At 49.2% G+C, this 71,488-nt stretch overlaps 1 protein-coding gene across 1 annotated transcript; it reads left to right on the top strand.

Annotated features, from left to right (window-relative positions):
* Nucleotides 1-43,722: 43,722 nt before the first annotated feature.
* Nucleotides 43,723-63,632, top strand: LOC140904409 (class I histocompatibility antigen, F10 alpha chain-like). Its single transcript, XM_073326807.1, has 8 exons — nucleotides 43,723-43,729; nucleotides 44,151-44,414; nucleotides 55,242-55,517; nucleotides 57,141-57,416; nucleotides 59,210-59,311; nucleotides 59,729-59,761; nucleotides 63,057-63,098; nucleotides 63,334-63,632. The coding sequence occupies exons 1-8, from the start codon at nucleotides 43,723-43,725 to the stop codon at nucleotides 63,507-63,509; spliced, it is 1,176 nt and encodes a 391-aa protein (XP_073182908.1). The 3' UTR covers nucleotides 63,510-63,632.
* The last annotated feature ends 7,856 nt before the right edge of the window (nucleotides 63,633-71,488 follow it).

Genomic DNA, 71,488 nt, shown 5'->3' with positions numbered 1-71,488 from the left:
TCCGAGGATGGGTCCCTAGACTAGATATGTGGACAGAGTTGGCAATGGGTTTGTTGCAAGGATAGGTTCCTGGGTTAATGTTTTTGTTGTGTGGTTGCTAGTGAGTATTTGCTTCAGGTTGGGGGGCTGTCTGTAAGCGAGGACTGGCCTGTCTCCCAAGATCTGTGAGATTGAGGCATCGTCCTTCAGAATAGATTGTAGATCCTTGATGCCTAAGGAAATCCACTTGTAACCTCCCTCCAGCCTGACAGTTCACCTTTCAGCAGGACCCGCTATAATCTTCCTGTTTTTAATTCATAGATTCATAGATATTGAGGTCAGAAGGGACCATCATGATCATCTAGTCTGACCTCCTGCACAAAGCAAGCCACAGAATCTCACTCCTGTGCAAAACCTCTCACCTATGTCTGAGCCATCGAAGTCCTCAAATCAGGATTTGAAGAGCTCAAGGAGCAGAAAATCCTCCAGCCAGTGACCCGTGCCCCATGCTATAGAGGAAGGCGAAAAACGTCCAGGGCCTCTTCCAATCTGCTGCAGAAAAATTCCTTCCTGATCCCAATTATGGCACCAGCTAAACCCAAAGCATTTGGGCAAGATTCACCAGCCAGATACCCAGGAAAGAATTCTCTGTGGTAACTCAGATCCCAACCCATCTATCATCCCATCACAGCCATTGGGCCTATTAACCATGAATATTTACAGATCAATTAATTGCCAAAATCATGTTGTCCCATCATCCCATCTCCTCCATAAACTTACCAAGTTTAATCTTAAAGCCAGATAGGTCTTTTACCCCCATTGCTTCCCTTGGAAGGCTATTCCAAAACTTCACTCCTCTGATGGTTAGAAACCTTCGTCTAATTTCAACTCTAAACTTCCCAATGACCAGTTTATAGCCATTTGTTCTTGTGTCCACATTGGTACTGAGCTTAAATTTTAATTCCTCTCCCTCTCCGGTATTTATCCCTCTGATATATTTATAGAGAGCAATCCTATCTCCCCTCAACCTTCTTTTAGTTAGGCTAAACAAGCCAAGCTCCTTGAGTCTCCTTTCATAAGACAGGTTTTCCATTCCTTGGATCATCCTAGTAGCCCTTCTCTGTACCTCTTCCAGTTTGAATTCATCCTTCTTAAACATGGGAGACCAGAACTGCACACAGTATTCCAGGTGAGGTCTCACCAGTGCCTTTTAGAACAGTACTAAAACCTCCTTATCTCGACTGGAAATACCTCGCCTGATGCATCCCAAGACCGCATTATCTTTTTTCACGGCCATATCACATTGGCGGCTCATAGTCATCCTATGATCAACCAATACTCCAAGGTCCTTCTCCTCTTCCGTTACTTCTAACTGATTGTTAGGGGGCTTATTCCTTCACCCACTTACTTCCCTGGTCCTTCTCACATGAACAGAGAGCAACAATACCCGAAGTCCAAAGGTGCAAACAATTCGATGTTTATTGGGGTGAACTTCCAGCAAGCATGATTCCAGTTTCCTTCCTTAGTATCCTCCTTCCCAGCTCTGACACCACAGAGCCTTACACCTGTGTCCCTGTTCCCATTCCTGCCCTTAGCCAAACATGATTCCAACTTCCTTACTCCCATTCCCTGTTCCCATTTCCCCCTTTAGCAAAACATGATTCCAATTTTCTTACCCCCATTCCCTGTTCCCATCTCACATGCCCACCCCCACCCACACCCAGTCACTTCCTCATTGACTACAGATTATATAGTAAAACTTGAGTTCTGCTTAGCTATACCTTAACCAATCATTTTCCTGAAATTTAACTAACCAATCCTAACATATTGGAACATGATTATGTAACCAATTATATCCCACCACCTCAATTAGTTTACACCCAGCAAAATTAATTATACAGCAGAGAGAAACAATCACAGAACCAGACAGATTATACAGACAAACAACAGCAAAGTGGGAACTATAATGACAAAACAACACAGAAATGAGGATTTCACATCCCAGCTATTGATAAGTGAGTTCTTGCCAGACAGGATGCTATCAAACTAAGTTTCCTTTTACATTTTCTAGGCACTTCCCTTTCTCTGGAGGTGATAGGAATACAATCCTGTCCTGATAGTGCCTAACAGCCCAATAGCACCTGATTTCAATGTGACTAGTTTGGAATGTGAGGAGGTGACCGTTCGCTTCCCAGCTTATGGCTGCCTCTGCTGCTTAGCCAAAGGCCTGAGCCTGAGAACAGGGCCACAAACTGTCACAGTAAGAGAAGGACCTTACACCAGCAGACAGTGATTTTGATTCTTTCTTTTATACCTCTATCACGAGCCAAGTGATAAGAATACACCTAAATTCTTAGAGTACAGGCCTTTGCAGACAGGCCTGAATATCTATATCCTAACACTGATGTGTCCCCAGTTTATAACTAAAATCCTTGTTATTAATCCCTAAATGCTTGACCTTACACTTCTCATGATTCAATTTCATCGTATTACTATTACTCCAGTTTATAATGTCATCCAAATCTTCCTGTACGATATCCCGGTATCTCTCTAAATTAGCAATACCTCCCAGCTTTGGATCATCGGCAAACTTGATTAGCACACACCCACTTTTTGTGCCGAGATCAGCAATAAAAAGATGAAATAAGATTGGTCCCAAAAATTGATCCCTAAGGAACTCCACTTGATCCTGCCCTGGAGATCTTTTAGTTTGGGGCTGAAGGTGATAGCTGGTGGCGTTCTGTTCCTTTCTTTGTTGGGCCTGTCATGGAAGACACAATGAAGATGACTGGATGTGGAAGCTGCCGTATGTCCATGATCCTGAAGGGGGGACCTGGTAATAGTTTTGTCTGCATGAAATGCCATCTGCTTGAGCTGATGGAGGAGAAGATCTGAGGTTTGGAGATGCAGGTGAAAAGTCTGGTTGAGTTTAGAAAGGGGTTTGAGCAGATGATGGAGCAAAGACATGAGGTATCTGAAGGGAAAAGCTCAGACTTGCAGATGGAAGCAGGACTGGGGAATTCTGAAGGGACACTGCTGGGTGAGGAAAGTGGTCAGTGGAAGCACGTGATGAAAAGAACCAGGCAGAGGAAAAGACAGGCTAGTGAAGGAGAAATAGAGCTCAGGAATAGGTTTGAGATTTGGAAAATGAAGAAGGGGCTCAGCAGGTAGTCACTGAAGGTGGAGGGGCAAGGAAGAAGAGAAGAGCGGCTATTCCTATAGGAAAAGGGGAAAAGTCAATGGAGACTACACCAAATATGAGCCCCAGGAGGATACAGGATGGGTTGAAGAGGATTACAAGGGAGAATACGAATGGAAAGAACTTGCAGCCAGAGGGAACAGGGGATAGACTGGAGAATAGAACTGTCACCAGGGAAAGGCAGGTCTACGTGATCGGGGACTCTTTACTGAGAAGAATAGACAGGCCTGTAACCAGGCCAGGAGAAGGGCAACAAAGGCGTGACAAAATTATGAGTATCAATAGAGGGCTCAGGCAGTGGTGCTAGAAGGCGGGCTTTGGGATGTATGGCCACTGGGAGGCATTCCTGGACAGAGGACAGTTCTCTCGGGATGGACTTCATCTGAGTAGGGAAGGAAATAGACTTCTAGGATAGAGGCTGGCACAACTGAATCAGAGAGCTTTAAACTAGGAATCTGGGGGAGATGATTGGTTGGGGGATGTCCAGGTAATCTCCATGCCGGATTTTAGCCTTGAGAGGGAAGAAAAGAAAGTAAGAAAGGATACAGCCATGGGCAGGAGAATGCTATAAGGAGGAAGGGCAGTGTGGATACCAGTCTAATAGGTTCTGCTGGCTGTAGAATGACCGTGCCTCATTGGGTAAAGAACGTGAGCGAGGCCAAACAGCAAAAATGAAGATGCGAGGAGCCTAGGTAACAAAATGGAGGAACTAGAGGTACTGGTGCAGGAAGTGAAACCAGATATTCTCGGGATAACAGAAACAGGGTGGAATAGTCGTCGTGACTGGACTACGGGTATTGAAGGGTATGTGCTGTTTAGGAAAGACTGAAATAAAGGTAAAGGTGGTGGTGTAGCATTGTCTATCAATGAGGAGGTAGAATGTAAAGCAATAAGAAGCGATGGAAAGGATAAGACAAAGTCCGTCTGGGCAAAAATGACATTGGGGAAGAAAAGTACTCGAGCCTCCCCTGGGATAGTGCTTGGAGTGTGCTAGAGACCGCTGGGATCTAATGTGGATATGGATCGAGCCCTCTTTAATGTTTTTAATGAAGTAAATACGAATGGAAACTGCGTGATCATGGGAGACGTTAACCTCCCAGATCTAGACTGGAGGACGAGTGCTAGTAATAATAATCGGGCTCAGATGTTCCTAGATGCTGTTAGATGGATTCCTTCATCAAGTAGTTGCTGAACCAACAAGAGGGGGTGCCATTCTAGATTTGGTTTGGGTGAGAAGTGAGGACCTCCTAGAAGAAATGGTTGTAGGGGACAATCTTGGTTCGAGCGATCATGAGCTAATTCAGTTCAAACTGAACAGAAGGATCAACAAAAAATAAATCTGCAACTAGGGTTTTTCATTTCAAAAGGGCTGACTTTCAAAAATTAAGGAAATGAGTTAGGCAAGTGGATTGGACTGAAGAACTTTAGGGATCTAAAGGCAGAGGAGGCCTAGGATTACTTTAAATCAAAGCTGCAGAAGCTATCAGATGCCTGCATCCCAAGAAAGGGGGGGAAATTCATATGCAGGAGTTGTAGACCAAGCTGGATGAGCAACCATCTCGGAGAGGTGATTAAGAAAAAGGAGAAAGCATACAGGGAGTAGAAGATGGGAGGGATCAGCAAGGAAAGCTACCTTCTTGAGGTCAGAACATTAAGGGATAAAGTGAGAAGGACCTTGCAAAGAGAATTAAAACCAATCGTAAAAGGTTCTATAGCCATGTCAATCAGAAGAAAACCAAGAAAGAAGAAGTGGGACCGCTAAGCACTGAGGTTGGAGTGGAGGTCAAGGATAATCTAGGCATGGCCCAATATCGAAACAAATACTTTGCCTCAGTCTTTAATAAGGCTAATGAGGATCTTAGGGATAATGGTAGCATGACAAATGGGAAGGAGGAGATGGAGTTAGATATTACCATATCTGAGGTCGAAGCGAAACTCGAACAGCTTAATGGGACTAAATCGGGGGTCCCAGATAATCTTCATCCAAGAATATTAAAGGAACTGGCACATGAAATTGCAAGCCCATTAGCAAGAATTTTTAATGAATTTGTAAACTCAGGGGTTGTACCGTACGATTGGAGAATTGCTGACATAGTTGCTATTTTTAAGAAAGGGGAAAAAAACGTGATCCGGATAACTACAGGCCTGTTAGTTTGACATCTGTAGTATGCAAGGTCTCAGAAAAAAAAATGAAGGAGAAAATAGTTAAGGACATTGAGGTCAATGGTAAATGGGACAAAATACAAGATGGTTTTACAAAAGGTAGATCATGCCAAACCAACCTGATCTCCTTCTTTGAGAAAGTAACAGATTTTTTAGACAAAGGAAACACAGTGGATCTAATTGACCTAGATTTCAGGAAGGCGTTTGATACGGTGCCACATGGGGAATTATTAGTTAAACTGGCAAAGATGGGGATCAATATGAAAATTGAAAGATGGATAGGGAAATGGTTAACAGGGAGATTATAGCGGGTCCTGCTGAAAGGTGAACTGTCAGGCTGGAGGGAGGTTACCAGTGGAGTTCCTCAGGGCTCAATCTTTGGGACCAATCTTATTTCAACTTTTTATTGCTGATCTCAGCACAAAAAGTGGGAGGGTGCTAATCAAGTTTGCCGATGATCCAAAGCTGGGAGGTATTGCTAATTTAGAGAGAGACCGGGATATCGGACAGGAAGATTTGGATGACCTTGTAAACTGGAGTAATAGTAATAGGATGAAATTGAATCATGAGAAGTGTAAGATCATGCATTTAGGGCTTAATAACAAGGATTTTAGTTATAAGCTGGGGACACATCAATTAGAAGTAACGGAGGAGGAGAAGGACCTTGCAGTATTTGTTGATCATAGGATGAATATGAGCCGCCAATGTGATATGGCCGTGAAAAAAGCTAATGCGGTCTTGGGATGCATTAGGCGAGGTATTTCCAGGTATTTCCAGTCAAGATAAGGAGGTTTTAGTGCTGTTTTACAAGGCACTGGTGAGACCTCACCTGGAATACTGTGTGCAGTTCTGGTCTCCCATGTTGAATTCAAACTGGAAGAAGTACAGAGAAGGACTACTAGGATGATCCGAGGAATGGAAAACCTGTCTTATGAAAGGAGACTCAAGGAGCTTGGCTTGTTTAGCCTAACTAAAAGAAGGCTGAGGGGAGATAGGATTGCTCTCTATAAATATATCAGAGGGATAAATACCGGAGAGGGAGAGGAATTAAAATTTAAGCTCAGTACCAATGTGGACACAAGAACAAATAGATATAAACTGGTCACTGGGAACTTTAGACTTGAAATTAGACAAAGGTTTCTAACCGTCAGAGGAGTGAAGTTTTGGAATAGCCTTCCAAGGGAAGCAGTGGGGGCAAAAGACCTATCTGGCTTCAAGATTAAACTTGGTAAGTTTATGGAGGAGATGGTATGATGGGATAACATGATTTTGGCAATTAATTGATCTGTAAATATTCATGGTTAATAGGCCCAATGACCTCTGATGGGATGTTAGATGGGCTGGGATCTGAGTTACCACAGAGAATTCTTTCCTGGGTATCTGGCTGGTGAATCTTGCCCAAATGCTCAGGGTTTAGCTGTTGCCATAATTGGGGTCGGGAAGGAATTTTCCTGCAGGGCAGATTGGAAGAGGCCCTGGACATTTTTTTCCTTCCTCTGTAGCATGGGGCACGGGTCACTTGCTGGAGGATTCTCTGCTCCTTGAGGTCTTCAAACCCTGATTTGAGGACTTCAATGGCTCAGACATAGGTGAGAGGTTTTTCGCAGAAGTGAGATTCTGTGGCTTGGGTTGTGCAGGAGGTCAGACTAGATGATCTTGATGGTCCCTTCTAACCCTAATATCTATGAATCTATGAATTAAAAACCCCACAGTGTAGGTTGGGGCTTCCTGGAGCCGTGATCCCTACCTGGAGATGCTGAAATCTCTCTCTTGTCTGTCTCCTCCTGTCTCCAGCTCCGAGCCAGGCACTTGTCAGTTACGTGGTGAACTGATGATAGTGGAAGTAAAAAATCAAAACCCAAAAGTGAAGCCAAAAGTGCAAGCCGGGCAGGCAAGGCAAATCGCAAGCTGTTGCCATAGACTAGTCCTCCCCCTCCTCAAATAACCCACCCAAACCGGGACACCACAGACCCCAGGAACCGCAAACCGACCACCTGGAAGCAGAAGCAAAAGGGCAGCAAGGACACAGGCTGACAGAGAGTGGAAGGAAAATCAAAAGTGAAAGAGCCCAGTCTTTGAAAGCTTTTTAAGTTCTCTGCAAATGCTCCCAGAAGAGGATGGGGCAACCGACAGGCAATCATGCTCTGGGCAGGGGAAAAAAACGCTACTCCTGGACCAACAACAAAGCAAAAGGAGAAGGAACAGACAGTGAGTGGGACAGAGAGATTTATTCAAGTGAGCTGGTAATTCCTTAATTCCCTGGGTTACTTCCTGGCCATTTCTGTCACTTTAGTGCCATTAAGAAAAGTGTTCTCAAAATCTCTGGGTCTCCTTGCCATATGTTGTGCTTATGAAAGATCCTTCTCAGCTCCTTTTAATTTCCTGCTTTCCAGTTACTGTAAATAAACCATTTGCACAATTCTTCTTGTTTCTTCCACATTCATGTCCTAGTTCCAGTTGTTGGGGGCAGAGTCATGAGATGTGTTTGTGACACTCTACACCTTGGGGGAGCGTCTTATGCTGATAAGAAGCACATGGAATCTTTTCAGGGGAAAAGGCAATACGCCGCATTTATTGAAAATACAACTGTAAGCATACGCATTTCATCACACAGACACACACACACACATCCTGCAGATGGTTTTACAGTTACCAGTTTGCTGTAGCTCTTGTCAATCTAATATTAGATTGAACACAAGCGAGGAGCTGGGCTCCGTCCGTCGTGATCCGATGCTCCAAGGCTTTGCAGGACTGAACCCAGAGTCTTATGGCAAAACAACCCAGCTTTAGACTTGTCAATTCCCACTTTCGTCTGTGGATTTTGCAATGTCATTCTGCAATCGTTAGTCCTTAAATGGGGTTAATCTCCGTGTTTTCCACTGTTTTCATTTGGTGGTTTTGTTGGCTTCCCATCCTTAGCTCTTCTTTGTCTTGCATTCAGGGTGCCTGCCTCGCCACTGAGGTCATCAATGCTGCTAACATGTTTAGCGTCGGATACGGTGGATGTTTTCTGATTGTCTCCTGCTGTTTCCAAGTCTCTCACGTCTTCTTGACCATCTGGACATTTGTGAGGCCTTTTCACAGACATCAGAATCTGGCTGATGCACCTTTACCAATGGCACATGAGGCCGTTCCTTCCTGCTCTCAGAAAGGGTGGCTGGCAGAATATGGTCAAATCCTATCCTACATCAATCCATTTAATACATGATTATCCCTTCTCTTTCATTATGCAAAATGAAAACATAAAATCCTACTCCTCTCAGTGCCCTGTAACCCCTATATTCCTCATCTTGTATTGAATTGTGATGTTGCCTTGCACGGCATGGTTTATATGTATCAGGGGAAAGATTAGGAGATACCAGCAAGGAAGGTCAGCAACCCCCGGGTGGGTTGTGATACAACCCATCAAGAGCCATTGCCCAGCAAGGAAGCTCCCATTCAATGATTCCCCTGCCTGAGGCCACAGCAAGGGAATTGCTCCACCTTGCTGGGAGATTGAGCAATGCCCCCGTTCCCACCCCAGACATGCCTGGACTGGGGCTTCCCAAGCACATGGGCTGAGGGTGCAAAAACCAAACCCAAACCTGGGGCCCATGCTTGGCCTTTCTCCTTTCCCCACCGACACTGCAAGCAAGAAGCACACTGAAGACTTGAGACTGAAACTGGGGGGACTGGCCCAGATTTCAAGGGAGAAATCTGGGTGCTCTGGACTGCAAAATCCAGGAGGGGGAGAAAAACGGCTTCATCTTGTTGTTGCCCAGTCTAGGAGGGTTGGGAGTTCACACTGTGCGCTTAGGTGTTTATTTCCTTTGGTAACTAACTCGGATTTTTTGCCTTTCACTTAATACCACTGAAAATCTCTATTTTGTTGCCAGTAAACTTGTTGACCTGTTTAACTTGACCAGTGAGTTTCCCTGAAGTGGATGGTAAATTCCTCAGTCATCAAAGGCTGGCGTAGAGCCACTTTCCACTGCTGAAGTGGGGAAGCAATTCGTACGATAGAGAGCCTACTCCTGAGATACAGGGCTGGGAGCTGAGGGGATCCGGCTGGTGCCTCCCTGTGTGACTCAGGAGTGGCTCGGGGAGCATTCATGCAATCAAGCTGGGTGATAACAGCACCTGGCCGGGGTGCTGCTGGTCACTAGCAGGGCATTGGGAGAGACAGCCCAGGCTGGAGAGGGTTCAGGGGGCACAGTGGTCCCTTGGTCCCAGGCTGCACCTCAGGGGGATCCCATCACATTGTCCCCCTCCAGCACCCACAGGGAATAGCGAGCCTCTAGGAGCAGCGTTTGGGCTTTGCTGAGAGGTGTCCCTTTCCAGTCTGTGCTCTGTCTCTTGTCCTGGACACACCCCTGTCAATCAAGAATTGCTCAGCTGTGCTCTGCAGAGAGCTGACTGGTGACACAGGGCGCAGCCCAGGACGGGACGGAGGTGTGGCAATGCTGAGCGTCACAGGCCATGGGTTTAGACAGCTAGAAAATCACAGGAACAACACGGATCCACCAAGCGGAGTTAGGTGCCGAAACTCCCCGTACGGCGCATGGGCCACACAGGGACCTTACAATACAACTCCCGAAAGCCAGCTCACAGGGCAGGGAGCCAGCCAAGCCCTTGAATGGGAGAGACTGAGGAGGGGGAGGTGTCCTAGCCCGACCCTTCTCTCACAGCACTCACCTGGGCTGTGTCCAGCTGCCTCGCGTAGCTCGGGGCGTGAGTACCAACCTCAGGGCAGAGTGTTACACACCAGGGCACACACCCCATGGGGATTGGGAGCTCGATAGTTTGATTTCACCCACCAAGAGCTAACTCCCCAGGCACGGCAACAGCCTGAAGAGGGAGTCCCAGACACTCCCCTTGGGCCCTCTGCTCTGTCCTGCCACCGAGGCAAGCCTGCCTTTGGGCTCGATCTGTGGCTCAGGGAGGCCTGAGCAGGACCTGGTGCTGCCAGCATCACCCCCCACTGTCTGCAAGGGAGGAAGGATTGAACCATATAAGTATAAGTAGGGGCATAGCGAGCAGATCGAGGGACGTGATCGTTCCCCTCTATTCGACATTGGTGAGGCCTCATCTGGAGTACTGTGTCCAGTTTTGGGCCCCACACTTCAAGAAGGATGTGGATAAATTGGAGAGAGTCCAGCGAAGGGCAACAAAAATGATTAGGGGACTGGAACACATGAGTTATGAGGAGAGGCTGAGGGAGCTGGGATTGTTTAGCCTGCAGAAGAGAAGAATGAGGGGGGATTTGATAGCTGCTTTCAACTACCTGAAAGGGGGTTCCAAAGAGGATGGCTCTAGACTGTTCTCAATGGTAGCAGATGACAGAACGAGGAGTAATGGTCTCAAGTTGCAGTGGGGGAGGTTGAGATTGGATATTAGGAAAAACTTTTTCACTAAGAGGGTGGTGAAACACTGGAATGCGTTACCTAGGGAGGTGGTAGAATCTCCTTCCTTAGAGGTTTTTAAGGTCAGGCTTGACAAAGCCCTGGCTGGGATGATTTAACTGGGAATTGGTCCTGCTTTGAGCAGGGGGTTGGACTAGATGACCTTCTGGGGTCCCTTCCAACCCTGATATTCTATGATTCTATGAACCAGGGTCCCCATGTTTCAGGTCAGTGTGTGAAGCACGGTGCTGTGGTGGGGCTCTCTCCCGCGCTCCTGTGGAAGTTGGTTCCCTGAGGCTAAATAAGGAAAGAGCTCGGGCCAGGGGGATTGGATCACCGGGGTTTCCTAATTCCGACCTCTCCGGTGGGTTCCTGCTCCACTGGACAGTGTCATCCAAATAACATTGTTAGAAATCAATCATGAAAAGATGCGGAACGACAGAAATCCAGGGGGTTTCAGGACAGGGAGCCCAATTCAGGCAATCAGAACAGCAGATAGGACACATTTTGAGCTCCTATGAGGTTCCAATCAGACATGTTATAGAGACGGAAACTGGCCAGGAATTCTTGGAAACTGGGTAAACACTTATAAAAGTATTCATTTACGTTATGATGAGGGGGTTTGCGGGGAGGGTGTAAACTATTTCCCCGAATCAAGTTTCCACTGGCAGCTCAAGCAGAGGCCAGACCAACCGGCTTGTTCCAATAAGAACAATTACTTAGATGCACCATTTCTTATTGGAACCCTCAGTGAAGTCCTGCCTGAAATATTCCTTGATGTAAAGCCACCCCCCTTGTTGATTTTAATTCCCTGTAAGCCAACCCTGTAAGCCATGTCGTCAGTCGCCCCTCCCTCCGTCAGAGCAACGGCAGACAATCGTTCCGCGCCTTTTTTCTGTGCGGACGCCATACCAAGGCAAGCCTGGAGGCCACTCAGCTCACTTTGGCAATCAAGAGCACATTAAACACCACACGCGTTACCCAGCAGTATATGCAGCACCAGAACCTGGCAAAGCGATACCGGGCGAGGAGGCGACGTCAGCGCGGTCACGTGAGTGATCAGGACATGGACACAGATTTCTCTCAAAGCAGGGGCCCTGGCAATGTGGGCATCATGGTGCTAATGGGGCAGGTTCGTTCGGTGCAACGCCGATTCTGGGCCTGGGAAACAAGCACAGACTGGTGGGACCACATAGTGTTGCAGGTCTGGGACGATTCCCAGTGGCTGCGAAACTTTCGCATGCGTAAGGGCACTTTCATGGAACTTTGTGACTTGCTTTCCCCTGCCCTGAAGCTCATGAATACCAAGATGAGAGCAGCCCTCACAGTTGAGAAGCAAGTGATGATAGCCCTGTGGAAGCTTGCAACGCCAGACAGCTACCGGTCAGTTGGGAATCAATTTGGAGTGGGCAAATCTACTGTGGGGGCTGCTGTGATGCAAGTAGCCCACGCAATCAAAGACCTGCTGATATCAAGGGTAGTGACCCTGGGAAATGTGCAGGTCATAGTGGATGGCTTTGCTGCAATGGGATTCCCTAACTGTGGTGGGGCCGTAGACGGAACCCATATCCCTATCTTGGCACCGGAGCACCAAGCCGGCGAGTACATAAACCACAAGGGGTACTTTTCAATAGTGCTGCAAGCACTGGTGGATCACAACGGACGTTTCACCAACATCAACGTGGGATGGCCGGGAAAGGTACACGACGCTCGCGTCTTCAGGAACTCTGGTCTGTTTCAAAAGCTGCAGGAAAGGACTTTTATTCCCAGACCAGAAAATAACTGTTGGGGATGACTACCAAGGTAGCCGAGGAGGGGTGGTGGAGGAGGGAAGGAAAATGCCACACAGCACTTTAAAAGTTTACAACTTTAAATTTATTGAATGCCAGCCTTCTGTTTTTGGGCAATCCTCTGCGGTGGAGTGGCTGGTTGGCTGGAAGCCCCCCCACCGCGTTCTTGGGCGTCTGGGTGTGGAGGCTATGGAACTTGGGGAGGAGGGCGGTTGGTTACACAGGGGCTGTAGCGGCAGTCTGTGCTTCAGCTGCCTTTGCTGCAGTTCAACCATACACTGGAACATACTGGTTTGATCCTCCAGCAGCCTCAGCATTGAATCCTGCCTCCTCTCATCACGCTGCCGCCACATTTGAGCTTCAGCCCTGTCTTCAGCCTGCCACTTACTCTCTTCAGCCCGCCACTTACTCTCTTCAGCCCGCCACCTCTCCTCCCAGTCATTTTGTGCTTTCCTGCACTCTGACATTATTTGCCTCCACGCATTCGTCTGTGCTCTGTCAGTGTGGGAGGACAGCATGAGCTCAGAGAACATTTCATCACGAGTGCATTTTTTTTTCTTTCTAATCTTCACTCGCCTCAGGAAGGAGAAGATCCTGTGATCATTGAAACACATGCAGCTGGTGGAGAAAAAAAAAGGGACAGTGGTATTTAAAAAGACACATTTTCTAGAACAATGGCTACACGCTTTCAGGGTAAACCTTGCTGTTAACATTTCATACATAGCACATGTGCTTTCGTTACAAGGTCGCATTTTGCCTCCCCCCACCGCGTGGCTACCCCCTCAACCCTCCCCCCTCCCCGTGGCTAACAGCGGGGAACATTTCTGTTCAGCCACAGGCAAACAGCCCAGTAGGAACGGGCACCTCTGAGTGTCCCTGAAGAAAAGCACCCTATTTCAACCAGGTGACCATGAATGATATCTCACTCTCCTGAGGATAACACAGAGAGATAAAGAACGGATGTTGTTTGAACACCAGCAAACATACACTGCGATGCTTTGTTGTACAATAAGAAAAGGAGGACGTGTGGCACCTTAGAGACTAACCAATTTATTTGAGCATGAGCTTTGGTGAGCTACAGCTCTCTTCATCGGATGCACACAAATAAATTGGTGAGTCTCTAAGGTGCCACAAGTCCTCCTTTTCTTTTTGCGAATACCGACTAACACGGCTGTTACTCTGAAACTTGTTGTAGAATGATTCCCGAGTACGTGCTGCTGGCCTGGAGTGGTAAAGTGTCCTACCATGGAGGACGCAATAAGGCTGCCCTCCCCAGAAACCTTTTGCAGAGACTTTGGGAGTACATCCAGGAGAGCTGCGAATGCCAGGGCAAATTAATCCTTTCACATGCTTGCTTTTAAACCATGTATAGTATTTTAAAAGGTACACTCACCGGAGGTCCCTTCTCCGCCTGCTGGGTCCAGGAGGCAGCCTTGGGTGGGTTCGGGGGGTACTGGCTCCAGGTCCAGGGTGAGAAACAGTTCCTGGCTGTCGGGAAAACCAGTTTTTCCACTTGCTCGCTGTGAGCTATCTACAACCTCATCATTATCATCATCTTCTTCGTCCCCAAAACCTGCTTCCGTGTTGCCTCCATCTCCATTGAAGGAGTCAAACAACATGGCTGGGGTAGTGGTGGCTGAACCCCCTAAAATGGCATGCAGCTCATCATAGAAGCAGCATGTTTGGGGCTCTGATGCGGAGCGGCCGTTCACCTCTCTGGTTTTCTGGTAGGCTTGCCTCAGCTCCTTAAGTTTCACGCGGCACTGCTTCGGGTCCCTGTTATGGCCTCTGTCCTTCATGCCCTGGGAGATTTTGACAAAGGTTTTGGCATTTCGAAAACTGGAACGGAGTTCTGATAGCACGGATTCCTCTCCCCATACAGCGATCAGATCCCGTACCTCCCGTTCGGTCCATGCTGGAGCTCTTTTGCGATTCTGGGACTCCATCATGGTCACCTCTGCTGATGAGCTCTGCATGGTCACCTGCAGCTTGCCACGCTGGCCAAACAGGAAATGAGATTCAAAGGTTCACAGTTCTTTTCCTAGAGTTGAGAGTGCTGTCCAGAGCGGTCACAATGGAGCACTCTGGGATAGCTCCCGGAGCCCAATACCGCCGAATTGTGTCCACAGTACCCCAAATTCGACCTGGCAAGGCTGATTTAAGCGCTGATTTAAGGAAATCGATTTTAAGAGCCCTTTAAGTCGAAAAAAAGGGCTTCATCGTGTGGACGGGTGCAGGTTTACATCAATTTAACGCTGCTAAATTCGACCTAAATTCCTAGTGTAGACCAGGGCTAATTCTAATTCGGAAGAACAAACAGGGGGAAAGGGGCAGAGATACAGAGTCAGGGAGTGAAATGGAGAAAATACAGGAAGAATTTCGAGCAAGGGCCAAGTATCATTGTTAGTGGTCAAATGAACCACATTCAAATGACTACAGATTATGAACCATTTGTTGTTGTGGCCTTGGAAAATCCCCCCAGACTTTTCCCCTGAGTCAGGAATGATGATTTCTTGGTTCACTCTCATTTGTTTCAGTTTGATGTTCGCATCTATTGCAACTAATTGGTCAGAACCTGTCACTTCCAAAAGTCCCAGATGCGTATCTCAGTTTCCCCACCTAACTCCCTTCTCGGTACCTTTGATTTTCCTCAGCGTCTCCTTTAGAGCACTGGTTTGTTGGCACCAAGAACCAAGTCTGATTTCCAGGTCAGCAGACGTGTCCTCCAGTTGCTAGAACTTCTCTTCTTCACATCTAGAAAGAAACCATTTTTTTCCCCATTCATCATTATTTCTTTGATTGCCGTATTTTACTCTGAATTTCTTCCCAGTGAGAAACACTGAATTGAGGGGCTGGGAGAAGGAATTTCTGTGCATCCAGCCACAGAATAGCTCCAGATCCAGCAATGGCTGGGCAAGCTTCCCCAAGGTGTCCCGTCAATGTGCTTCAGCCCCGATTGACTGAGACCAGCTCTGGGGACCAGATGGGAGTTCAGTCCCTGTGGGCAATTCACTCCTCAGCCTCCATGCTTTGACCACTAGATTCCAAGGTTCCTGCTGGTCTTTGTTCTGTGGACATCTGCCCACTTGCAACTGGACTGAGATCAACTTCCCTGAAACCAGCTCTTTCCTTCCCAGTCTCTGAATGGCCATCGCGTCATACAGACTTCTCTTCACTCCTGCCTTGGGCAGAAGAGAACCCCAGTGCCCTGGAGGTGACAGGCCCGGACTGTATCCCCAGAGTCCCGCGGGGGGCATCGTCCCTGCCCTAAGGATGTGGCTGCACTGGGGAGCTTACAGTGGCCTCGCAGCACCCATGCAGCTGCCCCGCTGGAAGCTCTCTAGGGTAGCCGCTGGAAGCCTACGGGAGGGAGCTCTTCACCCCCAGCCAGCAGCCGTAGCCATGTTGGCAGGAGAAACTCTCCCAGCGACATAGCACTGTCCACACCAGCACTTAGGTCGGTGTAACTTGTCTCACTTCGGGGGTGGCTTCTTCACACCCCTGAGCGACATACGTTCTACCGACACAAGGGGGAGTGTAGACGCAGCCTTAGCAGAGAAGTGATTTAGAAAACAGGTTTTCACTTTGCACTTGGCCCTGGGATAGTTGTTTTCTCTAAGCCTGTGCCCACTATCATGCCGTGTGAAGGGGAAGGAGCCATGCACCTGTCTAGGGTGCTTCTGACATCCGAGAGGGGAGAAAGGAAAAAAGAGGCTCACTCCCACATGCTACTCACACAGGGGGTGGGAACTTCTGTGGTCATTTCAATAGACTCAAGGGGCTCCAAAAGAGTCAAAGGTGCTCACGTGACCCTGTCCCTGTCCAACATTAACCAGGTGAAACAAGGCTGGCAGTTTGGGCTGCTGGACAGAACAAGCCTTCAGGCCGAAAAGCCAACAACCTTTCTCTCCATTTCAGCAAAAAACAACATTCAACAAACTCCCACAAAAACAGGCACCTGAAAAGTCCTGCCCCCGACTTCACCTTTCCAAGGTCTTCTCCGCACTCTCTCCCGCCCCGAGTGAGAATCCGACCCCTTGACCAACACACCACAGTGAGACCCGAATGCAGCTCTCCCTCTGCAGGCAGGATGGTGGAGAAAAACACAGGTGAAAAAACCCTCCCGGCTCAGCTGCGCAGGGAGCCTTGGCAAGGACGTGGTGGAAAGGTGATGCCGGGATCTCTCGCACGGGAAAGGAGACTCGTGCCCGAGTCCAACCAACCCTTTGGGAACTCGAAGGAAGCCGCATCCCACAGGCGTTTCCACAGACCAGCCACCAGCCACACACCCAGGCCGGAGGGGCCGGGACACGGGAAGGGGCAGCAGCCAACGCCCCCGGAGGGAGGGCTGGGGCGGGAGCTGCTGACAGGCCCCTGGACCCGCAGGGAGATGCAGACCCTGAGAGCAACCAGCCACGTTTGCCCACGTGTGTGTGTGAGACACGTTTGTGTGTGTGTGATGTTCTCTCCACAGGTATCGTTGCGGAGAGTGGACCAGATGATATGTCTGGGGCGAGAAAGCAGAAGGAGACTCCGCTGGTTGGAAGGCATGAGATGCGCTGTCCTCAGGTTGGGAGTTCCACAACCACCACTCCCAAGAGGAGAAGGCGGGTGGTGGTGGTCAGGGACTCTCTCCTCCGGGGGACTGAGTCATCTATCTGCCGCCCTGACCGGGAAAACCGAGAAGTCTGCTGCTTGCCAGGGGCTAAGATTCGCGATGTGACGGAGAGACTGCCGAGACTCATCAAGCCCTCGGATCGCTACCCCTTCCTGCTTCTCCACGTGGGCACCAATGATACTGCCAAGAATGACCTTGAGCGGATCACTGCGGACTATGTGGCTCTAGGAAGAAGGATAAAGGAGTTGGAGGCGCAAGTGGTGTTCTCGTCCATCCGCCCCGTGGAAGGAAAAGGCCTAAGTAGGGACCGTCGAATCGTGGAAGTCAACGAATGGCTACGCAGGTGGTGTCGGAGAGAAGGCTTTGGTTTCTTTGACCATGGGATGGTGTTCCATGAAGGAGGAGTGCTGGGCAGAGACGGGCTCCATCTTACGAAGAGAGGGAAGAGCATCTTTGCCAGCAGGCTGGCTAACCTAGTGAGGAGGGCTTTAAACTAGGTTCACCGGGGGAAGGAGACCAAAGCCCTGAGGTAAGTGGGAAAGCGGGATACCGGGAGGAAGCACAGGCAGGAATGTCTGTGAGGGGAGGGCTCCTGCCTCATATTGGGAATGAGGAGCAATCAACAGGTTATCTCAAGTGCTTATATACAAATGCACAAAGCCTTGGAAACAAGCAGGGAGAACTGGAGGTCCTGGTTGTTGCCGGCACCCAGTGCCGAGAGGCTGAACAACAGCTTGAGTTGGTTCGTTACCCGGTGTGCTACACCCAATAATCACAACGGGGTGGAGAAGCAGAAAAGTTTATTTGCAGCTGCAAAAAGGTACAGGGAGAATAAAATCTCAAATCCTGCACACCAGAGCAGGAAGTTACACAGGCTTTTATGCATCCTTTTTCCCAGCATACTTATCCAATAGCAAGCTGCTCCAAGTATCCATATAGCCAGCCAATCCAGTTCCCAGCTAGTTCCCTGATTCTCTGTATCATTTGTTAAACTATACATAAAGCTGCTTTATTCAGCATTGTTCTTCCATATCTCCCCTGTTTGGCCTTGCTTAGTTTCAGGCAGTCTGACTCTGCAACATACTGTTGCAGATTCTCAGCATAACTGCTGTGTGTGCCTCCAGGCGGGGGGGCCAAGGACACTTGGGCCTAGCACGCAGAGCTGCTGCGAGTGCCTCCAGGCAGGCGGGGGGGGGGGGGGCAAGGACACCGGGGCCTAGTGCGAGGGGGCTTCATCGACACTCGTGGTCTTCCATCCCCTCGAGTTACCTAGTGGCCATGCCCCAGTGTTCCCAACATGGTGATGTCAAGGAACTATGACGTGATCGGAATAACAGAGACTTGGTGGGATAACTCACATGACTGGAGTACTGTCATGGATGGTTATAAACTGTTCAGGAAGGACAGGCAGGGCAGAAAAGGTGGGGGAGTAGCCCTGTATGTAAGGGAGCAGTATGACTGCTCAGAGCTCCGGTACGAAACTGCAGAAAAACCTGAGTGTCTCTGGATTAAGTTTAGAAGTGTGAGCAACAAGGGTGATGTAGTGGTGGGAGTCTGCTATAGACCACCGGACCAGGGGGATGAGGTGGATGAGGCTTTCTTCCGGCAGCTCACGGAAGCTACTAGATCGCATGCCCTGATTCTCATGGGTGACTTTAATTTTCCTGATATCTGCTGGGAGAGCAATACAGCGGTGCATATACAATCCAGGAAGTTTTTGGAAAGCGTAGGGGACAATTTCCTGGCGCAAGTGCTAGAGGAGCCAACTAGGGGGGGCGCTTTTCTTGACCTGCTGCTCACAAACCGGGTAGAATTAGTGGGGGAAGCAAAAGTGGATGGGAATCTGGGAGGCAGTGACCATGAGTTGGTTGAGTTCAGGATCCTGACGCAGGGAAGAAAGGTAAGCAGCAGGATACGGACCCTGGACTTCAGGAAAGCAGACTTCGACTCCCTCAGGGAACGGATGGCCAGGATCCCCTGGGGGACTAACTTGAAGGGGAAAGGAGTCCAGGAGAGCTGGCTGTATTTCAAGGAATCCTTGTTGAGGTTACAGGGACAAACCATCCCAATGAGTCGAAAGAATAGTAAATATGGCAGGCGACCAGCTTGGCTTAATGGTGAAATCCTAGCCGATCTTAAACATAAAAAAGAAGCTTACAAGAAGTGGAAGGTTGGACTTATGACCAGGGAAGAGTATAAAAATATTGCTCGGGCATGTAGGAATGATATCAGGAGGGCCAAATCGCACCTGAAGCTGCAGCTAGCCAGAGATGTCAAGAGTAACAAGAAGGGTTTCTTCAGGTATGTTGGCAACAAGAAGAAAGCCAAGGAATGTGTGGGCCCCTTACTGAATGAGGGAGGCAACCTAGTGACAGAAGATGTGGAAAAAGTTAATGTACTCAATGCTTTTTTTGCCTCTGTTTTCACTAATAAGGTCAGCTCCCAGACTGCTGCGCTGGGCATCACAAAATGGGGAAGAGATGGCCAGCCCCCTGTGGAGATAGAGGCGGTTAGGGACTATTTAGAAAAGCTGGACGTGCACAAGTCCATGGGGCCGGACGAGTTGCATCCGAGAGTGCTGAAGGAATTGGCGGCTGTGATTGCAGAGCCATTGGCCATTATCTTTGAAAACTCGTGGCGAACCGGGGAAGTCCCGGATGACTGGAAAAAGGCTAATGTAGTGCCAATCTTTAAAAAAGGGAAGAAGGAGGATCCTGGGAACTACAGGCCAGTCAGCCTCACCTCAGTCCCTGGAAAAATCATGGAGCAGGTCCTCAAGGAATCAATCCTGAAGCACTTGCATGAGAGGCAAGTGATCAGTAACAGCCAGCATGGATTCACCAAGGGAAGGTCATGCCTGACTAATCTAATCGCCTTTTATGATGAGATTACTAGTTCTGTGGATGAAGGGAAAGCAGTGGATGTATTGTTTCTTGACTTTAGCAAAGCGTTTGACACGGTCTCCCACAGTATTCTTGTCAGCAAGTTAAGGAAGTGTGGGCTGGATGAATGCACTATAAGGTGGGTAGAAAGCTGGCTAGATTGTCGGGCTCAACGGGTAGTGATCAATGGCTCCATGTCTAGTTGGCAGCCGGTATCAAGTGGAGTGCCCCAAGGGTCGGTCCTGGGGCCGGTTTTGTTCAATATCTTCATAAATGATCTGGAGGATGGTGTGGATAGCGCTCTCAGCAAATTTGCGGATGATACTAAACTGGGAGGAGTGGTAGATACGCTGGAGGGGAGGGATAGGATACAGAAGGACCTAGACAAATTGGAGGATTGGGCCAAAAGAAATCTGATGAGGTTCAATAAGGATAAGTGCAGGGTCCTGCACTTAGGATGGAAGAACCCAATGCACAGCTACAGACTAGGGACCGAATGGCTAGGCAGCAGTTCTGCGGAAAAGGACCTAGGGGTGACAGTGGACGAGAAGCTGGATATGAGTCAGCAGTGTGCCCTTGTTGCCAAGAAGGCCAATGGCATTTTGGGATGTATAAGTAGGGGCATAGCGAGCAGATCGAGGGACGTGATCGTTCCCCTCTATTCGACATTGGTGAGGCCTCATCTGGAGTACTGTGTCCAGTTTTGGGCCCCACACTTCAAGAAGGATGTGGATAAATTGGAGAGAGTCCAGCGAAGGGCAACAAAAATTATTAGGGTTCTGGAACACATGAGTTATGAGGAGAGGCTGAGGGAGCTGGGATTGTTTAGCCTGCAGAAGAGAAGAATGAGGGGGGATTTGATAGCTGCTTTCAACTACCTGAAAGGGGGTTCCAAAGAGGATGGCTCTAGACTGTTCTCAATGGTAGCAGATGACAGAACGAGGAGTAATGGTCTCAAGTTGCAATGGGGGATGATTAGGTTGGATATTAGGAAAAACTTTTTCACTAGGAGGGTGGTGAAACACTGGAATGCGTTACCTAGGGAGGTGGTAGAATCTCCTTCCTTAGAGGTTTTTAAGGTCAGGCTTGACAAAGCCCTGGCTGGGATGATTTAACAGGGAATTGGTCCTGCTTCGAGCAGGGGGTTGGACTAGATGACCTCCTGAGGTCCCTTCCAACCCTGATATTCTATGATTCTATGATTCTTGTGTGTGTGCTGTGTGTCGTCCAGAGTCTTGTGTTCAGTGTGTCTGTGTGCTGAGTTTTGTGCCGTTTTGTGTGTCATGTTGAGTGGTTGTGGTGTCATGAGATGTGTTGTGTGTGATGCTGTGTGTGTCGCACACACAGACACAACACATCGCACATCACATGCACAACACGTCGTGTGTAGCACGTTGCACACATGTCGCACGCACACACACAGCACGTTGCACATCACACGCACAACATGTCGCATGTAGCACACACACATACAAAACATTGCACGTCGCATTAACACACACAACACGTCGCCTGTCGCACGATGCACATCGCACCTAGCGTGGCCACATACAACACATCAAACATCGCACTCACAGCACGTAGCATGTCGAGCGTCATACATACAGCACGTCGCACTTTACACACACAAAACGTTGCGTGTCGCACGCACAGCACGTCGCACGTCACACTCACAAACATGTCTCACACACACAAACATGACACAAACCATGTCACACAGACAGAAAACACTACACATGTCACACATACACAAACACACACAACACGACACACAACATGTCACATACACAGCACAGCACACAAACGTGACACATAACACATCACAGACACCCACACAGACACACACACACACACATACAACACGTCACATACACTCAACACAACACTCTTGATGACACACAACACACACAGAATGCGACACACAACACGTGACACACACAACACATCACACAAAACGTCACACAAACACACACAAGACAACACACAACATGACACACACACACTACATCACACAAAAATATTTTCACACTTTTCAATCTGCCCCAATTTCATCAGGCCCTGGTAGTTCCTACGAGAAATGTGAAGGATGAGATATTGTAACTCTTCCCTCTTCGTGGGAGCAACAGCTGGCTGGGGTTTTGGCTGCTCAGGCTTTTGTTCCCTGGTTTTACCCACTGTGGTTTCTTTTACATGTTTTCTTTCATAACGTATTTGATGTACCTGTGTGTAAGTTTTTGCCCTAAGGCACACAGCTGTACAGGTTTTATCTACAATCTCTACAAGTTGAAGTTGCAGATGGAGGGGGCTCCCAGCAATGGCAGCCTTAAGGGGGTGGGCAGCTAGAAGCTGGGGGACTGGATCAGGACCCCCCAACACTGACTGGTCTCTCTGCCCTGCAGTTTTAGTCCCCCAAATTAGTCTGATTATCACAACAAAAGTTTTGTTTCTCCTGCTGCTAACAGCCCACCTTCATCGATTGGTCTCGTTAAGAGTTGCTATGGCAACCCCCATTTTCTCTTCTCTGTATCGATATATCTATATCTTCCTGCTGTATTTCCCCTGCATGCATCTGATGAAGTGGGCTTTAGCCCATGAAAGCTTATGCTCAGATAAATTGGTTCATCTCTAAGGTGCCACAAGTCCTCCTCATTCGCTTTTCCTGACTGATTATGCTGGGGGCTCTGCCTGGCTCCAGCGCTCCGGTCCCTCAGCGACCAAGGCCACCTGGGAACCCTGATCGATTCCAGCTTCGAGAAGTGCTGAGATCCATCTGTCTCTTTCTGTGCCTCTGTCTCTCTCTAGGAATAGCCTCCTGACCCTGCCTCCTGTGATCAGTTATAGTTCGCGAGCCCCCCACCCCACCTCCATGGGTGGTTTTGGCTTCTCCATTCACTCTGCAGCAACGCTCCTTGTACCCAAGCTAAAGATCCCTGCAGCCCCAAAAATCCTCGGGGGTTTGCTCAGCAAGTGGGTTACAAGCAGAACGGTTGTGGGATGAAGCTGGGGGTAGGGAGGTGCTGAACCTGGGGGCAGAGGAGGGTGGCAGATTAAGGTGTTGCTCAGCCCAGCCCGCTGAGTCCAAGGACATAAGAGGGGACCAGCTTTAAATTGCTGTTCGATCCAGCCCACTGAGTCCCGGGACACATCAGGGGTCAGCTTGCGAGTGCTGATGACCCAGTCCTCTCTGACATGCTATGTTCATGTGTGTGTGCCTGTGTGTCTGTTCATGTTCATCACATGTGGGGGCTGGAAGGCGTTCTTTTTGGGGAGTGTCACCCCCGCACACACCCCCACACACTCAGTGGTGGTACAAGGGTTCAAGCAGACGTTCTTTTTGGGGAGACTAACCCCCACTGCGCTGACCAGGAGAAGGGGGAAGTGGGAGCCTGCAGCGCCATCTAGCGGCCAAAGGAGAAATCGCCGGCTTCTGGACCTGTGTGCGCCCTGGGTTCGGTTCACATGCAAAGCTGTGTCACGCCAGGTTGGGAAAACGGGGTTCTGCTGCACGACATAGAATCACAGAATATCAGGGTTGGAAGGGACCCCTGAAGGTCATGTAGTCCAATCCCCTGCTCGAAGCAGGACCAATTCCCAGTTAAATCATCCCAGCCAGGGCTTTGTCAAGCCTGACCTTAAACACCTCTAAGGAAGGAGATTCTACCACCTCCCTAGGTAACGCATTCCAGTGTTTCACCACCCTCTTAGTGAAAAAGTTTTTCCTAATATCCAACCTAAACCTCCCCCACTGCAACTTGAGACCATTACTCCTCGTTCTGTCATCTGCTACCATTGAGAACAGTCTGGAGCCATCCTCTTTGGAACCCCCTTTCAGGTAATTGAAAGCAGCTATCAAATCCCCCCTCATTCTTCTCTTCTGCAGGCTAAACAATCCCAGGTCCCTCAGCCTCTCCTCATAAGTCATGTGTTCCAGACCCCTAATCATTTTTGTTGCCCTTCGCTGGACTCTCTCCAATTTATCCACATTCTTCTTGTAGTGTAGGGCCCAAAACTGGACACAGTACTCCAGATGAGGCCTCACCAATGTCGAATAGAGGGGAACGATCAAGTCCCTCGATCTGCTCGCTATGCCCCTACTTACACATCCCAAAATGCCATTGGCCTTCTTGGCAACAAGGGCACACTGCTGACTCATATCCAGCTTCTCGTCCACTGTCACCCCTAGGTCCTTTTCCGCAGAACTGCTGCCTAGCCATTCGGTCCCTAGTCTGTAGTGGTGCATTGGATTCTTCCATCCTAAGTGCAGGACCCTGCACTTATCCTTATTGAACCTCATCAGATTTCTTTTGGCCCAGTCCTCCAATTTGTATAGGTCCTTCTGTATCCTATCCCTCCCCTCCAGCGTATCTACCACTCCTCCCAGTTTAGTATCATCCGCAAATTTGCTGAGAGTGCAATCCACACCATCCTCCAGACCATTTATGAAGATATTGAACAAAACCGGCCCCAGGACCGACCCTTGGGGCACTCCACTTGATACCGGCTGCCAACTAGACATGGAGCCATTGATCACAACCCGTTGAGCCCAACAATCTAGCCAGCTTTCTACCCACCTTATAGTGCAGACATCATCCTCTGGAATGACTCAACCCGATAGGACACCTCCTACGATACACTGCTCCGAGTGACGCTCTCAAACAGGTCCCTGCAGCTCCCCAGCCTCCCCCCACCGGGAGGCAGGTGTGAGAGGATTGTTCCCCCCAGCTGACAGAGGGAGAAATGAAGGCTGAGAAAGGCGAAGGGCCTTGTCTTCCATCCCACAACCTGTCGGGATAGAGTTGGGAACAGGACCCGGGTGTCCTGGCTTTCAAACGAACCATCAGTCTGGAGTTTCACACACTGAATGATCAGAATAAACGGACCTGGAATGAGCTACAGACCAACAACCATTCACACTGATTCTTCAGCAAGTCTTTTAGAAGCACAAGAACACCAGCGAGAACCAGGAATGGCTCAGAGACAATCAGCAGCGAGAAGGAGAACAATTCACCAAGCAGATGATTGGTTCTGGCTTATTTGCTGGGCCTTAAAGGAGAACAACAAAGTCCTGAGTCTCCTCCCTGCCACGAGACCCCCTGCTCAGCCAATCAGCGTGGAGACTCTGGCGGTGGGCTGAGGGTTCCCCAGATGGCCCATTGATGGCTCAGGTCACCGGTGAGGATCACTCTCAGAGCACGCTTCCTGTCCCATCTCTTTGGGAGGCCTCCCACCATGAGGGCGACAGAGCAGCCCCCTCCTCGCCAGTGGAGGGAGGGCAGCAGGAAAAGGGAAACCAAAAAAGTCAAGCCCCAAGGACTCGAAGGGACAAAGGCCTAGCTGGGAGAAAATTGTCCCACCTTAACCTCCTGTTTTCCGTGTCGAGAATTTGGCCAGCACCGGGCGGATCAGGCTGCCTCGGTACCAAACCTCTCTGGGGCTCTTCCCTTCTCCACAGGGACGTCTGTCTTCTCGCTCAATGAGCAATGGGAAAGGAGAAAACTCCAGAGAGGCTCTACCTCGCGCTCACATAGAATCATAGAATATCAGGGTTGGAAGGGACCTCTGGATGCCATCTAGTCCAACAGAGCAGGACCAATCCCAACTAAATCATCCCAGCCAGGGCTTTGTCAAGCCTGACCTTAAAAACTTCCAAGGAAGGGGATTGCACCACCTCCCTAGGGAACGCATTCCAGTGTTTCACAACCCTCCCAGTGAAAAATTTTTTCCTAAATCTCCCCCACTGCAACTTGAGACCATTATTCCTCGTTCTGTCATCTGCTCTCACTGAGAATAGTCTAGATCCATCCTCTTTGGATCCACCTTTCAGGGAGTTAAAAGCAACTATCAAATCCTCCCTCATTCTTCTCTTCCGTAGACTAAACAATCCCAGTTCCCTCAGCCTCTCCTCATAAGTCATGTGTTCCAGACCCCTAATCAGTTTTGTTGCCCTCCACTGGACGTTTTCCAATTTCTCCACATCCTTCTTGTAGTGTAGGGCCCAAAACTGGACACAGTACTCCAGATGAGGCCTCACCAATGTCGAATAGAGGGGAAAGATCATGTCCCTCGATCTGCTGGCAATGCCCCTAATTATACACCCCAAAATGCCATTGGCCTTCTTGGCAACAAGGGCACACTGTTGACTCGTATCCAGCTTCTCGTCCACTGTCACCCTGAGGTCCTTCTGTGCAGAACTGCTGCATAGCCATTCGGCCCCTAGTCTGTAGCGGTGCATTGGATTCTTCTGTCCTAAGTGCAGGACTCTGCACTTGTCCTTGTTGAACCTCATCAGATTTCTTTTGGCCAAATCCTCCAATTTGTCTAGGTCCCTCTGTATCCTATCCCTACCCTCCAGCATATCTACCTCTCCTCCCAGTTTAGTGTCATCCACAAACTTGCTGAGAGCGCTATCCACACCATCCTCCAGATCATTTATGAAGATATTGAACAAAACCGGCCCCAGGACCGACCCTTGGGGTGCTCCACTAGATACCAGCTGCCAACTAGACATGGAGCCATTGATCAGTACCCGTTGAGCCCGACAATCTAGCCAACTTTCTACCCACCTTGTAGTGCATCTATCCAGCCCATACTTCTTTAACTTGCTGACAAGAATACTATGGGAGACCGTGTCAAAAGCTTTGCTAAAGTCAAGGAACAACACGTCCACTGCTTTCCCTTCATCCACAGAACCAGTTATCTCATCATAGAAGGCAATTAGATAAGTCAGGCATGATTTGCCCTTTGTGAATCCATGCTGACTGTTCCTGATCATTTTCCTCTCCCCTAAGTGCTTCAGAATTGATTCCTTGAGGACCTGCTCCATGATTTTTCCAGGGACTGAGGTGAGGCTGCCTGGCCTGTAGTTCCCAGGATCCTCCTTCTTCCCTTTTTAAAAGATTGGCACTATATTAGCCTTTTTCCAGTCTTCTGGGACTTCCCCCGATCGCCATGAGTTTTCAAAGGTAATGGCCAATGGCTCTGCAATCACATCCGCCAATTCCTTTAGCAATCTCGGATGCAACGCATCCGGCCCCATGGACTTGTGCACGTCCAGTTTTTCTAAATAGTCCCGAACCACTTCTTCCTTCACAGAGGGCTGGCTACCTCCTCCCGACGCTGTGCTGCCCAGTGCAGTAGTCTGGGAGCTGACCTTGTTCGTGAAGACAGAGGCAAAAAAATCATTTAGTACATTAGCTTTTTCCACATCCTCTGTCACTAGATTGCCTCCCTCATTCAGTAAGGGGCCCACAATTTCCTTGGCTTTCTTCTTATTGCCAACATACGTGAAGAAACCCTTCTTGGTACTCTTAACATCCCTCGCTAGCTGCAACTCCAGGTGTGATTTAGCCTTCCTGATTTCATTCCTACATGCCCGAGCAATATTTATATACTCATCCCTGGTCATTTGTCCAATCTTCCACTTCCTGTACGCCTCTTTTTTGTGTTTAAGATCAGCAAGGATTTCACTGTTAAGCCAAGCTGGTCGCCTGCCATATTTACTATTCTTTCTACACATCGGGATGGTTTGTCCCTGTAACCTCAGTAAGGATTCTTTAAAATACAGCTCTCATGGACTCCTTTCCCCGTCATGTTATTCTCCCAGGGGATCCTGCCCATCAGTTCCCAGAGGGAGTCAAAGTCTGCTTTTCTGAAGTCAAGGGTCCGTATTCTGCTGCTTACCTTTCTTCCTTCTGTCAGGACCCTGAACTTGACCATCTCATGGTCACTGCCTCCCAGGTTCCCATCCAATTTTGCTTCCCCTACTAATTCTTCCCGGTTTGTGAGCAGCAGGTCAAGAAGAGCTCAGCCCTTAGTTGGTTCCTCCAGCACTTGCACCAGGAAATTGTCCCCTACACTTTCCAAAAACTTCCTGGATTGTCTGTGCACCGCTGTATTGCTCGCCCAGCAGATATCAGACATATATGACCCTGAATTCTCTCTCAGTCCTCAAGGAGACACCTCAAGAAGGAGACTCCCTGCAGCAAAGCCCCCGGGGTCTCTGAGATCCCCCTGCCCTGCAGCCTGTCCTCCCTGGCCGTTGTCGTGGACTCTCTGTGAGGTCACCGCCTCCCAACCTCCTTTCACCAATCAGCTGAGTGCTGCAAAAGGCCCTTGTGATGTCACTGCCACCCCCACCCCTGCCCTGCAGGGCTCATGTCCTGCCCCGAGCCGGCTGTTAGCCGACGGCCAAGGATGTTTGGTGAGGTGCCAGCTATGCCCGTTTATACCATCCGTGACTTTAACCGCTAGGTTTCAGAGTAACAGCCGTGTTAGTCTGTATTCGCAAAAAGAAAAGGAGTACTTGTGGCACCTTAGAGACTAACCAATTTATTAGAGCATAAGCTTTCGTGAGCTACAGCTCACTTCATCAGATGCATATCGTGAAAACTGCAGCAGACTTTATATATACACAGAGAATATGAACCAATACCTCCTCCCACCCCACTGTCCTGCTGGTAATAGCTTATCTAAAGTGATCATCAGGTGGGCCATTTCCAGCACAAATCCAGGTTTTCTCACCCTCCACCCCCCCACACAAATTCACTCTCCTGCTGGTGATAGCCCATCCAAAGTGACAACTCTTTACACAATGTGCATGACAATCAAGTTGGGCTATTTCCTGCACAAATCCAGGTTTTCTCACATCCCCCCCACCCCCATACACACACAAACTCACTCTCCTGCTGGTAATAGCTCATCCAAACTGACCACTCTTCAAGTTTAAATCCAAGTTCAACCAGAACATCTGGGGGGGGTAGGAAAAAACAAGAGGAAACAGGCTACCTTGCATAATGACTTAGCCACTCCCAGTCTCTATTTACGCCTAAATTAATAGTATCCAATTTGCAAATGAATTCCAATTCAGCAGTTTCTCGCTGGAGTCTGGATTTGAAGTTTTTTTGTTTTAAGATAGCGACCTTCATGTCTGTGATTGCGTGACCAGAGAGATTGAAGTGTTCTCCGACTGGTTTATGAATGTTATAATTCTTGACATCTGATTTGTGTCCATTTATTCTTTTACGTAGAGACTGTCCAGTTTGACCAATGTACATGGCAGAGGGGCATTGCTGGCACATGATGGCATATATCACATTGGCGGATGTGCAGGTATACGAGCCTCTGATAGTGTGGCTGATGTTATTAGGCCCTGTGATGGTGTCCCCTGAATAGATATGTGGGCACAATTGGCAACGGGCTTTGTTGCAAGGATAAGTTCCTGGGTTAGTGGTTCTGTAGTGTGGTATGTGGTTGTTGGTGAGTATTTGCTTCAGGTTGCGGGGCTGTCTGTAGGCAAGGACTGGCCTGTCTCCCAAGATTTGTGAGAGTGTTGGGTCATCCTTTAGGATAGGTTGTAGATCCTTAATAATGCGTTGGAGGGGTTTTAGTTGGGGGCTGAAGGTGACGGCTAGTGGCGTTCTGTTATTTTCTTTGTTAGGCCTGTCCTGTAGTAGGTAACTTCTGGGAACTCTTCTGGCTCTATCAATCTGTTTCTTTACTTCAGCAGGTGGGTATTGTAGTTGTAAGAAAGCTTGACAGAGATCTTGTAGGTGTTTGTCTCTGTCTGAGGGGTTGGAGCAAACCTGGTCTATCCCCGAGAAAGACCAGCATATAGACAGACACACAGACCCTTTGTTTCTCTCCCTCCTCCCAGCTTTTGAAAGTATCTTGTCTCCTCATTGGTCATTTTGGTCAGGTGCCAGCGAGGTTACCTTTAGCTTCTTAACCCTTTACAGGTGAGAGGAGCTTTCCCCTGGCCAGGAAGGATTTCAAAGGGGTTTACCCTTCCCTTTATATTTATGACACACCAGTTGCGGGGAGGGATAGCTCAGTGGTTTGAGCATTGGCCTGCTAAACCCAGGGTTGTGAATTCAATCCTTGAGGGGGCCATTTAGGGATCTGGGGCAAAAATTGGGGATTGGTCCCCCTTTGAGTAGGGGGTTGGACTAGATGACCTCCTGAGGTCCCTTCCAACCCTGATATTCTATGATTCTAAGAAGCTAGGATAACCTTGCTGGCACATGACCAATGAGGAGACAAGATACTTTCAAAAGCGGGAGGGAGGGAGGGAGAAACAAAGCCTCTCTGTCTGTGTGATGCTTTTGCCCGGGCCAGAACAGGAATGGAGTCTTAGAACTTAGTTAGTAATCTAGCTAGAGATGCGTTAGATTCTGATTCCTTTAAATGGCTGAGAAAATAAGCTGTGCTGAATGGAATGGATATTCCTGTTTTTGTGTCTTTTTGTAACTTAAGGTTTTGCCTAGAGGGATTCTCTATGTTTTGAATCTGATTACCCTGTAAGGTATTTACCATCCTGATTTTACAGAGGTGATTCTTTTTTTCTTCTATTAAAGTTTTTCTTTTAAGAGTCTGAATGCTTTTTCATTGTTCTTAAGATCCAAGGGTTTGGGTCTGTGTTCACCTATGCAAATTGGTGAGGATTTTTATTAAACCTTCCCCAGGAAAGGGGGTGCAGGGTTTGGGGAGGATTTTGGCGGGAAAGACGTTTCCAAACGGACTCTTTCCCAGTAATATAGTGGTTAGACGTTTGGTGGTGGCAGCCATAAAGTCCAAGGGCAAAAGGTAAAATAGTTTGTACCTTGGGGAAGTTTTAACCTAAGCTGGCAAAAGTAAGCTTAGGAGGTTTTCATGCAGGTCCCCATATCTGTACCCAAGAGTTCAGAGTGGGGAAGGAACCTTGACATGATCCCAGTAGGGTGGGGTGAGGAGAGGGGAAGGCACATCCTGCTTTCCCTAGCGTGGACTTGAATCTTCTTTGTTCTCCAGGAGGCAGCAGCTCAGATCCTGGGGAACTCATCAGCCCGTACTGAGCTGGGTGAGGCTGCAGGTTGCGTCTGGGGTTTGTTTGAAGTGGTTTAACGCTTATTGGTGCTCTTGTGTCACCTCAAAAACAGGCTTGGTTTGACCTAAACAGGGTTAGGCCCCGGTGCAGCCTGGCCCTACGGGGTCATCAAATCATAGAAGATTAGGGTTGCAAGAGACCTCAGGAGGTCATCTAGTCCAACCCCCTGCTCAAAGCAGGACCAATCCCCAACTAAATCATCCCAGCCAGGGCTTTGTCAAGGTGGGCCTTAAAAATCTCTAAGGAAGGACATTCCACCACCTCCCTAGGTAACCCATTCCAGTGCTTCACCACCCTCCTAGTAAAATAGTGTTTCCTAATATCCAACCTAGACCTCCCCCACTGCAACTTGGGACCATTGTTCCTTGTTTTGTCATCTGCCACCACTGAGAACAGCTGAGCTCCATCCTCTTTGGAACCCCCCTTCTGGTAGTTGAAGGCCACTATCAAATTCCCCCCTCACTCTTCTGCAGACTAAATAAGCCCATTTCCCTCAGCCTCTTCTCATAAGTCATGTGCCCTAGCCCCCTAGTCATTTTTGTTGCCCTCCACCGGACTCTTTCCAATTTGTCCACATCCTTTCTGTAGTGCGGGGGGGGTGGGGGGGGACACCAAAACTGGCCGCAATACTGCAGATGGGGCCTCACCAGTACCGAACAGAGGGGAATAATCTCTTCCCTCGATCTGCTGGCAATGCTTCTACTAATACAGCCCAATATACCGTTAGCCTTCTTGGCAACAAGGGCACACGGCTGACTTATCTCCAGCTTCTCATGCACTGTAATTCCCAGGTCCTTTTCTGCAGAACTGCTGCTTAGCTAGTCAGTCCCCAGCCTGTAGCGGTGCATGGGATTCTTCCGTCCTAAGTGCAGGACTCAGCACATGTCCTTCTTACACCTCATCAGATTTCTTTTGGCCCAATCCTCCAATTTGTTTAGGTCACTCTGGACCCTATCCCTATCATCCAGCATATCTACCTCTCTCCCTAGTTTAGTGTCATCCACAAACTTTCTGAGGGTGCAATCCATCCCACCCTCCAGATCATTAATGAAGATGTTGAATAAAACCAGCTCCAGGACCGACTCCTGGGGCACTCTGCTTGATACCGGCTGCCAGCTAGACATCGAGCCATTGATCACTGCCCATTGAGCCTGACAATCTAGCCAGTTCCTATCCACCTTATAGTCCATTCATCCAATCCATAATTTTTTAACTTGCTGGCAAGAATACAGTGGGAGACCGTATCAAAAGGTTTGCAAAAGTCAAGGTATATCACGTTCACTGCTTTCCCCATATCCACAGGCCCAGTTATCTCATCCTAGAAAGCAATCAGGTTGGTCAGGCATGATTTGCTCTTGGTGAATCCATGTTGACTCTTCCTGATCAGCTTCCTCTCGTCCAAGTGCTTCAAAATGGAGTCCTTGAGGACCTGCTCCATGATTTTTCCAGGGACTGAGGTGAGGCTGACCAGTCTGTAGTTCCCCGTATTCTCCTTCTTCCCTTTAAAAAGATGGGTACGATATTTGCCTTTTTCCAGTCATCCGGGACTTCCCCCGATCGCCAGGAGTTTTCAAAGATAATGGCCAATGGCTCTGCAATCACATCCGCCAATTCCTTTAGCACTCTCGGATGCATTGCATCTGGCCCCATGGACTTGTGCATGTCCAGCTTTTCTAAATAGTCCTTAACCTGTTCTTTCACCGCTGTGGGCTGCTCACCTCCTCCCCAAGGGAGCTGACCTTGTCTGTGAAGACCGAGGCAAAAAAAGTATTGAGTACTTCAGCTTTTTCCACATCATTTCTCACTAGGTTGCCTCCCCATTTAGTAAGGGTCCCACACTTTCCCTGACCTTCTTCTGCTTGCTAACATACCTGTAGAAGCCTGTTACCCTTCCTGTTACCCTTCACATCCCTCGCTAGTTGCAACTCCAATTGTGCTTTGGCCTTCCTGTTCAGTCAGTCTGGTCGCCTGACATATTTGCTATTCTTTCTGCACACAGGCAAGAAATCCTAAAAGTCAAGATAGATCAAGTGCACCACTTTCCCCATATCCAGAGAGCCAGTTCTCTCATCATATAAGGCAATCAGGTTGGTCAGGCACGACTTGCCCTTGGTGAATCCATGTTGACTGTTCCTGATCACCTTCCTCTCCTCCAAGTGCTTCAAAATGGATTCCTTGAGGATCTGCTCCATGATTTTTCCAAGGACTGAGGTGAGGCTGACCAGTCTGTAGTTCCCTGTATTCTCCTCCTTCCCTTTCTTAAAGATGGGCACTATATTTACCTTTTTCCAATCATCTGGCACCTCCCCCGATGACCACAAGTTTTCAAAGATAATGGTCAATGGCTCTGCAATCACATCAGCCAACTTCCTCAGCATTAGATCCGGCTCCGTGGACTTTTGCATGTCCAGCTTTTTAAAATAGTCCTTAACCTGTTCTTTTCACCACTGAGGGCTGCTTACCTCCTCCCCACACTGTGCTGCCCAGTGCAGCAGTCTGGGGGCTGACCTTGTCTGTGAAGACCGAGGCAAAAAAAGCATTGAGTACTTCAGCTTTTTCCTCATCGTCTGTCACTAGGTTGCCTCCCCCATTCAGTAAAGGTCCCTGACCAGCTTCTTGTTGCTAACATACCTGTAGAAGCCCTTCTTGTTCCCTTCACATCCCTTGCTAGCTGTAACTCCAGTTGTGCTTTGGCCTTCCTGATTACACCCCTGCATGCTTGAGAAGTATTGTTATACTCCTCCCTAATCATCTGTCCACGTTTCCACTTCTTGTAAGCTTCCTTTTTGTATTTAAGCTCACCAAAGATTTTCACTGTTAAGCCAAGCTGGTCACCTGCCATATTTGCCATTCTTTCTGCACATCGGGATGGTTTGTTCCTCTGCCCTCAATAAGTCTTCTTCAGAATACAGCCTGTTCTCCTGGACTCCTTTCCCCCTCGTATTAGCATCCCAGGGGATCCTGCCCATCAGTTCCCTGAGGGAGTCAAAGTCTGCTTTTCTCAAGTCCAGGGTCCGTATTCTGCTGCTCTCTTTTCTTCCTTTTGTCAGGATCCTGAACTCAACCATCTCATGGTCACTGCTGCTCAGGTTGCCATCCACTTCTACTTCCCCTACCAATTCTTCCTTGTTGGTGAGCAGGGCCCCTAGTTGATTCCTCCAGCACTTGTACCAGGAAGTTGTCCTCAACACTCTCCAAAAACTTCCTGGATTGTCTGTGCATTACTGTATTGCTCTCCCAGCAGAAGTCAGGGTAATTGAAGTCCCCCATTAGAAACGGGGCCTGTGATCTGGAAACTTGTTAGTTGTCTGAAGAAAGCCTCGTCTACCTCATCCTCCTGGTCTGGTGGTCTATAGCACACGCCCACCACGACATCACCCTTGTTGCTCTGTCCTCTAAACTTAACCTCTAAAGACTCTCAACAGGCTTTCCGTTAGAGAATGGAAAGTTACAGCCAAGTCCATCTGGGTCTGTCCAGAACCCAGAACTTTCTCTTTTGTCCCAGTCCAGAAGCTTCTCCTCCCTCCAGCAGCCCATACTTAGCCTGAAGGGGCCCCTCCTTAGACTTTTGTTCTTGTTCCTGCCAAACATTGTCACCTGGCCTTGTCCTCAGCTCTTTGTTTTCCAGCTGGTCACAGCTGGCTGGCTTCCTGCAGAGGATGGGTCCTCCGTGGTCATTAGTTGCTAGGTGCCTAATGTCCGGGCAGTTGTCTTCTGGGACCCCCCATCAGCTTGGGGCCCAGACCCCAGACAGTGAGGCATCAGTCACACCTGGATTTCTGCGGAGCAATTAATCTTTTACCCCACCTTGTTAACCATGCAGCTCATAGGGGAAACTGAGGCACACACACTATTCATTATAAAACATGGGGAGATGTGGCTGATGGGTGATGCTGAGAGAGACCTGGTGATAGCTGGAGAAGGGGAATCCGCACCGGAGAGCTCAGAGAGCAGGGCCTGGTGAAACCATGTCCTGTGCATGGCCCTTTTGGAGAGTGGGATAGCTGACCCAGGGCTGCTGGGTGAACACTGAGGGGAGGGTGAGGAGAAGGTCTTATGGGCCATCACCTTGGAAGCTGAATTTACTGAAGATGAGTGTGGGAGGCTGGAAGGGAGAGCCAGTTGTGGGGATCAGAGAGGCAGTGTATAATTCCCCTGAGCAGTGTCTGACGTCAGTGGGACTCTCACCGGAGTGAAGGGATCAGGAGTTCAGTGTCTGCAGCACCAGGCCCTTTGTCTGGGAGCTGTTGCCCTTCCCGACCCCCTACTTTGGCCCTGATCCTGCCTGTGGATCTGTGGGGTGAACACGACTGTAGGGATGGGTGATCAGCCTGTGAGCGCCATGGGGCAGGGCCCGTGCAGTGACTGGCAGGGGACCTAGGTGCAGCCACAGCGTGAATAAGTTAAGTCTGAAGCAGACTGCGAAGAGTTATAAAGAGATCTCACGAAACTCGAAATATGACGAGAAAACTGGCTTATGATGAGATAACTGGCTCTGTGGATGAGGGGAAAGCCATGGACGTGTTATTCCTTGACTTCAGCAAAGCTTTTGACACGGTCTCCCACAGTATTCTTGCCAGCAAGTTAAAGAATTATGGGCTAGATGAATGGACAATAAGGTGGATAGAAAGCTGGCTAGATCGTCAGGCTGAACGGGTAGCGATCAATGGCTCCATGTGTAGTTGGCAGCCGGTATCAAGCAGAGTGCCCCAAGGGTCAGTCCTGGGGCCGGTTTTGTTCAATATCTTCATAAATGATCTGGAGGATGGTGTGGATTGCACCCTCAGCAAGTTTGCAGATGACACTAAACTGGGAGGAGTGGTAGATACCCTGGAGGGTAGGGATAGGATATAGAGGGACCTAGACAACTTAGAGGATTGGGCCAAAAGAGATCTGATGAGGTTCAACAAGGACAAGTGCAGAGTCCTGCACTTAGGACGGAAGAATCCCATGCACCGCTACAGACTAGGGACCGAGTGGCTAGGCAGCAGTTCTGCAGAAAAGGATATAAGGGTTACAGTGGACGAGAAGCTGGAGATGAGTCAACAGTGTGCCCTTGTTGCCAAGAAGGCCAATGGCATTTTGGGCTGTATAAGTAGGGGCATTTCCAGCAGATTGAGGGACGTTAATGTTCCCCTCTATTCGACATTGGTGAGTCCTCATCTGGAGTACTGTGTCCATTTTTGGGTGCCACACCATAAGAAGGATGTGGAAAAATTGGAAAGCATCCGGTGGAGGGCAACAAAAATGATTAGGGGACTGGAACACATGACTTATGAGGAGAGGCTGAAGGAACTGGGATTGTTTAGTTTGCAGAAAAGAAGAGTGAGGGGGGATTTGATAGCTGCTTTCAACTACCTGAAGGGGGGGTTCCAAAGAGGATGGATCTAGACTGTCCTCAGTGGTAACAGATGACAGAACGAGGAGTAATGGTCTCAAGTTGCACTGGGGAAGGTTTAGGTTGGATATTAGGGAAAACTTTTTCACTAGGAGGGTGGTGAAACACTGGAATGGGTTACCTAGGGAGGTGGTGGAATCTCCTTCTATAGAGGTTTTCAAGGTCAGAAATCACATTGGGAAAGAAAGCTCCTAGAGCCTCCCCTGGGATAGGTTTCAGAGTAGCAGCTGTGTTAGTCTGTATCCATAAAAAGAAAAGGAGTACTTAAATTTGTTAGTCTCTAAGGTGCCACAAGTGTTCCTTTTCTTTTTCCCCTGGGATAGTGCTTGGAGTGTGCTATAGACCACTGCGATCTGATTTGGATATGGATAGAGCCCTCTTTAACGTTTTTAATGAAGTAAATATTGATGGGAACTGTGTGATCATCGGAGACTTTAACTTCCCAGATACAGACTGGAGGACCAGTGCTAGTAATAATAATTATTATTGTTGGGCTCAGATGTTCCTCGACGCGATAGCCGATCAATTCCTCCATCAAGTAGTTGCTGAGCCAACAAGAGGGGATGCCATTCTAGATTTGGGTTTGGTGAGTAGTGAGGACCTCATAGAAGAAATGGTTGAAGGGGACAAGCTTGATTTGAGCGATCATGAGCTAATTCAGTTCAAACTGAATGGAAGGATAAACAAAAATAAATCTGCGACTAGGGTTTTTGATTTCAAAAGGGCTGACTTTCAAAAATTAAAGAAATTAGTTAGGGAAGTGGATTGGACTGAACTACGTATGGATCTAAAGGCAGAGGAGGCCTGGGATTACTTCAAGTGAAAGTTGCAGAAGTTATCAGAAGTCTGCATCCCAAGAAAGGGGGAAAAATTCATAGGCAGGAGTTGTGGACGAAGCTGGATGAGCAAGCATCTCAGAGAGGTGATTAAGAAAAAGGAGAAAGCATACAGAGAGTGGAAGATCGGAGGGATCAGCAAGGAAAGCTACCTTATTGAGGTCAGAACATGTAGAGATAAAGTGAGACAGGCTAAAAGTCAAGTAGATTTGGACCTTGCAAAGCGAATTAAAACCAATCGTAAAAGGTTCTATAGCCATGTCAATAAGAAGAAAACCAAGAAAGAAGAAGTGGGACCGCTAAGCACTGAGGATGGAGTGGAGGTCAAGGTTAATCTAGGCATGGCCCAATATCTAAACAAATACTTTGCCTCAGTCTTTAATAAGGCTAATGAGGATCTTAGGGAATGAGGATATGGAGGTAGATATTTCCTTATCTGAGGTAGAAGCGAAAATCAAACAGCTTAATGGGACTAAATCGGGGGGCCCAGATAATCTTCATCCAAGAATATTAAAGGAACTGGCTCATGAAATTGCAAGCCCATTAGCAAGAATTTTTAATGAATCTGTAAACTCAGGGGTTGTAGCGTATGATTGGAGAATTGCTAACATAGTTGCTATTTTTAAGGAAGGAAAAATAAGTGATCCGGGTAACTACAGGCCTGTTAGTTTGACTTCTGTAGGATGCAAGGTCTTGGAAAATATTTTGAAGGAGAAAATAGTTAAGGACATTGAGGTCAGTGGTAATTGGGACAAAATGCAACATGGTTTTACAAAAGGTAGATCGTGCCAAAACAACCTGATCTCCTTCTTTGAGAAAGTAAGAGTTTTTTTAGACAAAGGAAACGCCGTGGATCTAATTGACCTAGATTTCAGTAAGGCGTTTGATACGGTTCCACATGGGGAATTATTAGTTAAATTGGAAAAGATGGGGATCAATATGAAAATTGAAAGGTGGATAAGGAATTGGTTAAAGGGAAGATTACAGTGGGTCATACTGAAAGGTGAGCTGTCAGGCTGGAGGGAGGTTACCAGTGGAGTTCCTCAGGGATCGGTTTTGGGACCAATCTTATTTAATCTTTTTATTACTAACCTCGGCACAAAAAGTGGGAGTGTGCTAATAAAGTTTGCGGATGACACAAAGCTGGGAGGTATTGCCAATTCAGAGAAGGACTGGGTTGTCATACAGGAAGATCTGGATGATCCTGTAAACTAGAGTGATAATAATAGGATGAAATGTAATAGTGAGAAGTGTAAGGTTATGCATTTGGGGATCAATAACAAAAATTTTAGTTATAAGCTGGGGACACATCAATTAGAAGTAACGGAGGAGGAGAAGGACCTTGGAGTATTGGTTGACCACAGGATGACTATGAGCCGCCAATGTGATATGGCCGTGAAAAAAGCTAATGCGGTCTTTGGGATGCATCAGGCGAGGTATTTCCAGTAGAGATAAGGAGGTTTTAGTACCGTTCTACAAGGCACTGGTGAGACCTCATCTAGAATAGTATGTGCAGTTCTGGTCTCTCATGTTTAAGAAGGATGAATTCAGACTGGAAGAGGTTCAGAGAAGGGCTACTAGGATGATCCAAGGAATGGAAAACCTGTCTTATGAAAGGAGACTCAGGGAGCTTGGCTTGTTTAGCTTAACCAAAAGAAGGCTGAGGGGAGATATGATTGCTCTCTCTAAATATATCAGAGGGATAAATACCAGGGATGGAGAAGAATTATTTAAGATCAGTACCAATGTGGACACAAGAACAAATGGATATAAACTGGCCATCGGGAAGTTTAGACTTGAAATTAGACGAAGGTTTCTAACCATCAGAGGAGTGAAGTTCTGGAATAGCCTTCCAAGGGAAACAGTGGGGGCAAAAGACCTATCTGGTTTCAAGATTAAGCTCGATAAGTTTATGGAGGAGATGATATGATGGGATAACATGATTTTGGCTATTAATTGATCTTTGACTACTAGTGGTAAATAGGCCTAATGGCCTGTGATGGGATGTTAGATGGGGTGGGACCTGAGTTACTACAGAGAATTCTTTCCTGGGTATCTGGCTGGTGAGTCTTGCCCACATGCTCAGGGTTCGGCTGATCGCCATATTTGGGGTCGAGAAAGAATTTTCCTCCAGGGCAGATTGGCAGAGGCCCTGGGGCTTTTTCACTTTCCTCTGTAGCATGGGGCACGGGTCACTTGCTGGAGGATTTTCTGCACCTTGAAGTCTTTAAACCATGATCTGAGGACTTCAATAGCTCAGACATAGGTGAGAGGTTTATTGCAGGAGTGGGTGGACCCCCATTCCCTGTTCTCATTCACGCCCCCACTCACTTCCTGATTGACTGCAGACTATATAGTAAAACTAGAGTTGCTTAGCTATACCTTAACCAATCATTTTCCTGAAATTTAACTAACCAATCCTAACGTATTGGAACCTGATTATGTAACCAATTATATCCCACCACCTTAATTAGTTTACATCCAGCAAAATTAATTATACAGCAGACAGGAACAATCACAGAACCAGACAGAGATTATACAGACAAACAATGGGGAAATGAGGACTACAATGATAGAACAACACAGAAATGAGGATTTCAAATCCCAGCTATTGAGAAGTGAGTTCTTGCCAGACAGGATGCTCTCAAACTAAGTTTCCTTTTACATGATCTTCTGGGCACTTCCCTTTCTCTGGAGGCGATAGGCATTATCAGGACAGGATTGTATCCTAACAGCCCAAAAGCACCTTATTTCAATGAGACTAGGTTGGAATGTGAGGAGGTGACCGGTCGCTTCCCAGCTTATGGCTGCCTCTGCTTCTTAGCCAAAGGCCTTAGCCTAAGCACAGGGCCTCAGACTGTCCCAGTAAGAGAAGGGCCTTTCGCTGGCAGACAGTGATTTTGATTCTTTCTTTTATACCTCTAGAACTAGCCAAGTGATAAGAATACACCTAAATTCTTAGAGTCTAGGCCTTTACAGACAGGCCTGAATATCTATATCCTAACATTCCTCCCCTTTTTTTTTTTCCTTTTTCTTTTGGGATCCTCCTGCCCAGGTATCCCTGGAAAAGCATAGGACATATGGCAACACATTTCCTGATAGGGCCTGCATCAAGGTGGAAGGTGTCGATATTCCATCTGTCCCACTGCCCCTTGTGTAGTACCATGCCCTGCATCTTCTCTCGTACGGGCATACCACACCTATTCCAATTAGTGTTCCAGACTTCCCATTAAAGCAGGCTTGAGAAGGTTGAGTCCCGGTTGTCTAGTACACTGTAGGGTTTGGAGGGCTTATTACATTACTTATAGGTTATCTCCATATGCAACGTAACACAAGTACAGTTAACAATTCAAAATCCACAGCAACACCGAGTCCTGACCACTGCTCTATGGTCCAACATCCGAGCCACCACCAAAACACTGCCTCTCCTCCTTCGACAGGGTCACAATCGTATGTGTCCAGTTGCTGGCAGTTGCAACAAGCTGCTCCTGCAAGTTTTGCATGCTTTTGTCCATATCATAAGTCCATTGAATGTTCACAGAGAGATGGGATATTGTCCAAACCAGCTTGACCACTTGGGATGGAATCAGGCAGTATGCCCTGGTTTGATTAATCACAGCAATAAGATTCATAGATCCATTTGTGCACCAAAGTCCATATAGCAGCATGTAGATGTGTGTAGTTTGGTTATGGGCTGGTGTAATTGTGCCCCCAGTAATATGTACATTCCCAGCAAAACACCTTATACACAGTACACCCAATTGTCCATCCCTTGCATAGGCCATTGATCCTGCTGCTCCATAGTCATAGGAGAGGGGCACATCCAAACATCTTCTGTTGATTTACACTATTTTACACACCCCTCCATTGATTCCCAGTGAGCTCCTCCCCTTCTCATTATTTCCATAGGGCTTGTGGGGACCACCTTAGTTGCCATTCCATTTCCAGGTACCACGGTAGCTATTACACAGGTGCTGGCCTTCTAGTTGAGCATTTTGCATTCCCATACACATCTCTCCCCCCCCCCGCCCAAGGTTAGCGTTTTGAAGCCATCCCCCACCCACATCATGAGATTTTCTGTTCATTAAAACACAACAATGCTAGCGACAAGACAAACACAAAACACAGATCCATGGTATTCTGGGTTATTCTTCCTGCTGGTGCCAGCTTGCCTGTAGAGTGTCTGAAAAACAAAAGAAACAATTTCCACCCCCTGGTGGGGACAGATTATTGCTTAATAATAATAATACCACTTTCTTTTACAAATGTCCTTGCTAATTGCAGGAAAAACAGAATAATTACCTCCAGGCTGTCCTTATTTTGTTCTATAGTCAGGCTAGTGAATTACCCCACTCACTGGTCATTTATGAAATTCATGAGGTAGTGTACCTCAGTTTCCCCTCTTGTACAACAGACCATGTTTGCAGTAGTTTATTTTAATGAAGTACCATGTTTTATTAGCATTTCTTTTATCCTTTCTCCAATATACACTGCACACGTCCTGGGAAAATGCACATTCCTTCCGTATAGTTTAACCTCCATAACATTATATTAGCCATATTAATTTTACACAAGGTGTAACTGCCTCCCCCGCACCCACAGAGTTTTCATGCACACCCACCAAAGTAACAATCTGATCCCCCAGAGACACCCCAAGGCTCAGTGTTCCCATCATTCTTCCCCTTTTCCTTTTCTTTTTCCTATGCGCACACACAAAATTCTCTTTTGCCTAACATCCCTTTCACTGTGATTACTCTTTTTTACACAACTGTATCCTGATTACACTTCCATCTTGTACAACTAGACACAACCAGGGGCAGCCAAGTTAAGTTCCAATAGAAACCCCTTACATCCTTTAGTGATTTTGATTACATTACCCAATAGTCAAATAATTTTGATCAGATTCTCTCTCTGCCTGCTGCAGTCCCTTATAGACCATTTCTGTGGGAAAAGGGCCCATTTTCCCTCAGAATAGCTGTAAAGGCTTCTGGGGACAGAAGCATAGTGGTGGTAGTAGCCACTCTACCTGACCCCCTTGGATAATTTAATTACCAAGCTTCCATCCAATGTGACTGCACAGAGTTGCACATACAGTTACATTTATATAACTGGGTTTTATCATTAAACAAAAACTTCCTTCTTGTAACACCACAGCTGTCACTCTTTTAACGTCTTCACAACAGTTACCTTTTACCATTTCCACAACTCCCAAATGTTTACTTTCCTGCAAACCCTGTATTATCAATTTTTGCAAAAACTATTTGTAACTTTTCACTCACTTCTTTAAATCACTTACTCTTACATTTAGTTCTTTAAGGAAGAGCAATTTGTCTGTAACAACTTAGTCACCAAGTACAATTATTGCCACACAGCTGCCTTAACCTGTGCTGTCTTTACCTTGAGACTGTTCAAAGAGGCCATAAAACATTTGTCTCCATGGATGCTCATGGATCTTTTACTCCAAAAATTCTGGTGGAATACGGCAGACCTCCCTCATACTTTGTCCAAAATAACCAAAAACATCTCACATAAGTATCCAAAGTACCCTCCATTAAAACTTCAGAAAAACAAAAGTGTGAAAAGGCAGGGGGAGAGGTGGAAAGAAACCAATTAAGCCTGTCAGGTCAGTTTAAAGTATAGGCTACAAGCAGCAAATTAAGTAAACCGAGAAAAAGAAGAAGGAAAAGAAGAAAAGGACATTGTTAGCTCTGAGCCAAGAGTAGGCTCCCTGGGTTGAAACAGTTGGGAACCCTTATCCCCAGGTTCTCATTCTGAGACAGGCCTGAATGTCTATATCCTAACAGGCATAAGCTTTCGTGAGCTGGAACCCACTTCGTCAGATGCATACACGAAAGCTTATGCTCAAATAAATGCGTTAGTCTTTAAGGTGCCACAGGACTCCTTGTTTTTTTCAAAGTGCAGTGGCAATCAAACAAGCTATCAGAATGTTGGGAATCATAAGGAAAGGGATTGAGAATAAGACAGAAAATGTCATATTGCCTCTCTATAAATCCATGGGACGCCCACATCTTGAATACTGCGTGCAGATGTAGTCATCTCCTCTGAAAAAAGATATATTGGAATTGTACTGAAAAGGGCAACAAACATGATCAGGGTATGGAATGGCTGCTACATGAGGAGAGATTAATAAGACTGGAACTTTTCAGGGTGGAAAAGAGATGACTAAGGGGGATATGATGAAAGTCTACGAAATCAAGACTAAGGCTATGTTTTTTTCACAGAGGTCGCGGAAGTCACGGAATCTGTGACTTCCAGCAAACTCCACGACTTCAGCCCGTGGCGGCCGGAAGCTGTGGGGTCCCCCTGCCACCTGCAGCAGCCGGGAGCGGCGGGGGGGCCTCCATGGGCTGTGGGGGGACCAACCGCTCCCAGTTGCCGTAGGCAGCAGAGGGACCCTGCAGTTCTGAGTGGCCCTCAGTTGCCTAGCCCCTGCAGGTGGTGTGTGGGTCATGCAGCTGAGCTCCCCGTTTTGCCATGGATACTTTTAGTAAAAGTCATGGACAGGTCACGGGCTTCCGTGAGCTTTTCTTTGTTGCCCGTGACCTGTCCAGGACTTTCACTAAAAATATCCATGACCAAATCATAGTCTTCATCATGGCGGGTATGGGGAAAGTGAATATTTACCTCTTCACGTAACACAAGGACTAAGGCTCACCCAAGGATATTAATAGGCAGCAGGTCTAAAACAAACAAAAGGAGGTATTTCTGCACACAATACACAGTCAACCAGTGGAACTCCTTTCCAGAGGATGTTGTGAAGCATCTCCTATCCCCCAGTCCTTCTGCCCCACCCTCTCCCATAACATCCCTTCCTTTTCCCCACACCACACTCCGGCCCTGCTCTCTTTCTTCTTCTACCCCACCCTCTCTTGCTCCCCGGTCAGGCCGTTCTGTGAGCCCCGTCCCAGGTCTCCCTCCCACAGGAGCGCTCCTGAGGGCTGGCGGCGCCTCTTGTGTATTGCCAGGGGCTCCCTGGCAGGGTCTGGTTGGGTCTGACTCTCCCCTCCCCCATTCCCCCCCAGGCCAGCACTCCTTGCGCGTATTGGACACGGTGGTGTCGGAGCCCGGCCCGGGGCTGCCCTGGTACAGCCGTGTTGTGTACGTGGACGATCAGGTCACCTACGTCTACACCAGCGGGACGCAGAGGGCGGAGCCTCGCCCAGCGTGGATGGCGGAGAACGAGGGTCCGGAGTTCTGGGACAAGAGGACCTGGTGCGCACAGCGCTACCAGAAATGGTACAACGCAAGTCTGAACACCCTGGGTCAGCTCTACAACCAGAACGAGGGTGAGTGCGGGACACGACCTGACCTAGGGACGCAGGGACATGGGGTGGGGGGTGCGGTGGATGTAAACAGGCTGAAGGGACACGGGGATGCGTGTTGGGGATGGGGGGAAGGGACAGCCCACAGGGGCATTTTCTTGCTGGAGTCCGTGTGAATGTGGGGGACAAAGGGACATGGGGCAGGGGGAGGGGCTGCAGGGTGGAGGGTTCATGCAAAAGACCTTTTTTTTGACCCTCCCCAAACACCCCAGATTTCTGCTACCAGTCCCACTTACAGCTGTCTCTGCTGCCCTTCGGGGGATCCCCCCCCCGCCCCTCGTGTCTGGTTATTTCACAGGCAGAGCGGCAGAGGTGCGAATGCCAGAAGTTCCCAGCAGACCCGGCTAGACTGACCTCCTGGTCACCCAGGCCAGAGAATGGCACCCAGCGATTCCTGCACGGAGGGGTTTGTTGCTTCCAGCTATGACAGTGACTCTGTCAGACCCTAGAGCTAGAACAGGGCTCTGAGACGTTTTGTCTCATTTCCCAGACACCAAGTGATGGGGAATCCCAATAGGGACAGCCCCAAGTGTTCAGACATTACAAGTCTGGCCTTGAAAATTCTGATTTTGGCTTAAATGTCATGAGTATTTTGGGAGCTTATTGGGAGTAATATTGGAGCTTATTTTTATTTGCCCTCTGGTTTGAGCCTTTAGGGGACACATTTCCGGGTTTTTCCCTGCTCCTAGAAGGACTAGAAGTTACTACTGTAAGAAAAGAGAGCTGAGACTCTCCTCTAATCCCATGAGTCCAGGAACTGGGGATTTAATAAAACCACCCAACATCATGAGACGCACGGTAAAGTCACAAAAGCGGGCAGTGCTGCATTCACCCCAGCCATGGGGAGAAGCTGTTCACCGGTGAGCCTCCTTCATTGTCCGTTTTGTCTTATTTCCAGAGTGAGTTTATCAAAGGTCAGATTCCTCTTCACTCCGCAGAGTGAGGGTCTGACATCGACTGGGGCTGGAGAGTTAGTGAGAGAATCAGCCCCTGCAGCGTGCAGAGACTCCCGGGTCCTTACCCCGGCAGCAGAAACCCCAGCCCGTGTCCCCCGGTTGGAGCCCCCAGGGTCAGGCAGGTTCCCCTGCACACTATCGATACATGTATAAAGAGCCATTCTTCCTGCTCGGTCCCTGATGTGTGGGGCTGTAGCCACCTGGCCAGGCCCCCGGATTGTGCTGTCTCACTCAGCACGGGGATGATCCATCCATAAGTGTTCAATGCCTGGCGCTGCTGAACTGTTCCTGGCAGGTGAGGGTCTCTCTGATGTAATTGCTCTGCCCTTCCTGACAGGGATTTTCACTCCCCAGTCCCCTGATTCCCCCGTGTCAGTGGTACTGGCCTGTCACATTGGTGCTCACCCAGGAGAGTCCCCAACTCTCCTGGTACCCTCCCGCCTCCAGCACTGAGACAGCAGCAATGAGAACTAATTCCCATCCTATCCTGGACACCTGGGTTCCTGGTGCCCCTGCCCCGGGACTAAGCTACAGGGCGGAGGGTTGCCTAGTGTCTGCCCCCCTAGCCTGCCCCCTCTGTAGCTAGTTTAACCCTCTCCTGACTAGTCTCGCCCCTTGGTCCCCTGCTGCTCAGCCCGTCCAGCCTGACCTGCTCACACGGACACTGGCCTCCCCAGTGCTGAGAGAGGGGCTCCATTCACCTGCCCCTAACCCTGCGCTGGGGAGCTGCTGTTCTGTCCCCACCGCCCCCTCCCCCACCACTGTCCTGACTGCCCCCTCCTGCCCCACTCCCGCCATTTACCCCTTCCTCGCAGTCCTGGGTCTGCCAGCTCTCCGGACACTGTCCTGAGTCCTGCATCTTGGCCACCAACAATGTTTCCCTCTCTAGGGACCATTCCCTGCCCTCAACACACACACGCGGGAATTCGGGTTCTGGTCCCTGTGAGTCCCCCTCAGTGCTCCCACCCTGCTCATCATCACCATGCTCAGGTTTATATATAGAAACCTTCATTCTAGGCTTTAAAAAGCTGTTTCTCAAACCCCAAGTGTATCTGCTTTTTTAAATTATAAACTCATCTGTGTGGAATGCAACACGGAGAAGAGGGGTGGGTGGGGAGGCTTAACGCACCCCACTCCTCTCGGGCCCCTGGCTTGGGATCCCTGCGTGTTCTGTGAGCAGCCGCCCTGCATCTCTCAAGATTCTCAGTGGTTCTCTTGTTGTTACTCCATCCCTTTTCCCCTCAGTTATTTTCTCATTTTTGACTTTACTTGATTGGTGTAAATAGTTTGCTACGAGAGTCCAACTGAGTTTCTTCTGCCCCTGGAACTGGGCAAGCCTTAGTCTCCAGGCTTCATACCCGGGGTCTCCTGTGGCGAGCCCATGCCTTTGAGCGACCTGCACTCTAGCTGTCTAAAGTGCTTGGGTGAGACTCCTCTTGCGGATCGCAGTCAGCTCTGCCACTGGTTCAGTCCACCTATGAAACAGGACAGGGAGGCCAGGCTGAAGTCCCTCCTGATGGAAGCCGCACTCAGACCTTCTTCAGAGCCGAGTCAGCCAAACTTGGCAGCGTGTACCTCAGTGTTGGTATGAAGAGCTGCTGCAGAGAGAGTCCATATGGGACTCTCAGCACCATTCCTCATGCCCAGGGCCAAGAAAGAAACATAAGCAGCAGTTGTCTGAGAGGTTCCCCATCTCTAAGAATGGACAAGCATGGGGAGTGCAGGGGAGTGCAACCTGTGTCTGGTCACTCCTCTGATCCTGCTCCTCAGGTGAAACCAACTCCGCCCTGTCCACAGGCTCTGTGGAGTCCAGTGCCCAACCAGCCGCCGGCACCAGAGGGACAGTGAAGCACCAGCAGGGTTGCGGTACCATCCATCCCAGAGCCGCCTGTGGTGGCCAGGGACTTTCTGGCATGTTCATTACCACTGTTGCCGGCGGTATAACACTTGGTGCCAGCAGTGGGGGAAGCAGAAGGGAGCATGTTGCCTCAAGCTCCTATTTGGTACCAGGCCCCTTGCTCTCTGCTTATGTTGAAGCAGGCTTCCCCATCTCGGCCCCGATCCCTGGATCCTCAGCACCGTCCCTTGGAGCTGACGGGTATCACACACCGCTCATCCCCACAAGATGACTCATCATCCAAGTTGGAGTTTGAATCTTTCACCTAGTTGAGGGACTGGTACCAGAACCTCACCAATCAGCCCTATGCAATGGTGGATCCCGGGGTGGGGGTTCCTCTGATCGCCTGCCCAGTGGCCAATGGCCAATGCAGATACAATGGCCTTTTTGGAACCCCTGGGGTTTTCCTCTGCTGCCTGGCCCCCCATCTAGGTGGTCCTACTCAGTGGCGTCTGAGAGAAGGATTCCTCTGTCACACAGAACAGCAGCTGATCCCGACTACGATATTGAGCCAGGTACCGACTCTCAGAACCTGGAGCTACGGGATTTGGTTGGTGCAGAAAGAGAGGAGGAAGGTCCCATGATGATGGAGGCTGCCTCCTCCCCTCAACCCCCCAGAAGAGGCAGGGATGGGTGTTTTGCCGCCCCAGGACACTTCAAGGCTCACCAGGAGTTATGGAAGAAGGTGGTCTCAAGCTTAGGGCTGGAAGTGGAGGTAGTTAAAAAAATCCTCCCACAGCCTGGTCAACATCTGGGCAGCAGTGGCCGCGTTGAAGGTAGCTCTGCCTTTCGATGAGGCCATCATGGGTCCAGTTAAAACTCTGTGGCGGACCCCTTCCTCACTGCCCCCACGTCAAGGAAGGCAGATAGGAAGTACTATGTCTCCACCAAAGGGTAGGAGTGCGTATGTTTCCATCCCCCTCCCGGATCCTTGGTGGCCTCGGCAGCCAGTGAGAGGGAAAGGCCAGGGTTGTAAGGAGCAATGCCGAAGTCAAAAGACTCAAAAAAGCAAGACCATTTTTGTAGGAAAATGTATTCTACCAATGGACTACAGCTCCAGCCAACATTCCCTGCTGGGCAGATATGACTTTCACTCCATGTTGTAATGTAAAGACTCGCTTCCCCAAGAGTCCAGGCAGGAGATTGTTGCTCTGGTGAAAGGGAAGGTGATGGCCAGGGATTCCCCACAAGCCACCCTTAACACAGCGGATGCGGCAGCCGGGGCTATGGCATCAGCAGTGCCCATGAAAAGGGGCTCCTGGCTTCACTCCTCTGGCCTACAGATCTTTCGTTTGGAAGGACTTCGCTCTTCTCAGAGCAGATGGACGGCAAACTTCACAGCCTGAAGGCCTCCAGAGCCAGCCTCAAGTCCTTGAATCTCCCTGCCCTGGTGCCTTCGAGGAAACATTTTAAGCCCCAATAGCCTGCCCGCTTCCCAGGCCCACCGCCTTGTCAGGATTTGTTCAAAAAGCAGAACAGCGATTGTAGGTGCAGACAGCTGCCCCTCTCTGCCTCAGCCTCGCTGCCTGGCTCTCACAGATACTCAGAGGGCGCCAAGCAGAACTTTTGACAGGGCGCCCGAGGGCATTACACTAGTCCCCATACTGGATCCTGCTCCCCCGTTGTTTATGGACCATGTTTCCTGTTTCAGCTCGGCATGGTCCCTTATCAGCACAGACTGAGTACGGTGGAGGAGGGTTATACACTTCAGTTCATTTCCATGCCTCCCTCCTACCCCCCAACCCCAACCCTCTTCAGGAACCCTTCTCATGAGCAACTTTTAGCCCAGGATGTGCAAGGTCTTCTCCAGGTAGGAGCCGTGGAGAGCTGCCTTGGAACTTAAGAGGGAAAGGGTTTCACTCTCGTTATTCCTGTGACAGGTTTGGTCACAGAGATCCCCTTGGGACTGTCACTGATGTGCTGAAATCATCTCTGAGCCAGTTTTTCCTACCAGCTTGGGAATTCCAGGACCCTGTCTTGTTCAGCCAGACATGCTAGCCTGTTTACACAGACCCAGGGTCTGGGCCACGCTCCCAAAGCTGCAGACTTTAGCTGAAAACTGCTCAGCAGGTTACCGGTCTCCAGTGCCCAGACACCCAGTTCCCAATGGTATCCAAACCCCAGATAAATCTGTTTTACTCTGTATAATGCTTATACAGCGTAAATTTATAAATTGTCTGCCCTCGATAACACTGATAGAGAGAGATGCACAGCTGTTTGCTCCCCCAGGTATTAATCACTTACTCTAGGTTTCTTTGCAAAAAGAAAAGGAGTACTTGTGGCACCTTAGAGGCTAAGCAATTTATTTGAGTATAAGCTTTCTTGAGCTACAGCTCACTTTATCGGATGCTTATGCTCAAATAAATTGGTCAGTCTCTAAGGTGCCAAAAGTACTCCTTTTCTTTTTGCGAATACAGACGAACATGGCTGCTACTCTGAAATCTAGGTTTATTAATAAACAAAAGTGATTTTATTAAGTATAAAAAGTAGGATTTAAGTGATTTCAAGTAATAACAGACAGAACGAAGTAAGTCACAGAGCAAAATGAAACAAAACACGCAATTTTAAGCCGAATACATTAAGAAACTGATTACAGGAAATATTTCACCCTCAAAAATGTTCCAATAAGTTTACTTCACAGGCTGGACTCTTTCCTAGTCTGAGACCAATCCTTTCCCCAGTACAGTCGTTGTTAGATCCAGCAGACATCTCAGGTGATAAGCAGGGGTTTTCTCATGACTGGCAGCCCCCTTTGTCCTGCTCCACCCCCTTTTATAACTTTGGCACAGGGCGGGAATCTTTTGTCTCTCCGGGTCCCCGCCCCTCCTGCTAAATGGAAAAGTACCAGATTTAAGATGGATTTCACTACCAGGTGACATGGTCACCTGTCTCTGAGACCTCAAGTCCCCATTCCTCCTGGGTTGGCCCCCACTACACAGGAAGGCTTTCAGGTAAATCATTTACCATCAATTGTCCTAATCAATGGGAGCCATCAAGTTCCTAATGCCCCATTGATGGCCCTCACCTGGAGTGACTACAACAGTGATACAAGTTTATATCTTATTTCCCCAACTCCAGGCATAGAAATAATACATGCAAACAAATAGGATGAACATATGCAGTAGATTACAAGCTTTCTAATGACATCAATCAAGAGACCTTTTGCATAAAGCATATTCCAGGTACATCATATTCACATTCATAAGCATATTTCCATAAAGCATATGGAGTACAACATCACAATTCATTAATCCTGAGTGTCAAAGGGGGTCTCTGACCCATTCTAGCCCTGCAACACCTCAAAGGCTGAAGTTGCGCATGGTCTCCCTCGCCTCCATCATTCCTTCCCTGGATGCAGGGGACGGGTACGCTGCCGTCTATTTGAAAGATGCCTATTCCACATCTCTATTTTCCGAGGCCACAGAAGGTTTCTCGGGATTGCTGTGAACCAGACTCACTCCCAGTTCACCATCCTCCTGTTCGGCCTGTCAGCAGCCAAATGGGTCTTTATGAAATGCATAGTAGTGGCAGCCTTCCTGAGAAGGCGAGGGGTATAGGTGTATCCGTACCTCAATGACTGGCTGGTCAATGGCCAGTCCAAGTCCCAGGTGAAAGCCAGCATTCACCTTGTTCAAACAACCTTTCGAGCACTGGGCCTGCTGATAAACGAGCAGAAGTCAACGCTCTTCCTGGCTCAGAGGATAGAGTTTAGAATAATAGAATCATAGAATATCAGGGTTGGAAGGGACCTCAGGAGGTCATCTAGCCCAACCCCCTGCTCAAAAGCAGGACCCATACCCAATTAAATCATCCCAGCCAGGGCTTTATCAAGCCTGACCTTAAAAACTTCTAAGGAAGGAGATTCCACCACCTCCCTAGGCAATGCATTCCAGTGTTTCACCACCATCCTAGTGAAAAAGTTTTTCCTAATATCCAACCTAAACCTCCCCCACTGCAACTTGAGACCATTACTCCTTGTCCTGTCCTCTTCCACCACTGAGAATAGTCTAGAACCATCCTCTCTGGAACTACCCCTCAGGTAGTTGAAAGCAGCTATCAAATCCCCCCTCATTCTTCTCTTCTGTAGACTAAACAATCCCAGTTCCCTCAGCCTTTCCTCATAACTCATGTGTTCCAGACCCCTAATCATTTTTGTTCCCCTTCGCTGGACTCTCTCCAATTTATCCACATCCTTCTTGTAGTGTGGGGCCCAAAACTGGACACAGTACTCCAGATGAGGCCTCACCAATGTCGAATAGAGGGGGACGATCACGTCCCTCGATCTGCTCGCTATGCCCCTACTTATACATCCCAAAATGCCATTGGCCTTCTTGGCAACAAGGGCACACTGCTGGCTCATATCCAGCTTCTCGTCCACTGTCACCCCTAGGTCCTTTTCCGCAGAACTGCTGCCTAGCCATTCGATCCCTACTCTGTAGCTGTGCATTGGATTCTTCCGTCCTAAGTGCAGGACCTTGCACTTATCCTTATTGAACCTCATCAGATTTCTTTTGGCCCAATCCTCCAATTTGTCTAGGTCCCTCTGTATCCTATCCCTGCCCTCCAGCGTATCTACCACTCCTCCCAGTTTAGTATCATCCGCAAATTTGCTGAGAGTGCAATCCACACCGTCCTCCAGATCATTTATGAAGATATTGAACAAAAGCGGCCCCAGGACCGACCCCTGGGGCACTCCACTTGACACCGGCTGCCAACTAGACATGGAGCCATTGATCACCACCCATTGAGCCCGACAATCTAGCCAACTTTCTACCCACCTTATGGTGCATTCATCCAGCCCATACTTCCTTAACTTGCTGACAAGAATACTGTGGGAGACCGTGTCAAAAGCTTTGCTAAAGTCAAGATACAATACATCCACTGCTTTCCCTTCATCCACAGAACCAGTAATCTCATCATAGAAGGCGATTAGATTAGTCAGGCATGACCTTCCCTTGGTGAATCCATGCTGACTGTTCCTGATCACTTTCCTCTCATGTAAGTGCTTCAGGATTGATTCTTTGAGGACCTGCTCCATGATTTTTCCAGGGACTGAAGTGAGGCTTACTAGCCTGTAGTTCCCAGGATCCTCCTTCTTCCCTTTTTTAAAGAGTTTATCAGAGTGGTGCTCGATTCTACCCACGCCAGGGCCTTCCTCCCAGAAGCCCACTTCTAGTCAATGTCATCATGGGTCAAGGCCCACTTAGGGTGTTGGGTCACATGGCCGCGTGCATATATGTGGTGTGGTATGCGAGGTTGCACCTCAGAACCCTTCAGGCTTGGCTGGCCTCAGTGTACTGGACTCGGTGCTCACAGTGCCTGTCCCAGTCCTCGTCCCCCTCGACTAGTGGACAGATCCCTGGTTGGTAGCCTTGGGCGTTCCCTTCGTCAGGCCCCAACCCTCAGTATCTAATCTTGGATGCATCCATGCTCGGTTGGGGGCCCATCTCAGGCACCTCAGGACACAAGGTCAGTGGTCCCAGCAGGAACTCTTGCTAGGGATGAACATCAGAGAGCTCAGGGCGGTCCGCCTAGCACGTCAGGTGTTCTTATCCCCCATCGCAAGCAAGGTGGTGCGAGTTCTTACAGAGAATATGGCAGCCATGTTTTACATCAACAGGCAGAGACGGCCCACTCTTCTCCCCCCTGTGTCAGGAGGCCATTTGCCTGTGGGAGTTCTGCATAAAGCGCTCAATCCAGCTTGAAGCTTCTCACCTTTTGGGAGCCCAGAACGAGCTGGCAGATCAGCTCTTCTCACTGCGAATGGTCCCTATGCCCCGACATAGCACGGGCCAGTTTCCAGTGGTGGGGTACTCCACTTGTAGAACTGTTCACAACCAGACAGAACAGGAAATGTCAGCAGTTCTGCTGTCTGCATGGCTGCAACCCATGTCTTCTAATCAAGAAGCTGCTAGAATCAATTAAGGCAGGCTAATCAGGGCACCTGGGTTTCAAAAGGAGCTCACTTCAGTTGTGGTGTGCATGTGAGGAGCTGGGAGCAAGAGGCACGAGGAGCTGAGAGTGAGACCGTGGACTGTTGGAGGACTGAGGAGTACAAGCATTACCAGACACCAGGAGGAAGGTCCTGCGGTGAGGATAAAGAAGGTGTTGGGAGGAGGCCATGGGGAAGTAGCCCAGGGAGTTGTCGCTGTCACACAGCTGTTCCAGGAGGCACTCTAGATAGCTGCATTCCACAGGGCCCTGGGCTGGAACCCGGAGTAGAGGGCGGGCCCGGGTTCCCCCCAAATCCTCCCAACTCCTGGTCAGACACAGGAGGAGTCAACCTGAACTGTGGGTTCATGAAAACGGCCAAACTGCGGGCTGCTGTGAAGCTCCAAGGTGAGCAAATCCACCAATAAGTGCAAGACCCACCAAGGGAGAGGAGGAATTTTGTCACACTGGCAAGAAGGAACTGAGAAGGTGCAGAGTAAACGGGTCCCTTCACACTGTGATATGAGCACATGGTACTAGAGTGTGCGAGAGCCGGCCTGAGGGGTATCACTGAGGGAAAAATTTCCAGCGACTGTGTGCGGGGCACGCACACCTAGCGTGGAATGGACGTGTGCAACACATCTCTGAGAACAACCGTTACAGGAAGGTTAGTAATTGGTTTTTATCCAAACCTGGGGCATAGTTCAGGGACACAGCTTAGTGGGCTTGGCTCTCACCTGTGGCTGTGACCCCAAATTGTATTTTAATCCCTTGGCCGACGTTTTTCCAAAAGCGATTAGTGATGTTTTGGGTGTCTGATATTCAGCGGCCAGGTGCTCCCACTTTCTGATCAGGCCCCTTTAAAAGGTCTCAGCTGGGCACCCAAAATCACTAATGATTGTTGAAAATCTAGGCGTTTACCTCAATGTATCTAATGCAGGGTGAGGGAGGAGTGAAAATATTTGGGACCCTGTGTGGGGTATTTTTGTGCCCCCACATTCTGCCCTGTTTGCCAAGCGAGGGGTCTGATCCATTCCCCACGCGTTTCAGTCTTCCTTGTGATCCCCACAGTGTTCTCTGTTCCCCACAGCCTCCCTCCCTCTCCCCTAGACTCTCCTTCCTGTCCACATCTCCCTCCCTGCCTCCTATCAGCCCAGGGGTGGCTGTATTAACTGAGTCTGCTCTTGGTTGTGTGCGAGATGGTGGCTGCTCTTGTGAAGATTAGCCTGGCTGTGGGAAAATGGTGGCCAGCTGAACTAAGGGCCGCAATGGGAATCACCTGGAGACAGTGGCCATGTGAAAAAGAGGCCAAGCATCCGAAGTTGGTGCTTTGCCATTCCTAGATTGAGTTGGGGGCATGGGGAAGATGGGGCAGGGAAACAGAGGGACCCTGGGGATTCTGTGAGGTCATTAAACCAGAGCAGAGCTTAGTGTGGGGGACAGACCTCCTGTACCCCCTCCCCACAGGGACATGGGGTTACTGTGAATGGAGGAGGTGGGGGACCAAGTGACCCTGAGGATCCTGCAAAATTAATACAACCAGAGCAGGAGAGCGGGGGTACAGACACCCTGCACACTCTCTCTTCTCCAGAATGATCCTCACTACCAGAACTGAGGGAATCCTCAGAGAGCAGAAGAGAGCTGCAGGGGGATAGACCCCTGCAATATCTGGAGTACTCCCTTTGGGGTCATGCCACCCTGCACCCCCTGCAGGGAGTGTACAAGAACAAGCAGCAATGAGGTACTCCTTAAAAGTTGTGAACTCTCTGTAGTGGATGGTCTTTAGTGTACAAAGACCCAACAGATGGAGCGTGGGCCCCCCTGAGGTTTTGGGTTCCCTCCTGAAAGGAGCTGAGAGGGTTTACGACCCAGCAGCATAAGTGGGAACCCCATTTCTCAGGGGACGGAGGGCCCAGTAGCAAGGGGAGGACCCACTGGGCTACCTGCAGTGGGGTCCTGGTAAGATTTTCAGAGAGAGGCTGCTGCTGACCCTGGGCTGTGTTTCAGGGTTTCACATTATCCAGACGATATACGGCTGTGATCTCCGGGAAGACAACACCACTTGGGGGTTTTACCAGGATTCATATGACGGACGCGACTTTCTTACCTTCGATAAGGAGACCGTGACTTGGGTAGCAGCAGATATTGGGGCTCAGATCACCAAAAGGAGATGGGATGTTGAAGTATTTGACAACCAGCGGTGGAAACACTACCTGGAGGAGGAATGTATTCCCTGGCTAAGGAATTCTCTAGAGTACGGGAAGGAGACTCTACAGAGGAAAGGTAAGATGGGGGACAAGCTCCACACAGGAGGTCACTACAAGTTACATCTCCATTCCCCATCCCCAGCTCCAAAATGGAGCAGGGGGGTAGGGGGCAGTTCAGCGAACCTTGCACCAGGGATGGGTGGGAAAACAACCCCTTCTCCCTGAGCTCTGCTGGAAAAGAAGAGAAGAAATTAAAAATGTTAAAAGCAGCTCACTGTAGAGAAGCTGTATCTCCAGAGTCACTTGACCAAATGAGCCCAAATTTACAGCACAAATTCTAGCTCTTCCCCTGGTGTGACACAGTAGTTATCAAGGCAATATACCTGTGTGTGTGCATGTTAGAGCACTTTGATTAATTATGGAAGTGCCACCACTTCTGTGGACACCAAGCTTCATTCACCATGTAATTCTTCCTCGTTCGCTCTCTGCACCATCATATTTGTTGTGTGACCCCCCCAGCCCGTGTTCCACCAATGATAGGCGTTTTGTCCTTGTTGCCTCTTTGTCCAAACTTTTCCCACAGACATCTATGTGCTTCCTTCTATGCCATCCCCTCCATGTGGAATTGCCCTCCCCATACTAATCTGGAAGAAGGCTCCCCTTGTCCTTAAAGCTTTCCCTCTCCAGACCTACCTTTGCTGCAACACTTTCATACTTACTTACTTGATTCTTTTATCAATAAGACATCAGATAATCACAATCAGTCACATTTATTACCAAAGCTTTTTAGTTAAAGATTAATCAGCACAAACATAGAAGGGAAGAGGATAAATGCTTTACCACTCTGACTCAGGAGGACAGTTGCAGCGTAGTCTGCTTCAAAATGTTAACTCCCTATTACCCATGTACGTACCTTGTCTGTTATTGTGGACACACATTTCCCAAATTAGTTAGCATCATTACACACCCTTTCCGTTCCCGAACAGTTTGCACTTGCTGTTCAAGGTTACTTGAAATTTGTACCCAGTTTTTTGCAACAATTATACTAGTTGCTTATTTCTCTCACAACCCTCAGCAGAACATTGTCTTGTCCTTTTTGACATCTTTACAAATGCCAAGAAGAAAAAGCCACACACAGCAGTGTAATGTGTATTTCAGTGCCAAGGGAACATAAGGGTAAATCCTTTTGAAATCCATAATATTGGGGTAAATAGATTTGGTAACAACCTATAAGAAATTAGCCAATTAATATTAGCTAGTTTGAGGGGCAATTTAGCACTGTGTGTCACTTTCCATCTTTAATTGGTCAGTTTATCCAGTCCATTTTTTGCTCCCTGGCCAGGGCAAGATTTTTGTCTCTTTCAAATCCAGGGATGGAAAGGAGATGGGTACAAACCTGGCACATGATTCACATCCGTATCTGGAGTTTAGTGAAGCCTTTCAAGGTACTTGTGTCACTGTAGTTGGGAGCGGAAGCCAGTTCAGGGACCTGGACTCAGGATTCACCGTTGCTGATGCTGGGAATTCAGCACAGGAATTCTCTAACATGGTGATTCTCTCTCACCAGAGGGATTCCGTCTCATGGACTCTCATCCTCTCCCCCTGCTGGGGTCTCAGAATTTCATGCTGCAAAGCTCCAGCAAAGGCTGCCTGGATTAGAGCTTGAAAACAACTAACATCAGTTTCTTCTTTTTCCCAGTGCGCCCAACAGCTAGAGTGAGTGACAGGTCATCTCATGACGGCCTCACCACCCTCTCCTGTAAGGTCAGTGGGTTCTACCCCCGGGACATCACCGTGACCTGGCTGAGAAATGGGGAGAGCAGACAGCAGGAGACCTACTCTGAAGGCATCCTACCCAGTGGGGACGGGACCTACCAGACCTGGGTGAGAATGGAGATTGATCCCAAGATCAAAGCCCATTATTCATGTCACGTGGAGCATGAAAGCCTGTTAGAGCCACTCTCCGTCTCCTGGGGTGAGGAGTTTGTGTGTTTGTCTGTTTTTCCTAGTGGGAGAGGGGGAATCCATTAAACTCAACCGCTGAAAAATTCTCATTCAAATTTCTAGGCTGAAGCTGGAATTTCCTCAGGGTCCTTTTGGCCCTGTCCCTCTGCAGTTAAGTTCTTGTGCTAGAGTTGGGACCCACAGTGCCTGGGACTCATGTCTTGCTCTCCGATTTACTGCCTTTGGGACTGTTGGATATATCTCAGGAATACAGTGTCTCTGAAGGGAGAAGATTAGTAATCGGACATTAAGGCCTGAAGGGACCATTCTAATCATCTGATCTGAGCTCCTGCACAACCCAGGGCAGGGGGGATTCACACCAGGGACCCTGGCATCCAGTCTGGTCATCTGTGAGCAAACTAGACCTGATCCTTCAGAAAGAGATGCCCATTCCAGATGTAAAGTCTCCAGGGGATGGAGAATTTACCACATCCCAGGGGAAGATCAAATCTGCCCCTTATTTCCAGTCAGAATTGGTCTTGCTTCAGCTTGCAGCCCGCTCAACTTCATGCACTCATGGTCCTGCAATGAGTGCAGGGGTCGGGACTAGACGACCTCTCGAGGTCCCTTCCAGTCCTATGGTTCAGCAGGTTCTCAGAAACATGGCTCTACGGGCCCTTCATTCTTGCCCATGTGGCCAGAGAGAGAGGTTTAATGTTGGGAGCAGCTTGTTTCTGTGCGCAGTGATGCTGGAAGGGAAGTATGGCCTTGGAATGGAGCGAGGAGGCAGATTAGAGCCCTGCATCACGGGGGAGAGTCTCCTATGCCCCTAGCACAAGAAAGTCTAGGAATAATTTATTACAGATGGAGCTGCCTTCCAGCCATCTTTTTTCTTGGTTAAATGGGATGTGGAAAAATGCAGCATTTGGAAGTGCAAACAATTTCTGAGAGGGCAGCCTGCACCGGGACTCTCGTCAGCAGATGGTTTCACATCAAAATCCTGCTACTACGCCCCCTGCCAATTTTTGTGTCATAACCCACATTTCCTTATTCTCTTCGAAATATTTTTCTTTTTGCTGTATTATCATGTGGCTCTTTCAGACAACAGGAGAAGCTGATTAGTGAAACTGAAAGTGTATACAGAACTCGGGGTTTAACAGGTTTATATAAACCAAAAACAGTATTAATATTTCTATCCTCCCCTCTTCACTTCCTGCCCCCTCAAAAAACACGCATTGTGTCTGTAACTCCATTCATGGCAGAGAAATCCAGAGCTTTGAAGTCAGTTTCCAGTTTGGCACCAGATTCCCACAGTGGGACTGTGTTCCATTAGTCATGAAAGTCAGCCTGGTCAAGGAGGGTTAGGGGCTGGGAGCCAGGACTCCTGGGTTCTGTCTCTGGAAGGGGAGTTGGGGTTAGTGGGTTAGAGCAGGAGGGGCTGGAAGTCAGGATTCCTGGGGTCTATTCCTGGCCTTGCATTGCCTCACTGTGTGATCTTCAGCAAGTCTCCCCCCTTTCCCGTGCAGGGATGAAACTGACATCCATGCTCTCCCACAGTTCTGAGGATTGGTTAATGTTATAAAAGTCTTCGAGTTTAAGTGCTAAATATTTATTATGACTGGAAGTGGTAGAGACTGTGTCCAGGACTTCCTATGGTGGGGTGCAATGCCTGGTGGTTGCACTGGAAGGGGTGGAGGGTTGCAGGACTCAGCCCTAACTTGGGGAACTGACTGACGGATCCCTGCAGTGGGATGAAAGGGGGATTTTAGTGGTGGGGGGGAAGGGGATTTTTTCCCATTGATCATTCTTTCCATTCCATTTCAGAACCAAATAACAATCTGATTCCCACTGTGGCTGGAGTTATCACTGCAGTTGTCCTGATTGGTGTTATAATCGGAGTAGTCGTCTGGAAAAAGAAACGCCCAGGTAAAGAGCCTGGGATGGGGGGAGTCTCTGGACTTGCCGGGCCCTGCACACCCGCCTAAGGGCAACAGCAGTTCAGGAGCCTGTGTCAGTCTGGTGTAACTGCCCCATTGCGGGACTGAGCTAATGACCCCCAATGGGAGCTGCTGGAAGGCCAGACCCAGAAACTGGGTGCGGGTTACAGTTTATATGGTGTTAGGTTTTCCAAAGAGCTCAGCACCCAGTGCGCCGAGGTCTGTGGAAACTGTCTCATTGTGTCTTTCTCTCCTGCCAATTGTGAGCGCCTGGGACCTTGAGTCCATTACTGAGCGCCAGGGGGCTGTGCTGGGCCAGGGGCCCGGTTTCTGAGCTGTGGACACAGTTCAGAGTCGGTTCCTGCCTTGGGAGCTGCGTTCACTGAAATTTGCCTTCTCTCTGCAGGGAAGAAGGGAGATGGCTATGCTGTAGCTCAGGGTAAGTGACAAGAGACCCATCGCCTCTTTTCAAGTGGCCATCTCTGAACGGCCATCAGTATTTGCTTGTGGATTTTAGCCTGGAGCCACTGACAGGAGATCCTCACTCCCACTCATAGGCCTTGTCTACACTGAGGATTTTAGGGAAATGTCCAACTATTGCTCTAGTACCATAGAATCGTAGGACCTGTAGGGACCTTGAGAGGACACCTCATCCTGTTCCCTGTACTCATGGCAGGACTAGGTATTATCTAGACCATCCCTGAGTAACCTGCTCTTAAAATCCTCCAATGAGGGAGATTCCACAACCTCTCTAGGCAATTTATTCCAGTGCTTAACCACCTCTTCCAGTCCTCTCTCCCATCTTCCATGACTTTTCTGAGGTATTGACTCAGATATCTCCTCTGTCAGTTCCTTGACTATTCTAGGATGCTTTTCATCAGGCCTTGGTGACTTGAAGACCTCTAACTTGTCTAAATAATTTTTAACTTGTTCTTTCCCTATTTTAGCCTCAGATTCTACCTCAATTTCACTGGTGTTCACTATGTCAGACATCCAATCACTATGAAACGTTTGGGTGAAAACTGAAACAAAAAAGTCATTTAGCCCTTTTCCCATTTTCACCTATTCTGTTATTATCTTTCCTTCCTCATTGACTAATGGGCCTACCTTGTCCTTGGTCTTCCTCTTGCTTCTAGTGTATTTGTAGAATGTTTTCTTGTTACCCTTTATGTCTCTAGCTAGTTTGATCTCGTTTTGCACCTTGGCCTTTCCAATTTTCCCCCTACATACTTGTGTTATTTGTTTACAGTTTTCCTTTGTAATTTGATCTAGTTTCCACTTTGTGTAGGACTCTCTTCTGATTTTTAGATCATTGAAGATCTCCTGGTTAAGCCAGCGTGGTCTCTTGCCATCCTTCATTTCTTTCCTGTGCAGTGGGATAATTTGCACTTGTGCTCTTGATAATGTCTCCTTGAGAACTTTCCAACTCTCCTGAACTGTTTTTCCCCTTAGACTTGCTTCCCATGGGATCTTACCTTAGCAAACTCAGGGAGTTGCTAAAGTCTGCCCTCTTGAAATCCATTATTTTATTGTGTTGTTTTCCCTCCTACCATTCTTTAGAATCATGAATTCTGTCATTTCATGATCACATTCACCCAAGCTTCCTTCCACTTTCAAATTCTCAACCAGTTCCTCCCTATTTGTCAAACCAAATCTAGAACAGCCTCTCCCCTAATAGCTTTCTCCACATTCTGAAAGAAAAATTGTCTCCAACACATTCCAAGAACTTGTTGGATAATCTGTGCCCTGCTGTGTTGTTTTCCCAGCAGAGGTCTTCTTCAGTAGTGTAGAGTGGCTGTAGACACGTGTTCTCTAACCTTGCTCCGAGGAAGTCCTAGATGATACAAGGGTTAAAAACACCTGAACCCCATCTCCTCAATTGCTCCACCCCTGCTCTCTCTGGTGGAACTGCATGGCTTGCGGGCATGGGTCCCAATTTTAGTAGTGTAGACAAGGCGATAGTCAGGAATGTATACAGTGGTTTTGGGCTGAATTATTATCCCCCTAGAGCTGTGCTGTGTGTGGCTGAGTGTGACCCTGAAGGTGTCTGACCTGCTTTTAATGTTACACTTCTTTTAACTTACCTGAAAGTTGTTTTGGTGCTTGTGAAATCTGGGCCTGATCCAAAGCCTTTGAAGCCAATGGGAGTCTTTCCACTGACTTCAGATCAGCACCACTCTGTCACCTCGATGATAACAAGTTCAAATCCCCTCCTCAATTGTCTCCTGTAATTAGCTTTACCAACAGGATCAAGACTAAAACTATGGGAAATATTTACATCAATTATCGACTGCATCTGAGGCCCTCTAATGTCTGGTATGAAGAGCCAGTATAAAGTGCACAGATCTGCCGGGCCCTGCTAGGGGGTAGTCATCCAGCTCTCTCTCTATGCTCTCAGGGGTCCCCCAGCAGGTAACGGAGGTGGTTTGAGAAGTGCCAACAAAACCTCCGCAGAGCACCACCCTACCTCCTACAGCTGGCCCTCAGTCTTGCCTCCCTCCCTCCTTCTCGTTACTCCAGAACCATGGAAATTCACATGCAAGAGCTTTGTTAATGGGGAGTTAAGGTGGCAGGTGCTCAGCCATGCCCTGGGCTCCCTGTGTCCTTTCAGAATGGGAGTGTTTAATTCCCAGAAGTCAAAGGTTGGCAAACCAGGATATGCAGAGATATTATGGCCCAATTCACAGCCATAAAAAACGCATCACGGACCATGAAATCTATACAGATTTCACAGGGGAGACCTGCATTTCTCTAACAGGGGGTCCTGACCCAGAAGAGGGTTGTGGGGGGCGGAGGGGGTTTGCAAGATTATTGGAGGGGATCACAGTATAGCCACCCTTACTTCTGTGCTGCCTTCAGAGCTGGGGAGCCAGAGAACGGTGGCTGCTGGCCAGGCACCCAGCCCAGAAGGCAGTGCCCCCCCAGCAGCAGTGCAGACGTAAGGGTGGCAATGCCGTGACCCATCGACAATAACCTTGCTGCCCCCCCTCCTCCCAGCCCCTTTTAGGGTCAGGACCCTACAGGTACAGCGCTGTGAAATTTCAGATTTAAATAGCTGAAATAATGAAAATGACAATTTTTTACATCCTGTGACTGACATTGACCAAAACAGACCGTGAATTTGGTACGGTCTTAATTATGATGCTTCCCACGCAACTCAAACTCTGCCCCAGTGGGTCTGGGAATAGGAACAGGAAGTAGACCAGCACCATGCCAAACCAAACTTGCCCTTGTCTGTGTGCCCAGCACCACCCCAAATCTGCATTCCTCTTCATACCGTCCACACTGTTCGGTGCAGCGCCATTGATTAAGACGGGAATTGCTGTTCATTGGCGGGGGGAGGGTGACGTCTGTGGTCTGCGTGAGGGACCCCTCTGGGGCACAGCCCAAAGGAGGCGGAGTTGAGGTTGTTTGGCAGGAGTATCCTTAGCCCAGCATCTCCTGCTTTGCCAGCCGTTGAATGTTGAGTAGTCTGGGCTCCCGTTCTGACGAGGCATGAAGAGCACAGAGCAGTGCTGTCCCCCTGCAGTGGTGATGTTTTTTCCACGTGAATAATGGAAATCCTGGGCAGCTGCCCTGTAGACTGGTCTCTGCACCAACCAGCTCACTGCTCGGGAAGAGTCAGGTGATGACTGTTCCCTTTGGATAGGAGTCCCCGTATGTACTAACTACGCTGAAACCCTGCCCTGTGAGAGACGCTAATATACTCTCTCTTCTCCTCCTCCTCTGCACAGCAAACGACCAAGGATCTAGTGGCTCTGACCTATCTGCCCAGGGTAAGTGACGGGGGCTCTAGCCTAGGGGTTCACTGCTCTCACTGAGGCCTCTGGAGAGAGAGACCTAGTCCAAGTCATTGGACCCTGAGTCTCCCTGGCCCATCCCCTCGAGCAAACCAGCCCCAAGGAGCAGAACAGGGGAGTTCGGGATCTCTTATTTCCCTTTTATTCACACTGGGGGTGCAGGAACAGGTTTGCAGCCAAATCCCCCTTGTTTTCTCTGCCATGACTTTAGGTGTGAAAGACTCTAGTGAGAGGGATTTCTCTGTGGCTGCTGATACAGCGTGGGCTGAGTTCAGCTTTTGCAAGGATAACTCCAGCTGCTTCAGAGAACAGTCTCCAGTGAACTGCAGGGAGGAAGCAGCAGGGACAGAGCCCAGCACTTGGGGCTCCGGGAACCTGGGTCTCTGACCCTGGAGCTACAAGCTTTGTCAGCGGGGCTAGAGATTTTGTCCACTGAACCCTGCAGCCACTCGGGCGACCGCAGCATGCACTGTCATTGCAAAACATGATGGCAGGTTCCCTTTGACAGACGTTGCCTGTGTTTAACTTCTGCAGCTTAACTGAGCCTGGTGGAGTCCGTGCCACGGCCTGAGGGGACCCCCGAGAGGAAGACGGATGAGCTCTGCTCTGTCTCCCTACAAGAACCAGTCAACCCCTCCCTAGCTTTCCTCTGGAACTTGGAGCGTCCCATGTGGGATTTCCGGCCTCGTCTCTCTGTTCACTGAACCACGTTTGCTTTTCAGGTGTCATAGTTTTCTGTAATAATGTTTTATTTGCACAAAATAATTTCCAACATTTTAATGGATAAAAACTCTGTTAGTCAGAGTTCAGTGTTTGCCCCATTCAGTGTGGGCGCCGTGCTCTGGCTGTGCGGTGCGGTCTGCACACCCTGGACGGGGCACTAGGTCTGTCAGCAGTAACTGCTTGTGCGTCTGTGGTGGGGACGGCTTTTTTTCCTGCCGAATTTCATGATTATAACACGGTAAATGGCCGGGTCTACTCGCAGCTGGTTGCGCTGCTGCCATCATCAGCTGAGGACGTCTGTTGGACAGGAATAAGTGTCTGCGTTTAGTTTGTAAGTGCCTCTAATGTCCTTTTCACCATTCATGGAGCCATAGAAATGCTGGGCTAGAAGGGCCCTCAAGAGATCATCAAGTCCAGCCCCGATCTCAGGCAGCACCAAGTTAACCTACACCATCCCTGACAGGTGTTTGTCCAACCTGTCCTTAAAAACCTCCAACAACGGGGATTCCACATCCTCTCTAGGCAACCTGTGTGACGAAGTGGGGTATTTTCCTAATGTTGCGTATGTATGCTGTGTGCCTCAGTTTCCCCCGTGTGCTGCATGTCTAACCCAGGTGGGAGGTGGGGTGTCTGTTGTTGTAGAGGACCAGGTGTGACCCAGTCTAGCAGCCTGGACCCCAGACCATGGCCTGGGCACTTTGTAACTTAGCGACTGATGACCTGAAGGCCCATCCCAGCTTGGAGCCAGCCAGTTATGGGCAGCGGAGAGAACAAAGAGCTGAAGAGAGAGTCACCTGGAGACCTGTTTTCCCGGGAAAGAAGACAGATGGAGGTGGGGCCTTGGAGGTGATATGGGGTGGGCTGCAGAAAGGAGGATTCACTTCTGGTCTGGGAACAAAGAGCAGCCTGAGCCCACCTGGATGGGGACAGACCCTGATGGACGCCCCTGAGAATGTCTTGTGCTGTGCTCCAGACGTACAATAAACCCTTCTGTGCTGTGCTGGCTGAGAGTTGCTGCAGGCTCGAGAGAGGCAGGCATGCTGGAGGCTCAGACGGGCGGGTGGTACTGGGAGGCAGAGGAGAAGCCTACAGTTTAAACCCTGAGCAAAGAGTGTGACCTCGTGTAGGGTCAATACTCTGAAAGGCCGGTTCCCCCCAGGGGCCATACGGAGCCAAGAGGGCACTGGCCTGTGAGTCTGTGGCAACCTGTCCCACAGTGAACTGTCCTTAGAGCTAGAGAGTTTTCCTAATGTCTAACCTAAATCCCCCCGTCTCCTACTGTCAGTGCAGCTGGAGAACACTTGATCACCGTCCTCTTCAGAGCAGCCCTTAATGCCGGGGTAGATAATTATTTTTTGTCAAGGTCCAAATTTCTTGGTCAAGATACAGCCACGGTCCAGACTCAAGAGAAGCATTTTTCACACCACAACTGCCCCTGTTCAACGACCGCCTGCAGTGCTGTGAAATGTGCCCAGGGCCTATATTGTTTATATTCTTAGTGCCTTAAATGAAAAATAAAATCAAGCCACGGTATAGCCTAAAAATAACTTCCAAGAAAGATAACGAGGAGTCTGGTGGCACCTTAAAGACTAACCGATTTGTTTGGGCATAAGCTTTCATGGGCCCACGAAAGCTTATGCCCAAACAAATTGGTGAGTCTTTTACAACAGCAAAACCCTGGAGACCCCAAGGCATGGCCACTAGTTAAGTTGAGGGGATGGAAGGTCATAACGGTCGAGGAAGTCTCCCTGCTGAAGGCCGAAGGGCTTCTTCTTAACCCCCCTTAATAGAATTCAGGCCTGGCTGGTTTGAGTAAGCTCTTTTGCTCTTAAAACAATGTTGCAGCCGCAGATAATGCCTCATCGTGTAAGGTTTGCTGACGCCAAGTTAAAGATAATAGGAGAGAGAACTACAAGGCCAGGCAGGACGTGCTGGTTGTTTAAGTTGCTAGGAATGCTTGTTAGAGGTTGCAGGAAATAAACATTGTTGTAACCCATATAAGGAAGGCAGAGTATTTGTGAAACGTTTTAATTGGCTGATGTGTAGTGCAGTAGCATTAAGGAATATAAAAGTGTGTGTAATGACCTGCTCTGGGTGCAGGATTTAAGATTCTATTCTCCCTGCACCTTGTTTGCAGCTGCAAATAAACTTTTCTGCTTCTCCACCCCGTTGTGATTATTGAGTGAAGCACACCGGGTAACGAACCCCTGCTGTTGTTTGCCTCTGGGCACTGGGTGCCGGCAACAGTCTTTAAGGTGCCACCGGACTCCTCGTTGTTTTTGGGGATACAGACTAACACAGCTCCCCCCGATACTTGTCTCCAAGAAAGATGTAATTTATCTGAAATGTTGACAAAGTGTTTAGAAAAATGTCAAATAGATGCAACTATTAGCATTAAAAATACTTTCAGGCAACAGGTTTAAGTCTGTGTGTGGGTTTTGTCAAATCCGGTTATTGTAGGCGTATGTGCACAGAGAGAGAGAGAAACAGATTCAAAACTTTTTCAGCCGTTTGTGGTTTATTTACCATCAGTATCAGAGTTTGAAAGAAACACTTAGTACACCTGAACTCTTCATCATTTATGATTCAAGCCTTTCCGCTAACAAACACCCACCCACCACCACTCCCAGATCCTTCTCAGCACCGCTGCTGCCGAGCCAGTTTGCCTCATTCTGTATTGGTGCATCTGGTTTTCCTTCCCTACATGGCGCACCTCACATTGGTCTTTGTTGAATTTCATTCTGCCGTCTGTTGCCCAGTTCTCCAATTTATCCAAGTCCCTCTGAATTTTAGCTGTATCCTCCAAAGTGCTGGCAACATCCTTCCCCCCACCCCGCAGCTTTGTGTCATCTGCAGCATTGATCAGTCTGCTCTCTGTACCTACATCCAGGTCATTAATAAGGATGTTAAACGCTGGACCCAGAAGAGATCCCTGGGGAACCCCACTTAAGACCTTCTCTTTTGCCCTCACAATTTACAGCTCTCTCCTCCCCCTTGGGGTGCAATGACCCTCTACGGGTTAACAGGACCTTTTTCCAGTGAAAGAGCCTTTATCACACTGTGAATATTCTTAAACATGTACATGTATTTGTTAGCAATCAGCAGCTGATCAGCAGAATACACTCACCGAGCCTCTAATGCTCACCACTCCCAATAAAGCAGACAGACCTCTCCTAATGGCCAGTCAGCGTTGTGTCATCTGGGGCTCTGGCTTCTCCACAGTCTGGTCATGCAAGGGATAAAAATCCGAGCCGTTCTGGCCTTGAGCCGAATCCCCGAGTTACGTTCCAATGAGCTTGTTTTCTCACCCTCCGGACAGAGTTAAAATGAGAGTTATTCTTACAGTACCTTCTTCGCCAAGTGTTTTACTCAAAGCATGACTAGACGTCTCACCAATCATAACTCCTCATGGGCTAAAGCAATTTCTCTACAACAGCAAAACCTTATAATTTCTGCTTATCAACTTTTAACTCAAACTCCCACGGGCGCCCAGTCAGAGCCTCGCAGACACGCCAGGGCAGCGGGTCCGTCCTCCCTCCCGGTCCAGTCGCTCTGTGACGTTCCTGGGTCTGTCCCGGGGAGTGATGCTGCAGCTGCCCCGGCATTCCTTGTCCCTGCGCTCAGGAGCACAGCAGGGGAGCTGCCTTGTTCCTTCCCCCGTCGTGGGGCTGCCTGGCCCACCGCAGGCTGGGGAGGGCGGCAGGTGAGAGACACAGATGGCCTGGAGACCCCTCCCTGACCAGCCTCCACAGACGGAGCCAAGCCCCTCTGCCTGTCCCATGCAGCCTGCAGGGCTTGCTGGGTTTAACTCTCACCTCTGGGGTGAGACTGGATCGTACCACAGTGTAACGGGGACGTGCTGGTGGCTCCTCCCTGGGGAATTTGGGTGCTTGGTGCCCAGGGTTCATCTCTCCTGGTGGCAGAGAGCACAGGAGCAGCCAGTGCAAACTGTATAGCCTTCCCCTCTGCTCATGGGTGGCTGGGCTTAAAGATGCCTCTGAGCCAGGCACCTTCACCCAAAAGGGAGCTGATTCCTGGCCCATCGCAGGGCGTGAGCTGGCATCAAACAGCTCACTCTGGGCAGGGCCTTGTACCCTTACTACCCCTATTTCTCCAGAGTTGAAAGGTCAAAAATCCCCCTCAAATCTTCCTTTAAGAGATGAATAGCGTCTGAGCTGCGTGGACAGCAATTTGCACTAGTTGGTGTGGGGATGGGGGGGCTTGATGTTGGTTGGGGAGCTCCCTGTCCATATCCCCCACCCCGGAGCCCACTCCAGGCTCATCCATACCCCCCCTGCAGTCTCCCAGGAGCTGGGGCTGCCTCCTCTCTGTGTGATGAGTTCCCTTCTTGTTGGAGGGCTCTTGCAGCTGCTGTGATCCGGTGTAGTTCCACTCTGTTGTGGCTGTGAGGACGACTGTGCCGGTTTCAGGCAGCCCAGGGGCTCTGGGTGAGGGAGCGGCTGACAGGGGATGTTTGATCTAGAACAGGAGTTCTCCAACTTCACTGCACCATGACCCCTTTCTGACAACAAAAACTACGACATGTCCCCAGGAGGGGGGGCTGAAGTCCAAGCCTGCCTGAGCCCCACTGCTCCGGGTCCAGGGGTCAAAGCCCCAAGGCTTCAGCCCTAGGCAGTGGTCCTGTAACCTGAGCCCCATCACCGAAGCCCTCAGGCACGTCTAAGCCAGCCTGGTGACCCCACTAAAATGGGATCGCAGCCCACTTTGGGGTCCCAACCCACAGTTTGAGACCTGCTGATCTAGAAAGTTAAAATGTTTCTACTGGTACCTAAGTAGCAGCTGCCCTTAATGATTTTATAAAAGAGAATGTTTTACATAGTCTATTCTGATATGTCCATAGTAGCCGTGAAATACAAGAAACCATGTAAAAATAATCTTCTAAAATAACTAAACGAAACTTCAAAATTATATTTTCTAAAATGATTTTTTTTCTTTTTTTTTTAATTCTCTCTCATTGGCAGTTTCAAAAAAAATTGTTTTCATTCTGAATTGGATCAAAAGCAAATTTCAATATGTTAAAATTCCCCCTAAAATAGAAATTCCAGGATTTGACCACCTCTCCCCCATAATTCCTGCCTCCCGGCCCCCATTATAACACGGCTTTTGCCTTCATTATCACAGCCAATGATGGTCAAACTGTAATGCAACTAAGACAGTTTAATAGCGCCTGACGAAGAAACCAGGGATAGTCTGTTCTGTGTTTGTACAGCGCCGAGCGCAGCGGGATCCTGGTTCATGCCCATGGCCCCGATGGTAAACACAGGGTAAAGGACAGTTCTGTGGGCAGAGGGATCTGGAATGCGGGGAGGGGGGTGTGAGGCCTCCTGGAGCCAGCAGAGGGCAGCAGCGACCTCCTGGCAGACCTGTACTCCGGCTCCTGTCTCCGGGGTCCTGAGTCCTGGTTCTGTCCCCAGCCTGTGCTGGAAAATGCACAAGGAGCAGGACTGACCTGCCTCTCCCGCAGTGTGATCCTCACACAGAGACTCCAGCTCCGGCCCAACAGCACTCACAGGGCAGCTGAATTTTCTGGGGGAAAATTGGCTAAATATAGGGTTCAAAACCAATCATTCCTTAAAATGTCCCCTCGTGTCTCACTTTCCTAATCTAGCCTTTCTCAAAGGGCAGGTGAGCTGATCAGAATGGGGCCTTCTGTCCTTACCAGCTTTGACTCTGGGGAAAGACCGGAGGGCCGGTCTTGCCCCGCAGTGACTCACGTCTGGATGCCACGGTGACGGGCCCCAGGGGAAACCCCACAGCGATCACGTTGACTCCCCCAGCCAGTGCCCCAGGGACCCCTCGTCTGGTCGCTGAGCAGGACAGCCAAGACGATGGAGCAGGCGTTCGGCCGCGCTCCGACAGGGCGAGGGGGCTCTGGGCAGGCGTCCCTCTCCTGCACCTCCCAACCTCTCCCACTCAGCCCCGCATCCAGCTCCTCTGCCAGAGCCCAGAGGGTCGCAGCCCAAGGGGGGCGCTGTGACAGGAGGGCACCAGAGGGCTGTGGTGGCCGGGGCGCACGGTGACCTGAGAGCCCCAGAACGGGGGGGAAGGAGCCGGACGTGGCTGGATAGACTCACACTGGTGTGGGGATACCGGGAGGGGGCAGTGACATGCGGGCTCCAGAAGGGCAGATTTCTCCCACCCCAATGCTGAGCATCACCAATGTTCAAGTGCCCCTCCCCCGGCCCAGAGCAGGGGGTGACTGTGGGGGGGTTAACACGCTCCAGCGCAATGGAGGGAGCTAGGGTGGGTGGTGAGGGTGGAAGGTTGACTCCCGAAATCTCCCCAACCCCCTGCACTAGCCTGTCCCTTTGGGCTGAGTAAGAAAAAGGGGGAGCTCCTGAGAGCTGGGGAGCATGGGGACCCGTCGGGTCAGAGTGTGGCCTGCAGCAGGGGACCCTGAAAACTGGGGAGAATTGCAGCAGGAGGCTGAGAACTGGGAGGCTTGGATCTGTGGGCCAGAGGGAAGGGGCCTCCTGGGAGCTGTGTGGACATGGCCGGGGGCTGGGAGCTCTGGGGATAGGGAGGAGTCCACCTGGCTCTGGGCGCACAGAGAGGGGCCTCCTGGGAGTTGGGTGGGCTGGGACCTAGAGGCACAGGGGGGCCCCTGGAAGCTGGGTGGGTGTGAGCTGGGGCACAGGGAGAGGTCCCCTGGGAGCGGGGGTGGGCTAGAAGCTGGGGGACTGGATCCGGACCCCCTAAGATTTACTGGTCTCTCTGCCCTGCAGTTTTAGTTCCCAGTCCCTTCCCTTCCCCTCCCCTCGCTTCCCAACCGAGAAGAGTCTGGCAACTTCCCACTCCCGTTGGCTGGCCCCATTCATCTTCCATTGGGCCCATGGAAAGAGGAACGGCAGGACTGGGACAATCTGGGGTGGTGGGGGGAGGGGAAGGAGAGTGTGGCGGGTTCACTTGTAGAGCCCCCCTTGGGACTGTCACTTGATTCCTGAGCTACCATGGAGCCTAACCCTTCTGCCAGCCTGGGCACCCCTTGAGTCTGCCTTGCTGAGCCAGACCCTGCAGGCCCCCTCCAGCACAGACCCAGAGATAGGGCCACACCCTCTGCCGAATACACACACGGAGATTCACTCAGCCCTGGGGCGGCTCAGTGAACAGGGTCTTGCCCCAGCACCCAGTGCAGCGCCTTCCTGGGAGCCTGAACCCCAGATAAACTCCTCTCACCCTGCATAAGTTGTACGCAGCGTGAGTTCATATTATTCACCCTCTTTCTCCTTGTAAAGAGAGATCTGCACAGATTGCTCTCCCCCCAGGGACCAATGACTTACACTGGGATTATTAATGAACAAAAGTGATTTTATTAAGTATAAAAGGTAGGATTTCAGTGTTTCTAAGAGATAACAGACAGAACAAAGTAAGTTACTAAGTAAAATAAAACAAACACAAGGCTAAACCTAATACACTAAGAAACTGGCTCCATGTAATATCTCACCCTCAAAGATGTTCCAATGAGCTTTTTTTCACAGACTGGACGCATTTCTAGTCCGGTCCCAATCCTTCCCCCTGTTTAGTTTATGTTAGTTCCAGCAGACATCCTGGATGGTGAGCAGGGGCTTTCTGCTGACTGGCCGCAGCTTCCCTCCTGTTTCACCCCCTTATATAGATTTGGC

The sequence above is a fragment of the Lepidochelys kempii genome, unplaced genomic scaffold (genome assembly GCF_965140265.1).
Source record: "Lepidochelys kempii isolate rLepKem1 unplaced genomic scaffold, rLepKem1.hap2 scaffold_109, whole genome shotgun sequence".
Lineage (NCBI taxonomy): Eukaryota > Metazoa > Chordata > Testudines > Cheloniidae > Lepidochelys > Lepidochelys kempii.
The sequence above is the reverse complement of the archived record's forward strand: the minus strand, read 5'-3'. Positions and strand labels throughout refer to the sequence as shown.

Bases quoted from the DNA above. Each gene is read 5' to 3' on its own strand.
- LOC140904409 (XM_073326807.1), top strand. The intron at 44,415-55,241 runs GTGAGTGCGGGA...GCTGTGTTTCAG, and splicing joins GCTCTACAACCAGAACGAGG to GGTTTCACATTATCCAGACG. The intron at 57,417-59,209 runs GTGAGGAGTTTG...ATTCCATTTCAG, and splicing joins GCCACTCTCCGTCTCCTGGG to AACCAAATAACAATCTGATT.